This window comes from Salvia splendens, chromosome 4 (assembly GCF_004379255.2).
Source record: "Salvia splendens isolate huo1 chromosome 4, SspV2, whole genome shotgun sequence".
Lineage (NCBI taxonomy): Eukaryota > Viridiplantae > Streptophyta > Magnoliopsida > Lamiales > Lamiaceae > Salvia > Salvia splendens.
The window spans coordinates 32601702-32654072 of NC_056035.1; the positions used below are offsets into that span (position 1 = coordinate 32601702).

General features: G+C 39.9%; 4 protein-coding genes across 7 annotated transcripts; 3 read left to right on the forward strand and 1 right to left on the reverse strand.

The window, feature by feature from the left end:
- The first annotated feature begins 30775 nt into the window (after positions 1-30775).
- LOC121799500 (MADS-box protein SOC1-like) lies at positions 30776-36283 on the forward strand. 4 transcript variants are annotated; one of them, XM_042198892.1, is made up of 7 exons: positions 30788-31475; positions 35130-35211; positions 35292-35353; positions 35442-35541; positions 35607-35648; positions 35735-35776; positions 35922-36283. In XM_042198892.1, the coding sequence occupies exons 1-7, from the start codon at positions 31294-31296 to the stop codon at positions 36066-36068; spliced, it is 657 nt and encodes a 218-aa protein (XP_042054826.1). In that variant the 5' UTR covers positions 30788-31293; the 3' UTR covers positions 36069-36283. The 4 variants fall into 4 exon arrangements, with proteins under 4 accessions (XP_042054828.1, XP_042054826.1, XP_042054827.1 ...); XM_042198893.1 differs by having other exon boundaries at positions 30795-31475; positions 35931-36283; XM_042198895.1 differs by having other exon boundaries at positions 31272-31475; positions 35108-35211.
- A 2290-nt stretch (positions 36284-38573) lies between these two features.
- Positions 38574-42961, forward strand: LOC121799502 (spastin-like). The gene is made up of 13 exons (XM_042198896.1): positions 38574-39017; positions 39509-39600; positions 39705-39724; positions 40036-40279; positions 40365-40460; positions 40551-40666; positions 40778-40858; positions 41129-41252; positions 41500-41549; positions 42040-42130; positions 42209-42244; positions 42486-42583; positions 42700-42961. The coding sequence occupies exons 1-13, from the start codon at positions 38713-38715 to the stop codon at positions 42814-42816; spliced, it is 1470 nt and encodes a 489-aa protein (XP_042054830.1). The 5' UTR covers positions 38574-38712; the 3' UTR covers positions 42817-42961.
- A 4556-nt stretch (positions 42962-47517) lies between these two features.
- On the forward strand, positions 47518-49698 carry LOC121799503 (serine/threonine-protein kinase Aurora-3-like). Its single transcript, XM_042198897.1, has 6 exons — positions 47518-47703; positions 47791-48033; positions 48222-48317; positions 48945-49159; positions 49246-49318; positions 49404-49698. The coding sequence occupies exons 1-6, from the start codon at positions 47566-47568 to the stop codon at positions 49503-49505; spliced, it is 867 nt and encodes a 288-aa protein (XP_042054831.1). The 5' UTR covers positions 47518-47565; the 3' UTR covers positions 49506-49698.
- A 95-nt stretch (positions 49699-49793) lies between these two features.
- Positions 49794-51783, reverse strand: LOC121800986 (growth-regulating factor 7-like; the record flags this gene model as incomplete). Its single annotated transcript, XM_042200467.1, has 3 exons — positions 49794-50349; positions 50471-51007; positions 51510-51783. Coding segments are annotated over 3 exons (1203 nt in total), but the record flags the coding sequence as incomplete, so codon positions are not given.
- Between the last annotated feature and the right edge of the window lie 588 nt (positions 51784-52371).

Genomic DNA, 52371 nt, shown 5'->3' on the forward strand with positions numbered 1-52371 from the left:
AAAGAACAATAAATCAACCCTTACCTTTCGGGAGTCCGGCGAGGAGGCGCCAGATTCAGGAAAAGAGGGGGAAGGGGCTGAGGCGGTGGAGCAGGGGTGAGGTGATGGCGGTGGATATCAGGGGGGAGAGAGTGGAGGGCCGTGACAGCGAGCCGCCGCGCGTACAACAGCGGCGTGAGCATAGCCGAGAGAGAGAGGGGGGAGAGAAGAGAGAAAGAGAGAAGAGGAAGAGAGAAGAGAGAGAGAGAAGGAGAAAGAGAGAAGAGGGAGGAGACGTCGGCGGACGGTGGTGCTGAGGATGGCGACGGCGGGCGGCGATGGCGAGGCTAGAGAAGGGAGGCTGCTGTTGTGTACATGTGAAATGAGGGAGGAATGCGATAGTAGGGTATTTTTGAATGTGGGTTTCCTAATTGTGGACTCATATTTTAATTAATTGGGCCATGCAACTATAAAAATCAAGCCCAACTGCTCCTAATTAAATTGGAGCTACAATGCATAGGGAATATGAGACCCATTTCGAAATTTAATAATTGGGCTTAAATTTAATGACTTTTAAATGGAGGGAAGCCCAATTTCGAAATTGACTTATATTTTGGGCAAAAATAAATAGAAGAGGTCTTCATCTAATAGAAAATAATATCTTTTGAAAGCAAAATTAATATTAAATTTTAGCCTAAGTTTTAAAATAAGATTTCATAAATGTTTACTTTAATTTTTTTATGATTCTTCCATTAATGTAACTAGCGAAAACAATTGATCTTTCAATTTATTTTAGAGTTTTGGTTAAGAGTAAAATTTTCAAAGTAAGAAGATACGTAGATCCAATTTAGTCGAAGCCCGAAAATAGTGGATGAAGACGCATCAAATAATATATGAGTTAAGAAATTTCTTAAAGACAAGAGAAGTAAGAAAATGAGATTTATTATGAGGCATGCATTCTAATTTAAGTAGTTTTGTCCTTGAGTCTAATTAGTATATTATTATATTGTGATTTTTTTGAAAAGGGTGCTTTCGCAAGTAAAGTCGGAATGAAAGATTTAAGTTAAGGAATCTAAACGATCAAGGTGAGCTTTCTTATACTAAAATACAAATCGTATTCTATGATGCCTATCTGTTTGGCTAAGGTCAAGTGAATTATGAATGATGATATATGTGAATCGATTCGATTTTGAGTCCTGGTAGGGTGGTGTCCCTACTTGGAACCTCTGACCGTGAACGGCAGAGAAGGTGACCGTGGAAGGTGGCCACTTTCCCGGCACATGGAAACCTCTGACATGTTGGGCAGAGAAGGTGACCGTGCGAGAACACCATCTCGACGGCACAATGTGATCAGATATGGCTAAGTACAGGGAAAAGGGACTGCAGTCCAATGTGAATATTTTAGTAAGCTCGGGCCTTTTCAATAAAACCCCGAGTGTTACTGTGATGATGACTTGACAATATTTTCAAATGTATATTTGTATTTTTCGGCAATGTGTTCACTGAGTACTTTTGTACTCAGCCATGCATATATTTCTAAATGTGCAGGTTGAGCAGTGAAGTGGTGGAGGAAGTGCTATTGAGACAAGGCATTTAATTCAGCCAGATTTTGACTCTCGGAGGTTCATGTCTTCATACATGTAACCGCGTTCATTTGCTTTCGTTGTGCATCTGAAAAGACTCAAGTCTATTTTTTTCAAAACTCTGATATTTTAAAAATTTTACAAACAATTACTCGAGTTTTCATGATCGAGTATCCTTCTTCTATGTATCAGCACTTAATTAGTCTTGTCTCGCAATCAATGTTTGATTTTATTTTCCCTTATTTCTTTCCCCGCTTCTTATACCCCCACCCCTAGTCACGGTTCCCCGACTATGCCATCCTTAGCTAGTGCGGTCGTGACAGGCAGTTTCACCTGGGGCTCGGAGTTCTCCTTCATCCATTTTGACATCATCATCATTAACTCGACACCCTCCTTCATCTGACCGCTGTGAGCCGACGACTTCCCCACCAATTCAGTCACACGACCCCGTAGGGCCACCATCTCTTCTCTGACCATCCTGATTTCTGACCTCATCCATCCCACCTCCTTTCTCATCTCCTCAACTTCAATCTTGGCTGTAGACTCGACAACTTCTGGTTCTCGCTTGACCTGGGGTTCCACTCGGCCGACTTCGTAGAAACACACCTCCTTCCCGTGCATGTACAACAACCCCTTGTTAAAAAAGTAGTCAACGTTGAAGATTTCGGGAGGCTCACACATAACCACCTCAGGGGCCGATTTGGCGATCTTCATTATCGTGTTTCGCTGAAGATAAGCCCCTAAAAGGTGACACGTGTACATGTGTCGGGAAGGGTTGGCGGTCATTTGATGGCATGCCTGGGCTAACCAGTAGCCTAAATGCACCCGTACTCCCTTAGCCATGCACCAAGTAAAGTATAAATCCGCCGTTGTCAAGGCCGAGTTGGCAGTCCCCATGAGATTGTAGCTGATGAAGGTCTGAGCAAATCGAAGTATGCGATTCTCTATATGAAACCCCTTTGAAATACTTGTCTTAAACTGTCCCACATTCGGGTGGGTGATGAACTCCCAAGCTGATTGCGGTTTGAACCCAGGCGTAAATTTCGGCGCTCCAACCATCCGATCATTCCATAGCCCCTCATCATCCTCCGTACGCGTAAACAGTCCCATTCGGAGGGACCATTCGTGGATACTCATTTCGTGCTCTTAGGTGAACAGACGGAAGGTGATGGAATCGGCGTCCAAGTCAGTGGTTGATTTCAAACGGAATGTAGAAAAGAACTCTCGTGCCAGTGCCGTCGGGACCTCCACGGAACTGTGCTTCAACAACCAATCGAAACCGATGGCGTCAACGAACTACCGGAATTCTTCATCAGAACCTATCTATTTTAACTCCTCGGGATCATATCGTTTGCCAGACTTGGCGAGCTTACCCGGGCCACTCCGTTCTTTGTAGGTCGCCGCCTGTTTGGGGTCATCAATCTTCCGCATCGCGTCAAGCAAACCCTTCGTAATCCATACCTCTGCAGGTTCGAAATTTAGTTCTTCCTCCTACTCCTCTTCAGATTCACTAGACGAAGGAGGGCCTGTTGGTTTTGCAGCGGAAATCTATTTAGTTTGATTGAAAGATTTACATCTAAACATGCTTATATCTGATTGAATACTAGAAACATGTTTATAAACATATAATCTTAGATCATATTGAATATATTTGCAATTAAATACAACGATTTACCGTATGAATTCAAGTAATTGAATTCGAACTCCTTCAATCGTCTCTACCACAGATCTTCTGATCTGTTCCCTTTAACTCGGAATTGACCTTTGTGTGGGCAAAGCTTGTCAAACCCTTAAAAGCTGGAGAAGAGTTTGAAGAGAGAAATCTCTAAAAGAAATCGCAGAGAATGAATTTTACGCTAAAAAGAATCGATTCTTTCTTCTCTTCTTCCCCCTTTTTATTAAGTTAATTATTTTGGGCCAGACCAGGGATCTATGGAGGATTGGATTGGGCCACAGTTCAGGCTTTCACTAATTAAATTAAAATCAATTTAATTCAAGCTCAAACTTAAATATTATTATCATCCACTATAGATATAATATTGACTGCCCGTCCAAACCAAAATTACAAGTATTCTGGGACTTCCTCTTTAATTAAATCATTTCCCGTGTTAAAGATATAAATATCCATTAATTAATATCAAGTCTGCTATCTGACTATTATTAATTAATTTCTTTTTCCAAGAGTGGTCTAGTTTAGAAACATTATTTATTATTCATGGAATAAATTCCAACTGGCCAGTTTTCTGAATAATAAAACCTTTTCCTAAACACCTCTTGAGGATATTATCATACTGGCCTCTCCCAGCACACGATTCATTGCAATAACAATACTAGCACCACTTAGACATTAATGATCATTACCCAATCTATCAGGATTCTTGGGCAACGAAATTCCCTCACCATTTGATAAGTCAAAGTAGTTTTCAATTAATATCGTATGCTCAATGTTATGTCAACAATGATTAAGAAACGACAATCACCAAGACCTCGTCTTTCAGTAAATAGCCAAGAAAGACTTATCTCACTGTTTGATCCTTTCAGTGCTATACCACACCGACATCGTTCATTTCCTTAGGTAAGGAAACTTCCAGACTGACGTCGCAACCTTTCACGATAGGTAGTCAAAGCCTATCTAGGTTGTGAAACAATTTTCCTTCTGCAAGAACCGACAAGTTACCTACTGTGAACGTTGATCACAACTCGTCTACTATGCAGAAGACTTAGACTTTGCTTAAACTATGTATTTAAATGGAAAACCACATTTTAACATCTCATAAATACATAAGCAAAATACATTGTAACAAAATATTCTTTCTCATAAAATGGTAACAAATGGATAAAAGAGTTATTACATATACAAGCATTCGAAAGATGCTTTCAGTATACTAAACTCTAACAGGGCCGGTAGGTTCCTTGGTGAAGGGAACTTTAGTTGGGACTGGGAGCGAAGCTGCCTCAGACTTGCTTCCTGTGGTAGGCTTAGCCTTCTTGACCTGAGAAGCAGCGGCTTGCTTTCCCTTCCTCTTCCGCTCGGCCGCCAGACGGCATTCCTCCTCGGCACTCTTCTCTTTGCCAGGTCTAGGAGAGTTTCCCTTCTCAACTGCTATGGTTGCTGGACCCAGCACTTCCCTTGCAGTTTGCTGGTCTGAGTTATCAATTTCGTCTAACAAGCTCCAGCGAGCTTGTCTCCTGGATTCCCGTCTGTCCAACGGCGAATCCGTCCCCTCCGGGACATCTGTCAGATCCACAATGAGATTAACCTCGTCCTCAACGAGTTCGTGTACTTCTTCAATAATGGGGGCATCTGCCTCCCCAGACAACCCAGGGGTTGCCCCCTCAATATAAATAGGGGTTTCCCCCTCAGCAACCTCCTTCTCAGAAATTAGGGCATCACCGCCCGCCATCCTTTCCGGGGTTCTCCCCCCAACAAATTCTTCAGAAATACCAGGGGTCGCCCCCTCCAACTCACCAACAGGGGTTTCCCCTTCAACCTTATCAGTCGGGGTTTCCCCCTCCAAAACTTCACCAGAAATAACAGAGGTCTCCCCCTCAACCTTATCAGTCGGGGTTTCCCCCTCCAAAACTTCACCAGAAATAACAGGGGTCTCCCCATCAACTTTATCAGTCGGGGTTTCCCCCTCAGACAACCCAGCAACAGAAACAGGGGTTTCCTCCTCAAGATCACCGACAACAGAAACAACATGGGTTTCCCCCTCAACAACCGTCATCTATTCCATCTCCGCAACTAGATCTGCCCCTTGTTCCTGCTCTTCGCCCACCGTGACTTCTTTTCCCGGTTCGCCAGTAAACGGGTCGACTTCTGCATATACGGTAGATGGTCGGGAAATCGTATCCTCTGGAATTTCCGGCGGTGGTGGTGCGGTGGTCGTGGTGGATGTCGATGCGGCGGGCGTGGCCTTCCCCATCATTGTCGTGAGCAGGGCGAAAGCTTTCATTGCCTCCTCCGGACCGCCAAATTTCTGCATCAATTCTGCCATGAAAGTCGCCGCGTTGGAATCGACAGATCCGACGGTGCTTCCTACATTTGATGTGTTCTCCATTGCCTGAATTTGAAAATTCCTCAAAAACTTTGAAAGAATTTACGGGTTAGGGTTAGTGAATGCAAGGTATCGCGAGAGAGAAGAATTGGGGATTTTTTTGTTTTGTGAGAGAGAGAATTTGTTTTTAGAAGAAATTAGCGTATGGGACGAAAGAAGTAAAAATGGGTAAGGGCGCGTACGGTTTTGCAGACGGTTGCAGGTGTGATGTAAGCAACCGTTCGCCTTCTCATAAAGTAATACTTGAATTTCAAAACTGTACCACTTCCCTCCCAACCTAAGTTTCTCTGCCCCATGTAAATGCTACTCTCCGCGATACCACACTTAGGCAAAAACAAACGAAAATGAAACGCCAGACTCCTAGGTCAAGGATTCAAAACGTGACAAAACAATTTCCCTAAGGAGTCTGGTGATTCGAAAATATTTTTGGAAGATTAATTTTTTTCTCTTTGTTTGGTATTTTTTTTCTTTTATAAAAACAGCTGAATATTTACACTTTCAATTGGGACTCTCTAGATTCCCTGGTTCAGTGAAAAGATAAGAAAAGAAACATTCCAATTTACCTGACCCAGGAATTCATCGAGAGTATTCCCCCCAGACCAATTAAGCGATAATAGGGAGTGCGCGTAGTGGCACTTCCTCCACTACACACAACTCAGAATTATCCCCAAAAATCTTCACCCGATGACCATTAACAAGAAAATGAGTAGAGTTTAAGGCACTTCCCTGGATCTCCACAGCTCCGTTTGCTCGAAGACTCACGATAGTGTAAGGCCCAACCCATTTGGACATCAGTTTCCCGGGCATCAGCGATAATAGGGAGTGCGCGTAGTGGAACTTTCTGCCCCACTTGTAGTTCCTTGACCTGGAGATTTTTGTCATGCCAAAGCTTAGTCTTCTCCTTATACCACATCGCAGATTCATAAGACTCAAGCCTTAGTTCCTCCAGCTCCTGAAGCTGCAGTTTCCTCTCTTCCTCACAAGCCTGAGGGTTCATGTTAATCTCATTGACCGCCCAGTATGCTCTATGCTCCACTCCTACGGGCAGATGGCACATCTTGCCAAAAACCAATCTGTAGGGTGACATTCCGATAGGCGTTTTGAGTGATGTCCGGTAGGCCCACAATGCATCTCCTAGCCTCTTACTCCAGTCCTTCCTTGTCGGATTCACCGTCTTCTCTAATATCGCCTTTATCTCACTGTTGGAGATCTCGGCCTGTCCATTAGACTGAGGATGATACGGGGTAGAAAGCCTATGGTGGACCCCGTATTTCTTCATCAGAGCCTCTATTGTCCTGTTACGAAAGTGTGTCCCTTGGTCAGAAATAATTGCACGCGACACTCCGTATCTATTGAAGATGTTGGCTCTAAGGAACTTGGCCACTTCTTTGGCCTCACAAGACGTGGTGGCCTTTGCTTCTATCCACTTCGAAACATAATCTACAGCCACAAGTATATAAGTATTCCCATATGAAGATGGAAATGGACCCATAAAATCCATTCCCCAAACGTCGAAAATCTCGCAAACAATTACTGGGAATTGCGGCATTTCATCTCTCTTCGAAATTCCTCTCGTCTGCTGGCATCTTTCACAGTTTTGGCAGAATTCGAAGGCATCCTTGTGTAACGTAGGCCAATAAAAGACACTATCTAACACCTTCCTTGTTGTTTTCCTCGGTCCAAAGTGACCTCCACACGCTAGGGCATGGCAATGATTAAGCACATCTTTCTGCTCCCATTCTGGAATACACCTCCTAATTACTTGGTCAACTCCCATTCTCTATAAATATGGGTCGTCCCAAAAATAATACTTGGCTTCGCTTTTCAGTTTCATCTTCTGGGCCCCGGGTGATTGATTGAGAGCTTGGTACCTCTCCAGTCACCAAGTACTTTGCTAGGTCTGCGAACCAAGGTTCAGCGTTTAGATGACATTTTCCTTTCTCAGAATCTCCTGGACCTGTTGTTTCCATCACCATTTCCCAACAGTTGGGTTTAGGAAATGTTCCTATACAGTACAAATGCTCCTCCAGGAATGCATCAGGTATAGCTTCATCTGTCTCTCCTTGGAAAATCCTGCTCAAGTGATCAGCTACTTTGTTTTCTGTCCCCTTTTTGTCTCTGACTTCCCTACCAAATTCCTGCAATAGCAACACCCAACGGATTAATCTTGGCTTGGATTCTTTCTTCGCCAGCAAGTACTTGATAGCTGCGTGGTCAGTGAAGACTATCACCCTCGACCCCAGCAAGTACGGGCGAAACTTCTCAAACGAGTATACTACCGCCAGTATTTCCTTCTCTGTGGTGTCATAATTCTTCTGGGTCTGATTGAGTGTTTTTTATGCATAAAAAATCACATAGCTTTTCCCATCAATTCTTTGACCCAGCACTGCCCCCACTGCGTAATCGCTCGCGTCACACATTATTTCAAATAGTAAACTCCAGTCAGGCGCCCTGATAATAGGGGCAGAGACTAGTTTATCCTTCAGTAGCTGAAAAGCTTCCTTGCACCCCTCGTCGAAAACGAAGTCAACTTCATCATGTAACAAATGGGTGAGTGGTTGGGCAATCCTCGCAAAATCCTTAATGAATCTTCTGTAGAAACCCGCATGACCTAGGAATCCTCTATCTTCTTTCTGATTCGTCGTGTAAGGTAATTTTGAGATCACATCAACCTTCGCTTGGTCTACCTGTATACCCCTCTCTGAAACTATATGCCCTAGGACAATTCCTTCCGGGACCATAAAGTGGCATTTTTCAAAATTTAGAACCAAATGCTTTTCCTGGCACCTCCTCAACACTACATCCAAACTTGCTAGACATGAGTCAAAATAATTCCCATACACAGTGAAATCATCCATGAAAATCTCGATGCAATCCTCCAATAAATCCGAGAAGATACTCATCATGCACCGTTGAAAAGTGCCCGGTGCATTACACAGCCCAAACGACATCCTTCTATAAGCATACGTTCCGAAGGGACACGTAAATGTAGTCTTCTCTTGGTCCTCGGGATCCACATAGATTTGAAAGTATCCACTGTACCCGTCAAGGAAACAGAAATATTGCTTGCCTGCCAAACGCTCCAGCATCTGATCAATAAAAGGTAAGGGAAAATGATCTTTCCTTGTCGCTTCATTCAACTTTCTATAATCGATGCACATCCTCCACCCAGTAACTAGTCGAGTGGGCACCAGCTCGTTCTTGTCATTCTTGCCAACCTGTATTCCTGACTTTTTAGGTACCATATGGACTGGACTAACCCATTCGCTGTCGGGTATGGAGTAAATGATTCCCAGCGAAAGCAGCTTCAAAACTTCCTTCAAAACTTCCTCTCTCATGTTCGGATTTAGCTTGCGTTGTGGATCTCTACATGCCTTCGCACCTTCCTCAAGCCTAATGTGGTGCATGCAAAGATCAGGACTGATTCCCACTAGGTCGGAGAGAGTCCATCCTATAGCCTTCTTGTTTCTTCTGATCACATTCAGCAATTCCTCCTCCTAATCTTTGGTCAAGTTGTTGTTGATGATAACGGGAAAAGTCTCATTCTCTTCTAGATAAGCATACTTGAGGCCCGGTGGGAGCACTTTCAGTTCTTTCTTCAGGGTACTTGCCTCCTGGGGCAAGGGATTTTTCTCTGTTCCATCAGATATCATTTCTTTCCCTGACCTAGAAGAAGCCTCCATGCTCGCCACATGGGGTGTCTTCCTTGACTTAGCTACTCCTAGATTTTTACAGAATTCCAAGATTGCTTTAGCCAGCTCTTCATCTGATAATTCACTTGTGTTCATTGCTTCACACCATCCAACCACTTCTCTGTCGATAGAGTAACTCATCTCCGAATTTTCAATTTGTTCCTGCATCAATTCTGTCACAAGATATTCCTGGACCAGGGGGTTAATAACATCGATAGCATGCAAATTTTCTACATCAAGAGGTTTCTTCATTGCTTCATCGATGCTAAATGTATGTTTTTCCCTATTGTAGTCTAGTCATATAGTTCCATCAAAAACATCAATTATGGTCTTGGCTGTACGGAGAAAAGGCCTCCCTAGAAGTACACCACTGGACTCAGCAGACTCATTGTCACTCATCTTTATCACATGAAAATCAGCTGGGTACAAGAAATCTTGCACTCTAACTATCACATTCTCAAGCACTCCTTCAGGGCAAATACACGACCTATCCGCTAGCTGGATTACCACTTTCGTATCTACCATACTTACTCCTACCAGTTTCTTGTTAATGGAAAGCGGTAACACATTTATTGATGCCCCTAAATCACACATTGCATGCTCAATTTGTACATCACCAATGGAAATGGGTAAGGTGAACATACCTAGGTCAGTACATTTTGAAGGCATCATTCGTTTTTGAATCACTGCGGATACGTTCTCGCCTATCAGGATCTTCCCACTGGGTCTTGTCTTCCCAGCTATAAATTCCTTAATGAACTTGCTAAATAATGGTAACTTCAAGGCTTGTAAGAACGGCAAATTAATCTCCAGCTTCCCAAAGGTGTCCATGAAGTCTACCGGTTCTTCCTTCTTTTTCCTAGCTTCCCCTCGATGTGGGAACGGTTTCATTTGTTTCTCTGCACCCGTAGAACCTCCAGCTGAAAACTCATCCGTTCTTTTTCTCGCTACCTCATTCTCTACTTCCGGCTTTGGGTCTAGGAAAAACGGCTCAGCCACACTTGGTAAAGGTTTCTCCAAATCACCTTCCTAAAGGTCATCTATATTCCTAGAACCCCCTGCTTCCAAATTCTTGGACTCAGGAGTTAGATCCTTCCTTACATTGTCCTTCACGGAAGGCGTTTCTTCCTCCTTCCTCATCGCTGGACCTTCATATCTTCACCCAGATCGTAAAGTGATCTGACTGATGTTAGCTCTGTCTGGCGGCCTTACTGAGGCAGGGATCTTCCCGTCATTTCCTCGCATCTCGCTCAAGGATGTAGCGATCTGGGACATTTGCTTTGCCAACATATCCATTGCTGCCTTTTGTTCTAATTGAGCATCTTGGAGCTTATGCACCACGTCATTGTTGGACTGCAAGTTGTTCTGCATATGCTGTTGAGAACTGACTAAATCATGTACCATATCATCTAGATTCCTTGGTGGTTTAGGATTAGACTGTCCTGCACTTGGTCCTGGACCCAGATGTGGACCACTTCCTTGATTATGGTGGAAGTTTCCTTGACCTCCTGAATTGTTGTTATACTGATTTCCCGGCCCTTGATTCCCCTGGTAGGTGGGTTGGGGATTTTGATAATTCCCGGTGTAATTCCTTTGATGTGGCGGCACATAAGAGTTCCCCTGATTCTGATTCTTGTTCCCCCAATTAGATGATCTCCCTGGTTCCGGTTGTTCCAGCCGTTTTGCCCCTCCTGATTTTTCCCAGACCAATTAATCTGTCTTTCTGGTTGATGCGTCAACTGAGTGTTCTATTGTGGAGGTGACTGGTTCGGATCGTTGTCAGACCATCTAAAATTGGGATGGTTTCTCCACGGTGCATCCCTCTGTATTCCGGGGTTCCAACTCGCATCTGGGTTCCAACTTCCCATCGCATTAGCCTGGGCCTGGTAATCTCCTTCGTGAGGATCATAATACTGCTGTGTTGGAATTTCTCCTGGACCTGGAGATTTATCCTTCACTTGTGCAGCTAGCGGAGTGGTTTTCTCTATTGCATTCAACAATGCTTTCTCGAGCCTATCTATTCTTGCCTCGACTCTCTCGTCATCCTGCTCCCTCAGGGCATTTGCTGATCTTCTCCTCATAACATTCCTCGGGCTGTCGTATGCCTTTTTAGCCTCTATCAACTTTCCCAGAATCTCTCTTGCCTCGCTACCCCTCTTCTTCGTAAAATTTCCCCCGCTCGAGGAGTTCATCAAATCCTCCGACTCGGGGTTTGCTCCTTCATAGAACAAATAATAAATCTCTGCCTCGATCATTCTGTGATTCGGGCAGGCGTCCAGCAAACCCTTGAATCGTGACCAATATTGGCCCAACGACTCGTCGTAATCCTGCTTGCACTCCACTATCTCCTTCTTCAGAGCATTTGTCTTGTTGGAGGGGAAGAAATAATCTATGAACTCCAATTTAAAGTCCCTCCATGTGCGGATAGAATCTGGGGGTAACCTCAATAACCACGTGTTGGCTTCCCCCTTCAAGGTAAAAGGAACCGCGCGCAGACGGTAGTCCTCCTCCGTTGCATCATTTGGCCTCTTCTGAATGCTACATAATTTGCTGAATTCATTTAAGAACTCGTACGGGCACTCATTCCTACGCCCAGAGAATGTTGGCAGAATGCCGAGCACATTCGTATTGATCTCAATGGCCCTCTGGCGCGGATTCATCACTATAGCTTAGGCTGGCTCACCATCGAGATGGGCCGTGAGCGAACCAATCTCCGGATCTGGATCGACCACGTGTGTCATGTCTCCTATTTCTGCCTCTTCTGTATCTGTCTCTGAAGATGATTTGGGATCCTCCCTTCCTGACGAACTCCAACTCTCATCGCTTTTTGAACCAAACGGAAATGGATCTCCCGTTGATAAACCCGATCTGGTGGTGACCGTAGATGTTGTGTTCTTGACTTGCCAAATAAACTGCTCGTTCCTCCACTCAGATGAGTCACCACAGTATCCAAACCGCGAGTCTTTGCTCATAAAGTGAAAATAAAGGAAAAGAAAGAAAAATTAAGAACTATGTACACCAAAATTCTCTAAACACAATCACAAATTACACCTTCCATCCCCGGCAACGGCGCCATCTGAAACACGCTTGTCGTTAGTGTGAGTGTGTGTATAATAAACTTCTAGATCGAGCTGCCAAGTCCAATGAATCCAATAAACACTAGGTCTAGGAACTCAAGGCGACGCGGAAGACTCTGTCGATGGACACACAAACTCTCGCGTTCAAAGATCCCTCAACCCGTTATACTATAGACTAGTATAGAGAAGCAAGGGGTCGATCCCACGAAGATGGACACGTAAGAAAGCATCTAGAGATTTTTGGTTAGAAAACGGCTGCTGCCACGCAAACTTGGGTTGAGATTTAACTACTTCTAGACCTAAGCACGAAATTAAACACTAGACCTAGTAAACTCTAAACAGCATGCAGACATCGAACATCCTTAGATCTACGAAATTTTAAACTTACTTCCTAGACCAAGCAAACAATTACCAACTATAGCTAAACAGAACGCAAATAGAAGTGGGGACCAACTTCCAGAAATATCAAGTACGGAAGAAAAGCTGCAACTAACAAACTAAGAACCTAACTAACAATGACATGCATAACTTCAACTGAATCAAACACGAAGATGAAGAAAACAGAGCACATACCGGGATTCGAACAAAATGTAAAAATTCAGACGTCGGAAACTTGCAAACAACCGGAAACAAAACAGATCTACGTATACTAGGCGGAATGAAATGAAAACACGAAAGCTAGGCATAAATCTCAATCATTCTTCAGATCCAACGTCGGAAACTCAATCCACTCCGGATCCAACCAAACCGAACAACAGCAACCAAAATCAACTCCATAGTTCCCGATTCACCCAGATCTACTTCGATCAACACCAGATTCCAACGATTCCACCCAAACTCAGCAACCAACACGAAACTCAAACATCCAACTCAGTAATCACAACAAACTCGAAATAATGAACATCCATAACCAAAACTCAACAGCAGCTCAAATACGGAAAATAGAAATTGCATAAACTATGGAAATTTAACCGAAAACAGAGCCGAGCTTCCAACGACGAAGCTCGGTGAAATCCTCAGCAGTCACTAAAATAAAAATGGGAAATTGTTTCTTCACCCACTGCAAGGACGGTATTACACCACAAATGTCGAGAATTAGAAAGCAACAGTGACGGCAAACGTAACCCCTTTCGAAACTCCGAAAATCACCTAAGTATGCAGAAGTGTGTGAGCTAAGAACCAGAGGCCTAAGTGCCAAAAGTCCCCGAGCATTGCATGCTCTCTTCCTTATATAGATGCGGTAGGATCTTCTAGAAACCTTCACAGAAATCTCCTTTCTGCCCTTCAGTTTCACGATCCCTCCGTCTAGTCATTTTCCTCCGAATTTTCTCACTTATTCGCCGTATTTGCATGGTCCTTGTTATTCATCTTCTTTGTTCCTCGACCTAGCGAATTCTTCTACACACCTGGCTTAAAACATGTGTTAGACCCTATAATTGTATTAATTCAACCCCTAGACCTATGTATGAAATTAGCCTTATCATATCTTTTCCCCCATCTCCTTCGCGTGGAGGGGCATGCTGGGCAGCGTTAGTAAACCAAATACCTTGACTGGTAGGGTGGCTCCTCTTAGGGGAAGGAAGGACACTCTCTTCCCCCTTCCTCTTGCTTTCTTCCTCTGCTCTCACCCGGCAGTCCTTCACAGCCTTGCTTGCATCTACGGCTGCACCGGCTCCTTGAGTCGCTTGTCTCTTTTCATCCACATGTCGCCTCAAAACCGCAGCGTCCTCCAGCAGTTTCTCTATCGTCCGGCGGCGCGTCCTTCCCGGGACAGAGTCATCCTCCACAGTCGAAAAGAGGTTCCATTCTGCCTCCCTTCGTCGTAGTAGGAGATCACTGGGGAGAGGCAGAAAATTCTCACTCTCATCATCATCATCATCATCATCATCATCATCATCATCAATATTTACAACCCCAACCGGTTGCAGCAGCCCCTTGGGAAGGTATGTAAGGTTCCCGCCACTAGGTGGTGACGGGGTGTTTTGAATGGGTGTGCCCTCTGCTGGTGGCGACGAAGTGGGGTCCTTAGACCAAGAAATTCCTAGGCGAGCTTCAAGGGAGGTGTAAACCTCCGCAGAGTCAGTGCCTGTGAGAAAACTTCTGAGTATGGAGTCTAGACGCTTTATGCAAGCCGGGTCCACATATTGTAGTGGACCGATGAATCTGGGAGGCGATGATGGGATTCTGGTGGCCGGTGGTAAGGATCTCCGGTTACCACTGTTGATACCGGCTTCTGAAGCAGAAGAACAAGAAGAAGAATTGAGTTGAGTGCTCTGCATTTTTTTTCTCTGGTGATGATTGTGGGTGATTTCTTGAAGGGGATTTGAACTTAGAGAGAATTAGATGAGGGTAACACGAATGTTCTGAAGGCAGTTGATGAAAAGTGGGATCAGAGAGACCCCTTTTATACGGAAATCCCGACTGTTGAGATCCCTGCGGTTGTTCAGATCCTTGCCACTCTTCGCGTACATGCGCGCCTTTTTAGAGTGCCAGCTGACTTAGCTTCTCCGATACACTTCCTCTCTCTCTCTCTCCAGGGCGTCCTTTCACTATGACAGTTGGCGTTATCTGACACATCTGCAATGGCTGCACACGTCCTATCATTACCTCCCTGATCAATAAAAGTATTGTACCACCAATTAAATTCGAATTGTACCGATCAAGTGGACATTAATCCTAGATGAAAACTCAAATAGTTCCACTTGATCAGTTTCCTTCCTTTCTTCCGATTTTTAATTTTCTAAGAATTTAAAAACTAACACACGAAAAACTATTTACACTAACTACAAGGACTTGACCGAGTTCCCATGGGATGTCACTTGATCAGTTTAATAGATCAAGAATTTGTTGCTTGATCAAGCAAACTACCCATGAGTACCCGATCACTCCCTTTACCTGCTTATTGGCGAGAGATAGGCATGAGTAGTGGAATGTTGTACTCAGAATCCAAACGAGTACAGCGGACATTCGAAGTACAGAAAGATCGAAACTTTAACTACAAAGCAACTTGAAATTAAACTAAGCTAACACTTCGGAAAATACGAAAGCAAGTAAACCGAGAAGATCCTCGGCAGGAAACTTGAGACAATGACAGATATAGAGTATTCTGTAGCGCTCCCTTCGGTTGCCCTTTTCTCTAACTAAGCATTACTTTATCTAAACTATCTAGAGGACTGGACTAAACTAGAGAACTAACTAAACTAAAGATGGAAAGTAAAAAATCCCCTTCTCTTGTTGTGGCACATCCTCTATTTATAAGCTCGGCAACGACCTCCAGCTGGATAACGATCTTGGCAGGGAATATTCGCTCACGCTGAGAGTGAGCGACTCATCGATTACTACGTGCTTTCCTTCTAGAATGACGACGCTTTTCAGTAATAGATTCATGACTAAGCTTCGTCCTTACATCTCATATATCAGCACGTGTCCCCTTCTAGAACGTTGTCCTTGATAACAGAATGATGCGCACCATCCAGCTAATTGCCTCACATGTCCTTCTTCTGGAAGCCAGTGGTCCCCTCCTTGACTGCTTGATTACCCCCCTTGATCAACTCCCCCGCTTTCTAGCCTTTTTCGCCTATTGTACTTGCTTGATCAGTTTGGCCTTGTTGCCTTGGTCAAGCGGCAATCCTGCACATTTAACACTTGCTTTCCGCGATAAAATCGATCAAGTAGGGTACATTTTACCCCTAAACCGATGCATGAAATGGGCCTTATCAGGCATCTTGCATGCTAAAGCGACTAAGTACAGTGTCGATGTAAGGTTCTTGAGATAAGCACAACGTCCTCTTCTCACGATTCCGAAGAACCTTGATTCTGAGGATGTGTCCCGCGTCTCCCATATCCTTCAACTCAAACTGGTTCGACAACCAAGTTCGTACTGATGATAACATCTTTTTATTGTTTCCAATTAGAAGAATGTCATCTACATATAAAACTAAGAACACAACATTCCCCTTTTCAACCTTCTTGTAAACGCATTTTTCATTTGGGCACTATTCGAATCCAAACTTATTAACAGTCTGATCGAAACACTGGTTCCATGATCTAGATGCTTGCTTGAGGCCATAAATGGCCTTCTTAGGCTTTCAAACCATGTGTTCCTTGCCCTTCACGACATATCTTTCGGGTTATTCCATGTAGATGGTCTCCTCAAGACTCCCGTTCAAGAACGCAGTCTTAACGTCTATCTGCCACACATCCTAATCCATGTAAGCTGCTATAGACAAAAGTATTCGGATCGATTTGAGCATGGCCACCGGGGAGAAGGTATCGTCGTAATCGACACCTTCCCTTTGGGTATACCCCTTGGCCACTAGTCTTGCCTTAAAGACTTTAACTCGTCCATCGGGTCCACGTTTACGCTTGTATATCCATTTGCTCCCAATGGCAGTACAGCCTTCGGGTAGGAAGGACAAATCGTAGACGTCTTTGTCTATCATAGATTGTAGTTCTGAATCCATTGCTTTCACCCATTCACAATGATCGACATCCGCATGCGCCTCTGCAAAGTTCCAGGGATCTAATACATTGATGTCCGAGGAGTGATCCATAGATTCCCCCAAACCAATGTATCTATCGGGCTCATGAGAGACCCTCCCACTGCGGTGCGGCACTACAATGCTTGGAGTAGAAGTTGAAGTTTCTGGAATTGTTTGTACACTAGGTACGGGTTCTTGGTTAATGGAACTTGTGACAGAAGTTAGCTCATCTAGAGCCACTTCACTGCTGGGTTTATGATTCATTACATAGTCCAAAAACTCGGCACTGAGGTACTCGCCTCCGCAATCAGATCGCAAGCTTTTGATATTCTTTCCATGATACGTCTCTACATATGCCTTAAACTCTTTGAACTTGTCAAAATATTCAGACTTGTGGTGCATCAAATAGACATATCCAATTTTCGAGAAGTCATCAATAAAGGTGATGAAGTATCGAAAACCGCCTCTTGCCTATGTTGACATTGGTCCACACACATCGGTATGAATGAGCTCAAGTACTTCCTTTGCCCTATTACCCTTTGCCTTAAAAGGCCTCTTGGTCATCTTGCCTTCCAAGCAGGATTCGCACGTATGAAACGGCTCCTTCTCTAGACCTTTGATAAGGTCTTGGTCCACAAGAGAATGGATCCTTCTTTCATTGGCATGACCAAGTCTAAGGTCCCATAAGTACGCTTCGTTCATTGAACATGAAGGTTCTTTTCTTTTCCTTGAAATTTTCAATGTTGTATTGAGTTCTGATTTGCGATTATTAAACTGTGTAGATGTGATTGTATACAGATTGTTTTCCATGATACCACGACAGATATAAGAACCATCTTTCTTAACAACGCAATTGTCATTAAAAGAAATCGAATATCCATCAAAAAACAATTTAGAAACTGAAATTAAATTTCTTCTAAAAGAAGGTATCAACAAAACATTCTTCAAAATAAAAAATCTATCACTACTAAAACGCAAATAAACGTCTCCAACTGCAACGGCCGCCATTTTTGTAGTGTCGCCCAACTGGACCTCGATCTCACCATCATATAGCCGTCTTGTCACCTGCATTAAGTCAGGATCAAAACAAATATGATCAGTAGCTCCAGTGTCAATAACCCAAGTATGAGTAGATGTTGAAGCTAAACATGACTCGACCACTAGAGCTTGGTGCATACCTGTAGCCTTTCCCGTTTTAGGACAGTCTGGCTTACAATGCCCCTTCTCTCCATATTAGAAACACTTCCTCGAAGGCTTCTTGTTCTTCTTCTTTCCCTTAGCATTCTTAGTTGCAACCGGGTTCGGTGCCCTCTTCTTTTCTACGCCACGCTTAGAGCCAGAGGAATGATGCGCCAAACTCAGCATAGCTACCTTAGCTTGAACCATAAGGCCCTCCGCCGACTGAAGTTCAGTCAACAATTCTGCCAATGTGAAATTCCTTTTGTTCATCTCGAATGTTCTATATCTAGATCATTCTAATGGTTTGTGTAATGACACCAGATTGATAATTACAAGGGTTAGAGCATCCGCAGCGGTGTCTCATTGCGGGCTCAGTCTCGTCCTGGCGAGACGAGCCCGCAGCGAGACGCCGCTGCGGATGCTCCGTCTCGTCGCTTAGCTCGTGGGGAGGGGCGGGACGCGGGACAGCCCGCCACGCGCCAGCGCCACGTGGCGAGCTCTGGCGCGCGGCGTGACGCCCGCGTCAATTTTTTGCTATTTTTAATTATTATTTTTTTTAAAATCTGAATTAAAAAAAAAATCATTTTTTCTCCCATTTTTTTTACAGTTTTTTTTGAATTTTTTTTCTTTTTTCCCACATTCATCTATAAATAACCCAATTCCCCCACCATTTTTTTCATACACAAACACTACACTCTCACAAACACCATATCTCTTTCCTCTCCAATTTCTGCAAAAATGTCTGGTGGAGGAAACTCTGACGGCGAAGGCGGCGGCTACGACTTGAACGCGTTTGTCGACTGGGGGGGCATGTACAATGTTTTGGGTGCTGCTGGTTCCGGTTCTTCGCCGAGCACCCAAGGCTCGGCGACGCCGGCGTACCAATCACCATCTTTTCCAGTTGATGCATACTATCGTACTCCCTTGGGTCCGAGGAGCTCGAAAACGCAGGGATTATCCCAAATTAGGGAGGATATTCCGGATGAACACACTCCAGAGACGATGGCTCTGTTCGACGCTTAGATCAGTACGACGAACGATCCATCTTTGGGAATCAACAAACCCGTAAGGCTTTTTGGGATAAGGTCATCGTCGTATACAACGCAAATAAGCCGAGGGGGGCCTTCCGCCGCAACCTGAAGATGGTTCGCGCTCATTTTGAGCGAGCCGACAGAGATGTCAAAAGATTTTGTGGGATCTACAAGAGGGAAGCGGAGCCAGTGGAGCCGTCATTCTGAGAGTGGCTTTGCGAGTCTTTAAATCCAACACCGGCAAAGATTTCAAATTTCCCGATGTTTGGGAGGCGGTCAAACATCTTGATAGGTAGGCTGGCGGTGTCGATTCCTGCAACGCCACACAAGAGGTTGAGTTCCCGACATCCGATGCAGGGGGCTCCTCTGGTACACGACGTCGACCGCAAGGGAACAAGGCGGCGGAGGCGGCTAGAGAGAGGAGGAGGGGGAGGGGCCGAGGCGAATCAAGCCAGGCAGGCTCCCAAGGGCCGTCGTCCTCCCTAATGTCCATGTACTTCACCGCCACGATGGCTGACACTTCCCTATGACGCCTCCTCAATATCAAGCCCATCTTGCAGGCATTGAGTATCTGGCAAATCAACTTGGTGTTCCGCCTCGACCTAGCTTGAGGGCACCGCCACCGCCTTCAGGGGATGATTTGCCGGCGGAGTAGTTTTTATAATTTAAGGGTGCAATTTTTAATTTCTAGTATTTTAAATTATGTATTTTTTTATTTTTTTAAGATTTTAATTATGTATTTTTTTTTATTTTTTTAGGATTTTAATTATGTGTTTTTTTAAAAACATTTTAGGATTTTAATTATGTGTTTTTTTTTCGGATTTTAATTATGTATTTTTTTATTTTTTTAGGATTTTAAATTGTAATTTTCTTTTATTTAATGAAGTGTGTTTTTATTAATTGAATTTGTTGGAAATAAAAATAAAAAATGAAATTGAATGAATAGTTAAGAGATGAATTGATGCAGGTGCTGTCTCTTAGTTAAGAGATGGGGTAAAAAGTGCAGTGGGGCCCAAGAAAAGTGAATGGATGAGACGCTTAAGAGACGGTATTGAGACAAGGATGCGGATGGCCTTAGGTGATTATGTTTTGGAGGCTTGTGTGTTAGATGGGCATAATATTGGTCTTAAGGTGTTGATTCCGCGAATGTCTTTGATACCGTCTGATCCAAGGCTACCATTTAGATTCCAACGACGGCAATTTCCATTGGCTGTGTCATATGAAATGACCATTAACAAAAGTCAAGGCCAATCTCTCTCCCATGTTGGATTATTTTTGAAAAAACCGGTCTTCAACCATGGACAACTGTATGTTGCTATATCTAGAGTCACACGTCATGAAGGTTTGAAAATTTTAGTTTGTGGGGATGAGAATGATAGTAGAAGTGTTTATACTCTTAATGTTGTTTACAAATGAGTCTTTCAAAATATATGAATTACTGGTTTGAGGGAAATGTTTCTAACGATTTTGTTGAGAAGATGTTTGAATTCTATGTTTTGTTGATCGATTGTAAAATGAACTATTTATTTTTTCAAATAATTTTCTTTATTTCCTTTGGTATTTAGTAATTCTCGATCCTTTGTTTGTATATCCTATTTTATTTCTGTTTCTTTCCCGCATGCCCTTTGTTTCTATCCTTATAACTGATATTTTATTTGTATAATTCAATCGTATTATTATTGTGAAATGTTTCATTACAGTGGATTGATAGATTTAGAAGTAAAAGTATTTTTTTAAATCTTATGAATACAACATTAAATAGTTTCTATACTTGATTTACAATATTTTTTTACATTTTTTCTATATTTCATTTAAGTATATTTAATTAGTTGTAAATATATCTTTTTTTTAAAATCTTTTGTCCCGTACATAGCACGAGTGGTAACACTAGTATATGGAAAATGATTTAACTAAGAGAACACTTTATCTCCAAACTTCTCAACCTATTCCAAATGATACAATTCTCCTCTATTTATATGCATCCCTTATTAATTCTAGAATTCTATACTCCACTCTTTAATGTTCTATATCTATATTGCCTAGATAATATTTACATTCTATTAAAATATCTAGATATACTACTACTTAATTATAAAGAATATCAGATATTTATCATATTTAGATAATTCTACTACAAAAATCAAGTTTAATTATTTTTTATTCCAACAAGATATAGGCCATTTAGGGATGACACGAGTATACATGTGTAATTGATAATGAGAAAATAGTTCAAATAATGTAGTGATGGGTGAAATCCATAAATGATAAAATATAAAAGATGGAAAAATTTACATAAATAAATATGGATTATTTTAATGGGATAGATTCGGCATATTTCAATGTGACGGATAAGTATAATTTACATTTAGATACAATAAAATTAAAAATACGAGTATTTATAATTGTTTGAATTATACCGTTGTTCGATTTTTGGTGATGGATTTATTTTGCTTCCCATCACCCATCGGGCCTCTTGCGTGAATCGCTGAAAAGGATGACTCGGAAAATGAACATGATATTTTTGTTATTTCTCATTTTGTATTTATTTATTACGTATAATAATCAATAGTTCATGGTAATTTTGTTAGTGTTAAAATAGTTTGTGAATTTAATTATGATTACCAATAATTATATATATGCGTTAAAGTTATAATGTGGATTGTATTTTTTTTCATACACAAAAATATGATTTATTTACTATATGAAGCAAGAATTTCATTGAACTCTTGAAGCCAGCCAATTTGAAATGTTATGGAAAGGAAAACCACACTTGGAATTAAATGAGTGAGACACATTTGTCACGAATAAGGCTAGGGATATCCATGAATTTCTTGAAGCCAACTCCATTTAGATCGTAGACTGACTAATCGGATACGGAATGATCAAATTTAAAATTTATTAGATGATGAATTTCAACTCTAACTCCAAATATCCAGATTTTCAGTAGAATATATAGCGGACCAATCATGTTAAGACCTAAAAATGAAAATTAACATGTATATTTTGTCTTCTTAGAGCATCCACAGCGGAGAGCACACCGCTGTCCGTCCGTCCGTGCCAGCGGAACGGCACCGCTGTCCGTCGCTGCACTCTTGCCGCTGGCACGGCGCTACTCTTAGCTAAGAGCACGTCCGTGCCAGCGAGCAGGGTGACGTGGCGCGTTTCTATTGGCAGTTGGCATTTTCTTTTTTTTCTTTTTTTAAAAAAATCGAAAATAATACCAAAAATTAAAAAATATATATTTTTTTGGATTCCCAAAAATATACAGATTTTATTACCAATATTTTGAATTTTTTTTAAAAAAATTTAATCCCAAAATCATCTATAAATACACACATTCATCATCCATTTGGGCGAAATTCGGCCACGAGTAGTGGGTCTTTTTAATTTTATGAATTTAATTATGTAATTTTTAATTTTTAGGATTTAAATTATGTAATTTTTAATTTTTAAGACTTTAATGAAGAAAATTTTAAATTTTAGGGTTTTAATTATGTAATTTTTAATTTTTTTGTAATTTGTAATATTATATCGGTTATTTTTAATGCATTTTAATATTGTGAAAATATTTTTATTTAAATTGAATAATAGAATGGTGGGACCCTTGAGCATGTCATTGTGGAAGAGCATGGATGTGGGTGTTGTGCTCTTACCTAAGAACAGGGAGTAAAAGTGGGTCCGGGCCCAAATCCGTGCTCGTTGGCAAGAGCACGGATGTGGATGCTTATAATAATTAATTTTACACTTTTTAATGGTCATAGGTTTTAATAAATATACGTAGATCAAATTAAATTTTTTGGTGCAGTTCGAATATTTATATGAATTATTTTTGCAAATTAAATGCTAATTTTTGGACGAGAAATGGTAAAAGATTAGGAGAGTGGTCCCCTCCAACATAAAATTGCATATTGTCACACCCGCCCACCCAGGAGTGTTACAAACGAGGCGATCGTGACCAAGGGACAAACATTAAGAATAGCATTTAAGGATAACAGTTCATAAGAAAGGCTCAATTAGCTTAAAAGAAATATATATATCAGAGTGTATGATACACAGAGTGCAAACTCGACTTTAGCTCCAAACAAATGGGAAAAGCTCGAATAAAATCAGAGTGTCTTTTCAACAATCAGCAACTCGAGATAAAATTATCTCAACAACACTTGGCGGAAGCATTCGAGAGTAGAATACTATTATGTATGAAGACATAATATATTCAGAAAGTTTTATTTACAATCTTCTTCACTTTCATGCTCAACCTGCACATAGAGAAAACATATGCAGGGCTGAGTACTTGGTGTACTCAGTGGACACGTGCCAAAATATATTTTATAAAAACAGATTTTGTCAAGCCACTCTTTGAGTGAACTCGGGATTTTAGGAAAAGTCCGAGAACACTAAACATTTTTCTTTTCCTTTTTCAAAAGCGATCTTTCGATCTATTTTCCTGGAACATATGCCGTATCTGACAAACCCGATTTCACTATCTCTTGTTCATTCATCAGTCCATTCATCATTCATCGTTCCTTTCATCATTCATCATATCTTAACATTCAAGTGTCGGGGAAGTGGTTACCTCCCACGGTCTCCCATCAATCCATTTCATTCATCGTTGCAGTCAGATAGGCATAGTTCCAAAACAAAATATAGCTTGACATAATCTTTTCAACTTTATTTTCCTCAAAACGTTTTTGAAACATAAATCATTTTTTCTCCGTCAAGATCGAGCATCATCTCATATCACATCAACAAGTCGAGCAAATCACAAATCACTCGATAAATCAACACATATATCACATAACATCACTTTCACCGTAATTATTTCACTTTAAGCACATAATCACATCAACATCGAATAAAAAAATTAATAATACTCGCAATCTCAGTTAAAAGGAATTTCGTCACATAAAATGATGCTCGAATCAAAATATTAAAACTAAAGCTCTTGAAAACACTTTAGTTCGAAAGCCCGCGTGAAATACTTTTCGTAAAAACTGTAACTTTAACAGAAAGCCTACGAAAAACTTAGTTAGAAAGCCCTACCTCGTTCGTTTAAAGCCTTCACGCAGTGCTCCTCTCTTTCTCCTCTCGATCGAAGGTAAGGCTGCACTTCCCTCGATCAAAACGCAGCGCCGCCACCGCTGCGGGTCCGCCGTCGTCGCGGATCCGCCTCAGCCGCCGTGGTCAACGCCCCCAAATCGAAATTCCCGTCGACCAGCCGCCCTCCAGCGCAGCCGCTCCGGCGGCGCTCCTCCCTCCCTCTCTCCCTCACTCCACAGGTTTTTTCCCCCTCCCTCTCTACTATCTCTCCAAAAATCATCCATTCAATTCTTGTTCTTGCATCCGTTGAAGTTTATTTTCAAGAATCTCCGACGAATCGCACTGTTTCTTGTCTCTACCGATCCATTTTTGTCAAAGAAGGTATATTTTCTTCACTTTCCCTCATTCTTTTCGTTTGGACCATGTTCTTGAATCCTACATGCATGTAGTGGGTGTAGGAATCATAGATCGCAAAATTAATCGGTGGAAAAATTGAGTTTGCATGAGAACTTTGATAGTATGCGATTTGATTTGAGGTTATGTGAAATTATTTTGAATCCTTGGTGAATGATGTAAGTTTATGTGCAAACATGTTTATGAGAGTCTTATCAAGCATGATTGCGTGTTATAAGCATGAGAATTTGTATTTGGATGTTTGAGGAAGAAACCCGAATTTCGAATTTGTGAGTCTGAAATCTGTGACGTTCGAACAGTAGTTTCAGATGTGTAATTGACCTATCAAACGATCGAACTTTGGTATGAAAATTTTACTGAGTTAATATCAACGTGTTTTCTGTGTCTCGTGTAAATTTCAGCCCTTTTTGTCAAAAAATGAATTTTTGAAAAATGTTTGAAGTTGACTGCGCAATGCTGCCAGAATCTTTATGTTCCGACCAGAGTGTTGTATTAATGTTTTGACTGACCAAATCACATGATTTGAGTGTGAAATTTTAACTGAATGAACTTGAATGTGTCTTCTGTGTTGTGACCAAAGGGAGAGGAGAAAGAAAGAGAGGGAGGGAGAGGAGAAAGAGAGGGAGAGAGGAGCGCCGCCAGAGCGGCTGCGCTGGAGGGCGGCTGGTCGACGGGAATTTCGATTTGGGGGCGTTGACCACGGCGGCTGAGGCGGATCCGCGACGACGGAGGACCCGCAGCGGTGGCGGCGCTGCGTTTTGATCGAGGGAAGTGCAGCCTTACCTTCGACCGAGAGGAGAAAGAGAGGAGTACGACGTGAAGCTTTAAACGAACGAGTTAGGGCTTTCTAACTAAGTTTTTCGTAGGCTTTCTGTTAAAGTTACAGTTTTACGAAAAGTATTTCACGTGGGCTTTCGAACTAAAGTGTTTTCAAGAGCTTTAGTTTTAATATTTTGATTCTAGCATCATTTTATGTGACGAAATTCCTTTTAACTGAGATTGCGAGTATTATTAAATTTTTTATTCGATGTTGATGTGATTATGTGCTTAAAGTGAAATAATTAAGGTGAAAGTGATGTTATGTGATATATGTGTTGATTTATCGAGTGATTTGTGATTTGCTCGACTTGTTGATGTGATATGAGATGATGCTCGATCTTGACGGAGAAAAAATGATTTATGTTTCAAAAACGTTTTGAGGAAAATAAAGTTGAAAAGATTATGTCAAGCCATATTTTATTTTGGAACTATGCCTATCTGACTACAACGATGAATGGAATGGATTGATGGGAGACCGTGGGAGGTAACCACTTCCCCGGCACTTGAATGTTAAGATATGATGAATGATGAAAGGAACGATGAATGATGGATGGACTGATGAATGAACAAGAGATAGTGAAATCGGGTTTGTCAGATACGGCATATGTTCCAGGAAAATAGATCGAAAGATCGCTTTTGAAAAAGGAAAAGAAAAATGTTTAGTGTTCTCGGACTTTTCCTAAAATCCCGAGTTCACTCAAAGAGTGGCTTGACAAAATCTGTTTTTATAAAATATATTTTGGCACGTGTCCACTGAGTACACCAAGTACTCAGCCCTGCATATGTTTTCTCTATGTGCAGGTTGAGCGGTGACGAGCGCGGTGGGTGTTGAGCATGAAAGTGAAGAAGATTGTAAATAAAACTTTCTGAATATATTATGTCTTCATACATAATAGTATTCTACTCTCGAATGCTTCCGCCAAGTGTTGTTGAGATAATTTTATCTCGAGTTGCTGATTGTTGAAAAGACACTCTGATTTTATTCGAGCTTTTCCCATTTGTTTGGAGCTAAAGTCGAGTTTGTACTCTGTGTATCATACACTCTGATATATATATTTCTTTTAAGCTAATTGAGCCTTTCTTATGAACCGTTATCCTTAAATGCTATTCTTAATGTTTGTCCCTTGGTCACGATCGCCTCGTTTGTAACACTCCTGGGGTGGGCGGGCGTGACAATATGCAATTTTTTAGATAAATCATTAGTCCATGGATGTCTGGCGACATTTTTAAAATCCAGGGACTATGGACGAGATAAACCCATAGTCCAATGACCATTTTTGTAGTTCACTTTAAAATTTAAAACTATAAACATTATACATGAATGAATGGTAAAAGTTTGTCTAAAATTTTATATCTTGGCTTTGGATCGCATTAAGTTGTTATAAAGTCAACTAAATGCAGTAACTAAACTGTGTATTTACGCTTAATTAATAAACTGGAGTATTTGCCCGCAGTGGTGTAGCGCAGTTGGCAACGGAGGGGCAGATCTTGCTGCAATAAACTGGAGTATTAATTTAATGACTAGACTTGAATCCACTCATTTCTGCCGCCCGTTTGAGTCTACACAAACTATTACCAATTAAAATTCAGCATCCTGACGTAAAACATAGTTAAAGATAAAATTTATTTATCAAGTGGGTTAAGCAATTCATTTGAAAATGACAGTTAAGAGAAAAATGTAAAATTAGAGCATCCACAGTGGGACGGAGCGGGTTATCGTCCGTCTCACTGTGGTCATACGGACGATGCCCGATGCATCGTCCGCGCCCTATACATCGTCCGTGGTATCGTCCTCCCTACTGCGGGTCACCGCGGACGATGCAACGCTTTTTTCTTTTTTTATTTTTTTGAAATCTTTATCTATTTAAACCCCCATTTCTCTTCCATTTCTCACACCAATAATTCTCTCTCATCTCTCACTTTCCCCACACACCAATATTTCACTCCCAATCTTTCTCACTGAAAAAAAATGAGACCCGGCGACGACTGTAGTACCTCGGAGGGCATTACTCGAGCATTGACTCGGGCCTTATTCGATTGCGTTCATGAGGCTGCGGCGGAATGCTTGGCCGAAATGGAGCGCGAAGCGGCGGAGCAGGCCCAGGCGGTGCGGATCCCACTTTCGATTCGACGTCGGACATTTGTCCGCCGCGAGCACGACGTAGCTCACCAACGTCTGTTCGCAGACTATTTTAACTAGCAACCACTGTGGGGCCCGACGGTTTTTCACTGCCGTTTTAGAATGCGGCGAAATCTTTTTCTCAGCATTGTCCAAACGTTGGAGGCACGTGATGAATACTTCCAGTATCGGGAAAATGGCATCGGTAGACCCGGACTTACGCCGTTGCAGAAGTGCACGGTTGTGCTCCGGCAGTTGGCCTACGGCACCACGACGGGCATGTTGAACGAGTACCTTCACGTCGGGGAGACAACTGGCCGCGAGTGCCTGAAGAATTTTTGAAGGGGAGTTGTGGAGGCTTATAGCAACACCTATTTGCAAAAGCCGACTGCTGAGGATTGCCATGCCCTGATGAAGATGCACGAAACGGCGCACGGCTTTCCTGGACTGCTGAGGATTGCCAGGCCCTGTATGCACTGGGAGTGGAAGAATTGTCTGACGGCGTGGAGAGGTCAATTTACCAGTGGATACCAGGGCAACCACCTGAAGATGATCTTTGAAGCTGTCGCTGACCATCGGCTCTGGATCTGGCATGCTTACTTCGGTGTAGCGGGGTCGAACAACGACATCAACGTCCTCAACTCATCCAACCTCTTCACCGAGCAAAGCAATGGCAACGGCCCGGCAATCGACTTCACTGCCAACGGACGCCAATATCATATGGGGTACTACTTGGCCGATGGCATATACCCGAGGTGGCCTGTTTTTTTGAGACGATCAGCTGCCCAATGGGTGAGAAGAGAGTTTTATTCGCGCAAAAGCAGGAGGCTGCGCGGAAGGATGTGAAGCTGGCATTTGGTGTGCTCCAAGCGCGGTGGGCAATAGTGAAGGGTCTGACGATGTTTTAGTACAAGGACGTCATCGCCGATGTCATGTATGCGTGTATCATCTTGCATAACATGATAGTCGAACACGACGGTGGAAGAGTCACCGATTGGGGCGATGATGAAGGTGGATCTAGCTCCAGCACGACGTCCCTCCCCACGTTCGATGATTATCGATGGGCTTCAATGAGGTTCTATCTAGACAGGCCTCAATGCGCAACCAACAAGACCATGCTCAGCTCATGAACGACATGATTGAAGAAATTTGGGACCGTAACCACCGTTGAAAATTTGTAGTTTTTTTTTATTTCGTAGTGTAATGTTTGGATTTTAATGAAATGAAGTTTTTTTCCCAATATTTGTAGTGTTTTAAATATTCAAATAAATGTAGAAATCATGAAATAAAATATGTTCGGTCAATGGATCTTGACCAAATAATAAAAGTGACGAGACATCTAATTTTGTGAAATTAAATGATATAGCGTCGATCTACATTTTACGTAGATAAATGTAGTATATTCACATTCTCAAATCCGATTTCCGGTGAGTGAGAAATAGTGAATTAAAGTTGGGCATAATTAGCTTTTAATTAAAGCTTGGAGTTTGAGCTTAGAGAATAATTAACTAGTGTTAATTATCTCAAATAGGAGAAGTGACACATCTTTTAATGTGCTTAAATTAAGTGACTTTATGTTACTTAATAATTATAGTGGACCAAGATGGGTCAAAGAGCCCACACGCATGCACACGCGCGCGCCGCCGCCGCCCGCCCGCACCCACCCGAGCCCGGGCCCGGTCTCGGTTTCGGTCTCGGTCTCGTATCTCGTATCTTGGTCTTTTGGTGGTCTTTGGGCTCGGGTCTAGACCTAGTAATCTTTTTAGACCACCGCTGAGTCAGCAATCCAAGTGGCTTGACACATCGTCAAGCGTGGCACAGTCAAAGCTGCCACGTGAGAAATCCACACGCGAAAGACACACTCCTGCCACAAGCTTGTAACCGTCGACGGTTACGAATGCGCCATGATGAGCCTTCATGGCTTGGTTGACCCTGCATGATGGTTTGGCCTATAAATAGGCTAGCCATTTCACACACTGAATATCTCGGTCTCGTATCTCGTATCTCGTATCTCGTATCTTGGTCTTTGGGCTCGAGTCTGGACCTAGTAATCTTTTTAGACCACCGCTGAGTCAGCAATCCAAGTGGCTTGACACATCGTCAAACGTGGCACAGTCAAAGCTGTCACGTGAGAAATCCACATGCGAAAGGCACACTCCTGCCACAAGCTTGTAACCACCGACGGTTACGAATGCGCCATGATGAGCCTTCATGGCTTGGTTGACCCTGCATGGTGGCTTGGCCTATAAATAGGCTAGCCATTTCACACACTGAATATCCATCACAAGCATACTTCCTCTCTGCATAGTCTTTTCGAAGCTCTGCCATCTTCCTCTTTCAGTTCGCCGGAGCTCATTCCAACTGCGGTGTTACAACGAACGAGACGTAGCCATTTTATCTTTGGGGACGACGTGCCAAAACCGAGAACACTAATGGGGCGTATCTCGTCTTGCGGAAAGAGGCCTTCCTCGACTCGGCTAGGTTCATCTTTACAGTTTCGAATTTCAATTGTAATTTTCGTTTTTGGTTTTTCTTTCTTCGATCTTCTCTCGGGTTGTATTACGCCCGGTTAGTGTGTTATAGCTATATCTTCAACATAAAATGCTTATGGCGGACTATAGGGCGGCCTATAGGCCATCCCACTGCATGTGAAAAGGTAAGAAAATGAAATGCTGATGTGGCGGAGCATAAGGCGGATTATATGACGCCCGATTGTGGATGCATGGATAGCAGGCGAAAATAACTTTAATGGACAAATCAAGAAAGATTTATGAATTTAAGATGCGTGGCTTCAAATGTGGAAGAGAAGACTCACTATGCTTAGAAAATAGTGGGACCCATATGAAGTGAAGGGTGTGTCTTAATTCCAAGATGGCTTTAATTAGAAAATCTAATGTAGGTGTTGCGTTTTCGACCTGTAATTGGCTGCTGTGTTCCTTCAGACACTGCAAATGTTGACATGTTTCTAAACATGTACGGACGCATCCAATTTCCTCTTCAAATTAACTCATTTGGCATGTGTGTGTATCTCTCTTCATTATTGCTCTGTGCTTGCTTTCATTTTTTGGTGATACTAATAAAAAAATCAAATTGGAGCCTGTTTTGATTTGTTGCAGTTTTTACTTTTCTTGTTAGGGTTTCAAGAGGATAAAGGAATGGACTTGATTATACATATGCTGGGAGGCTATAGTATTTTTTACCTATTTTTTGCTTTTTTGATTGATAAAAATTGCCATTCCCATAAAAGGGCCTGTCTCTGTGAGTCAATCTGTCTACCAACCTTCCATTAAATATTTCTACATTATTTTCTTTTCTCTTATCTCTTTTCCACCTCTCTCTCTCTCTAACAAGTCACAAACATAAACACATCAGATTTGTTTCATCCCTTTTTTAGGCATATTTCTTTTTCCACCTCACACCAAAAGGATCTCGGAGTATTTTCCATATTTGTAAGCATTAACCATGATTTCATATTCTTGTTTCCACAAAAATCCACTTATTTTTGGAAAATTCTTCCGAGACTTCTTTTTTTTCCACTCCTCCAAATACTCCCTTTGTTCCCAATTAGGAGTCACTCTTTGAACGGGCACGGGTTTTAAGGAAGTGTTTGAATGTGTGGTATAATAAATGGAGTTAGGTAGTGGAATGTGGGACCTCTTTGACTTTTAGGGTATTTTTGATGTTCAAATATAGTAAGTAGGAAGAGTGACTCTTAATCGGGGACGGAGGGAGTATTTATTATCCTCACATAATTCCCCCAAAACCACCACTACTCTTTGAATTTTTCACAAATTTTGTTTCCCTTTTCCTTTGAGAGAAGAAAAATGGTGAGAGGAAAGACTCAGATGAGGCGTATAGAGAACGCGACAAGCAGGCAAGTGACGTTCTCGAAGAGGAGAAATGGGCTGCTGAAGAAGGCCTTCGAGCTCTCGGTTCTGTGCGATGCTGAGGTGGCACTCATCATCTTCTCCCCTAGAGGGAAGCTCCATGAATTCGCTAGCTCAAGGTACTTCATTATTTTTTTCTGAATTATGTAGATTTTTTAATGAATCTTGCTATATTCTTTCTTGACTTCACACGTGGGATTAAGATTCATCACAGCAACTTTAGGTTTGTAGGTAGGCTTAAGCAGATCCTTTTATTTATGGATGGATTTGCAGGAAATCAGATCTGTCCGTACACTCTTTTTTCCCCATGGAAATGCTTTCTGATTTATTGCTCTGATTTGATTGCACCTTAATTTTGAGATGACTATACTTTTTTATTTGATTTTTCGTTCTTGCATCAAATCTAGTGAATTACTACTATTTATTGTCCTAATCCATTTTTTGTGCTAGCTTCTTGAGGTTTTTAGGATTTTATCATATTATTATGTGTGTGTATGTATACTGGTAGATATGCATCATTTCATTTGATATTGTCTGTTCTTGATTGAGGGGGATATGAAATCACATGTACGGAGAAATAGATTCAATGTTTTCAGTAATAGTAGCATTCTTCTTTTTTCCTCTCCGAAAAGGTGTTTGAATTTTCGGTTGATTTCTGGAATTTTATTTTCTTCATTAAACTATAGATACTCCATCTTTTCAGCCTTGATTTACAAAGAAATGCACCTCTTCAACTCAAGATTTTCAAATTCTTTGTCTTCTTTCAAAGATTAAGTTAACCCTCACGTAAGTAAAAATATTATTGATGTTGACATGCATTTCAAAAGATTTGAAATACTTATTAAAGTTTTGTGTATAAGAGGTTGTTCATATTTATAAATCTTAAAACTGTTTAATTTAATTTGGTGTAGGAGAGGTTGTTCATGTCATTGAATGTAGATGAATAAATAACGGAGTAGCAATTGTCATAAACTTTAAAAAATCACAGCAAAAGGATCTAGAGGTAATCTTTTGAAAAATCAAAATTTTAATTCCTAAAGAGGACACTTGAGTAAAGAGGTCAAATTTGTTGGAAGATGTTGCATTCGTGTCTCTGGGATCTAAATAGATTTGATATGATCAAGTATTTTAATACTCACTTCATCCCATTCTAAGTTATATATTTTCTTTTGTGAGAATAACTATATACTATATCATGCTAACAAACATTTAAAGATCATACATTTCACCAGAAGTGAAATGCAGTATTATAAGTATAATTTTTGTAAGTTCATCTATTTTGTCAAAAAATCACTCCAAAAAAATATATGAAGCTTTTATTTGTTTAGTAAGATATTACTATAACTCACTACAATATTCATACAACACCTCTAAAATTACTTACTAGTATGTGATTCTATACCAGTCATAAGATCATAATATATATAGCGACCTTGTAATGATTTGTCATACATTCTTTAAATCCAAGAAATACGAATACAACTTCTACGACGATTTTAGCCCTTTTTATTGTTTATTTTCATTTAGTTACAATTTTGTTGTAATTTTCAAAAATTAATTATGTGATTATTACCATGTGAATTTTTGCTTGTTGATTTGTACTGTACTATATATAATGACATGAACAGTTTCTCTTACACCAAATTAAATAAAGTTGTTTGAAGTTTTATTTTTTTGAACAGTCTTTGTTGGTACTACATTAAATAAAATGCTTCAAACCCGAGTTTTTTTTGTTAATTTCCGATATTTTTTTGATTTAAAAATCCATAATAGTTCAAAAAAATTAAAAAGGGCATTGCCTTGTACACTTTTTCACTCATGAAAAGGGGTAACTTAGTCTTTTGAAACAAAATATTTTAAAAAATTCATATTTAATTTTCACAATGCCATGTGTTATCATAAGTAATTCTGAGCTTAATCTAGAATAATTAAGGCCCGTAATATGAGATGCAATTTTTAATACTTATAAAATATTCATAGAATCTAGTATATATGAAAGTAAAGCTTAAACTGATCCCCACTAAGCATTATAGGAAAATGTGATGAGTGTAAAGATGGAAATAAAATGTGATGAGTAGTATAGTACTAGTACTAGTTAAATTAGTGTTTAGTGGAGTAGGAGTGATGGAAAGTGGTTTAATTTTATTTATGAAGGACAAGTATGTAGCAAAGGTCAGTTGTCAATATTGTACTACACATATTGTTGCAAGAGTAGCTATCTTGTCTATGATGAGGAGGCAATAGTCTTGACTCTTGATACGTTCCCTTCACATCACACTCTTAGAATCTTTTTTTTGGTGCATCAAATTAAATGCTTCTAGCGAACTTCCATCAAAAATATTTACTCCCTCCACCCCCAAATAGCATGAACTTTTAGTTCGACATGAGTTTTATTGCATAATTGGAAAAATAAAAGAGAAATAGAAAGAAAAAGTTTTTAAAGTATTGTTAGTAGAGAATGTGTCCCACCTTTTTAGTGAGAAAAAAGTCTCTAAAATTAGAAAGTTCATACTTTTCAGAGACGAAGGGAGTATGTGTGTAAAGAATGTATACAATCATTCATAGAGTAATGATAAAATGCAAACTTTAAATATTGTACAAACTCCAAATTATGTGTATGTTTGTGCTATGTAGTTTAATGCCCACAAATCTCTTACACAAGTATCCTCACATGTGTATTAGTATTTGTTAATATGAATCATTTTCTGTGGCTTTTTTTTATTACTTTAAAGATTTGTAATTTGAATGCTCGAGAGGTTAGTTAATGGAATATTGGCATGATAAGATTAACAAGTTATCTAGTTTTTATTCACATGGACTAAAGGGAAAGATAAATTGGGAAAGTATATTTCTCATTTGTCTTCTCAAAAAATGTAACTATACTTCAAGAGAAGAAGGTAAATTGAAAGGTAAACAAAAATAACTTTTTATCTTTCCCGTGAAGAAAAGGTAAAAATACATTCTCAGGCCCCTTCTCTTGAAAAATGAAATTTTATGAAGAACGAGTAAATATTATAGTTATTTCTATTTACCTCTCCATCTATCCATTTTCCTTAGAGATGCTCTTAAGAATAATGAGCGGATAAGCCATGTCACGCATTTAGATGAGATATGCGATCGAGTATTCAGTTACTTCGATATGAATAATCTAGTACTACGCATTCAATGTTTTTGTTTGTAATTTTTCATTTCACTATAATTTGACGAGTCTCGAATAGTAAGTGCCAATTTTTGTTTATGTTCAAAAAATAAGAAAGAAGAGAAAAACCCTCGTTGATGATGAGTGGCATTATAGAAATTAGTAGTATAATATATAGGAAGAAATTAAGCCAAGAGAAAAATGATTCTCTATTCACCATGCATGATATAACTGCATAAGACTGCTCATTATTTTCACATTTACTTATTTCAATTAATATTACTGCTTATTTTTAATGTTTTAAATTTGATTTCCTAGGGTTTTTAAGCATGTGTGCATTTATATCGTAGTTACATTACATCCAAACTAAAGGGGAAATTAATTAGAAATGATAGGAACGATTAACCACTAATTGTAAAACATCAAAATTACCACTCCTATATAAATATATTACTGTCATGCATTGGACTTGTATTTATACCTAGAAAAAATTTGTGTTTGTATCCCTTAAATTGTTTCATAAAAGTAGATGTATCCAAACACACCTCAGATAAAGTCGTCTGTGAACTAACTAAACTAAGAATCTAAATCTGATTTAACCTAATTTATTAGATTTGATGCATAAACTTGTTAGCATGCACGAGACGATCAAGCGTTATCAGAAGCACACTAAAGATAGTCAAGCCAACAATCCCCCTTCAGAGCATAATATGCAGGTTTCATAATTGTTTCTTTATTTTGTATACATAAATAAATTCACACATTTCATTACAGCAAGTTTCTCATCAAACTGCAGCATTTGAAACACGAAGCAGCCGCCATGATGAAGAAAATCGAGCAGCTGGAAACATCAAAGCAGTATGAATTTCTTCATACTAATTTATTTTATATGTTGTGTAAAATGAAAGAAATTTTGATACTAGTTCAGTTTTCCTTCCCTCTCCAGGAAGCTACATGGTGAAGGTTTAGGGTCGTGCACCATGGAGGAGCTGCAGCAGCTCGAGCAGAAGCTGGAGCGCAGCGTAACCACCATTCGCGCAAGAAAGGTATGATTGTTTTGGGAATGCAGGCTTGTAGAAGAGTATTTTTTTATTATTTTTTATGCATTCAGATGCAAGTATACAAGCAGCAGATCGATCGTTTGAAGGAAAAGGTAAATCAAATTTTACGCTGCACATTTTCACTTGATGTGATTTAATTTGAAAATTACTAAAGAATTACTCCATATTTTATTTACAGGAGAAGGCCCTCTGTGCTGAAAACGCGATGCTGTGTGACAAGGTAAATTTATAGTTTCTTTAATATGTGACACCCATAGAATTCATGTAATTAAATAGTATACTACATTTCATAGCAAATTAAGATTTTACACTAAACTATGAGATGTTTATTGGAATTCTAAGACGACATTTGAACTCATTGTAAGCCATTGCAGTTTGGACTACAAGCATGGGGTCGAGCAGGATCGAGCGAGGAGAGGGCCGTTGTGCCATCTGCAGAGATCAGTGAGGTCTCGGATGTGGAGACAGAGTTGTTCATAGGGTTGCCTGAGACGAGGCATAAGCGCCATTAGTATGTGATTACTATTAGTTAAAGCTGCCTAACTCCTAGCTTTAGTAACGTGTGTATGTTTATATGAATATTCTTGCTTATTTATTTTCATGTCAAATTGTAATTTGCACTTGGAACTGCAAGTAATATGTGCCTACTGTATCTGTTAACCACATTGACTCTTTTTTGGCTGCGATGGAATATTGTATATTACATACACAAAACTTATTTCTGACATGTCTCTTTTTGCGTCACTACAAAACAACTTTTTTATCGACAGATTTTTCCGGTCAGTAAGTCGTAATAATCGGTAAGAGCATCCACATCCGTGCTTTTGGCAACGAGCACGGATGTGGGCTCAGGCCCACTTTTACTCCCTGCTCTTAGGTAAGAGCACAACACCCACATCCGTGCTCTTCCGCAAGGCATGCTCAAGGGTCCCACCATTCTATTATTCAATTTAAATAATAACATTTCCACAATATTAAAATACATTAAAAATACCCAAAATACTATTACTAATTACTAAAAAATTAAAAATTACATAATTAAAATCCTAAAAATTAAAAATTTCATAATTAAAGTCTTAAAAATTAAAAATTACATAATTTAAATCCTAAAAATTAAAAATTACATAATTAAATTCATAAGTGGCCGAATTTCGTCCAAATGGATGATGAATGTGTGTATTTATAGATGATTTTGGGATTAATTTTTTTTTTAAATTTCAAAAAAATTTAAAAAAAACGGTAATAAAACGTCTATATTTTTGGGAATCCGAAAATATATTTTTTTTAAATTTTTGGTATTTTTTAAAAAGAAAATGCCAACGGCCAATAGAAACGCGCCACGTCGCCCTGCTCGCTGGCACGGACGTGCTCTTAGCTAAGAGCAGCGCCGTGCCAGCGGCAAGAGTGCAGCGGCGGACAGGGGTGTCCTTGTCGCTGGCACGGACGGACGGACAAATCCCACCGCTGCGGATGCTCTAAGTAACTACATTTACGAGGGATTTCTAACGAAAAACATCCCTTACAGAAACATCGTCAGTGAAAACATCATCGGCCAAATTAACTGGAAAATGCTCAATTGATCAATAGAATAAACTAGAAGTGAAGATACACTCAAGATGGCACAAAAAATTATTGTATGTTATCAATGATATGACAATGGGTGCTAGACGTTAAGAGTCAGTCCTTCGGCGTGAGCCATGGATCTATTGGGGTTCGGGAATGAAAGAGAAGGCACACAAAGGATCCAAGAAAGCTTGACGGAATCCCAAATATTTTCAGAAAAAAGAAGGCTCGGATTTGAGGATAAATTATTTCCAAGAAGGTGGGGATGATACGACCATGGAAGCCGCTCATCAAAGTTTCAGCTGGTTCCAATCATTAATTGACAGTGACGGATCCATAACTTTTTATTTGGGGATACGGTATTTAATAAAATTGATTTGTTCCTTAAAATTCAACCGATCATTTTTCTTTTGTTAGATGTGAATTCCTTATCTTGATATAATTATATAGTCATAAAAGATACTTCAAAATAAAAAATAAGTTATTTAGAACTTTTATATAGGTAGATATACATTATTCCCACCGCAGTTAATGGGAATTGAACTCGGGCGTTAGCCTAACACTTAACCGCTTCCTGCCACTATGCCAAAGCACATTTAGGGAATTTATTTCATCGAAAGTGTATATTAACCCGAACAATTCTATATTGGCTCCGCCAGTGGTAATCAGTCTATCGGGATGGCGTCCAAATACTCTGAAAAGGCACCCAACGTCTTCGTCTTTGAAAGAACTTTGCGTGAGTATCTTGCACGCCTCATTAGGAGTCCGATGAATAGAGTTATAGTCGTTTTACGAAAACCGCGCATTGATTCAGTAACACTATTTTAATGCGTTCAGAATTTATATGAATAGATTTAATAGGTAAACAATGTCGTTTTTAGGCATCGGGACTATGTTTAATAAGCTTTCCGTCTTGCATATGAGATTCCTCAAATTCAAATTAGTGAGATGAGATAGATTAAAAAAATGTGTAAGTCATTGCATAAATGACTGATTTTGAAACTTGCAATAGAAATTGATTAAACTTCACGATTTTTTCAACGATTAACGCTGATTTATATTCATATTACATGGAGTATTTTTATACTCCTCAGTCCCCAAAAAAAAAAAAAAATTCGCCTTTGTCATTTTTTGTTGTCCAAAAAAATAAAGCATATTTAAAAAGAAAAATTTTCAAATATTTTTCTCTTGCTTTTTTCTCTTCTCTCTTATTAATATTATGGACATCATATTCCACTAACACTATTTCTCTCTTGCTTTACCAATTCCACGTTAAAACCTGTATCATTCACAATGTGTCCTATTTTTAATGGGCGGAGAGAGTATTTTTTTTAAAGTCAATTACATGTGTTATTCATAATATGTCCTATTTTTCATGGGCGGAGTTAGTATTATTTTTTTTAAAGTCAATTATCACGGAATTAATTATCACATTTAACATAATGCAAAGAGAATAAATAGAATTGCTGCTGTATCGAGTTTGCTATTCCGGAGCAGTGATTCTCAAGCCACTGACTGAAGGAAGTTTCTTCTTCGAATTTTCTTCCGAAAATCTGTGAATCGGTCAAAGTTACGGATGAATGTTTTCATAGAATGAGCTTTGTGAAAGATATCATCGACAATTTTAGTTCGATCTTCTCCGATTCGGTACAGACTGAAAAGAACCCTAGCACCACAGGCAGCGGGGCGATGGACGGGGACGGCGGTGTTTCGACGGGGAATGAGCGGACCGCGTATAAGCTTAAAGGTTACTTTGATTTGGCCAAAGAGGAAATCGCTAAGGCTGTCCGCGCCGAGGAGTGGGGGTTACCTGACGATGCCGTTTTTTGTTACCAAAATGCGCAGAGGATATTGGGTGAAGCGGTTTCCACTCCAGTGCCTTCGTACATCACCTCTAGGTACCGATGGTGCCAATAGATTAATTTATACTCCAATTATGAGTTCGTGCTTGTTTCTATGATTTGGGGGTTTTTCAATTTTATTGAACATTGAATCCGCACATGTGAGTGTTTTCGTTTCTCTCCTACGGTCGATCATTTGTATGCTAAGTATTCTAATTGTATTTCTTTTACTCGAGCACGTAGGCATATTACGTCAAAATTAAATCTTAATAGCGAGATATTGAACAATACATGACCAAAAGGTTCTTATTAAGATATCCATGCTGTAATAATTTGGATCGAATCCGTAGTAGGATATGAATGTTTTGCTTGTGGCTCTCTGTCTTATGCAGATTCTACGTCCGATGATTATTTTGAGAAGATAATTTTCTGGTTTATGAACTGGTTGTTTGTCATTTGTACTTGCTGATTCTCCAATATCTTGGTATATTTAAACTAACTCAATTCGTGGTGCATCTTTGTTTTCATTTTTGTAAAATTTCCCACAGTGAAATGGAGAAGGTGAAATCTTACCGGCAGAAAATATCAAAATGGCAGGGCCAAGTAGCAGAGAGGCTGCAAACTTTAACCCGAAGAACAGGTTATTTCTTATCTTCCATCCTTAGCACCTTGCTTCCTAAATTTTGAAACAAGCATTGTTGAAAATTTTTAACGTGCACCTCTGTGACATCTCACCTATCTCAGGTGGATCATCGGAAATCAAGGTACGGAAAGCTCTAACTTACCCGTAAGTTAGTCTCTGGATTTTGTATCCTTTATAGCAATATAAATGTGCTTCCCTTCGGACAATTATTAATGAGCTCCTGATGGTGTCACATGTTATGGTGATTTTACTAAGTACTATTTTGTTCAGTACATTAGTGCTTAACCTTGAACTGAAGACTGTAGTTCTGTACCTTGATTTGGGAGGGAGGAAGTGGTATTTCTTCACCTTTTCACTTACAATGTCTATGGGAAATTACGTGGTGTTCAATTGCCAGTTTGACCCATTTTCCCCTTCTATCCATTTTGGTAGAGCACATCACCAAAGTTGCAAGCTGGGGTAGTTTCATCTTCTGCCTCACATCCAAGAAAAGCGGCAGCACAAAAAGTTTCTGTCAGTAGCAGAACTGGTCCTGCTCTGAGGAGCCAAGGAAATAATGCTCCAACATTGCAAAAACCTGCTCAGCGATCTGGCGGTGGTCATGATGATAAACTGGTAGAGATGATAAACTCTGTGATTGTTGATCGTAGCCCTTCAGTTAAATGGGACGACATTGGTTAGTGGCAGTGATATTTTCATTAGATATGTCTTTCTTTTTCTTTAGCCCTATTCAGTGTCTTAATGTAACTTTTCTCCTGTAGCTGGTCTTGAGATGGCAAAACAAGCATTGACAGAAATGGTTATTCTACCAACAAAAAGAAGAGATCTTTTTACTGGACTTCGAAAACCAGCCAAAGGTAATATTAGGGAATGAATTACAAATCAGTTAGCTGCCTGGACCACACTTCTTACCAAGTTTGGGAATTGGGGACTAAATATTTATGCAGGTTTACTGCTCTTTGGACCACCTGGCACTGGGAAAACCCTGCTAGCTAAAGCAGTTGCTTCAGAATCCGAGGCTACCTTTTTTAATGTTTCTGCTTCTTCACTGACATCAAAGTGGGTGTGTCTTGTCTCTCTTTCTACTTCCTTACATGTTATGTTAGGTGGGTCTAAGCCCTTGTTCTTTTTCATGTAATTACTAAAGTCCTCATGTATTATGTTCGCATGGTAGGTGGGAGAGGGCGAAAAGCTTGTCCATACTCTTTTTCAGGTTGCCATTTCCAGGCAGCCATCAGTTATTTTCATTGATGAGGTACTGTACTGTCCTGATGTTTATTGCTGGGTTCTAATTACAATCTTCTATCATCACGTTAGCGGGCATAAGTGGCTCTATGAATTAAAAAAATTATCGCACCCTCTAAGCATCGAATTTCAGGTTCATTGTTGGATTTTGCTATTAGCGGTTATCTCATATCTGTGTAGCACCCCTCCAATGTCCTATACCTATGGTTCTTTTTCCACAAGTTGGGCTAGTTGTGGTTGAGTTGGTTACTGTGTAATGTGTTCTAATTTTTTGGTGCAGATTGATAGTATAATGTCAACAAGAACGGAGAATGAGAATGAAGCAAGTAGAAGGTTGAAGTCGGAGTTTCTAGTTCAGTTTGATGGGGTAGCATCAAATTCTAGTGATTTAGTTACTGTCATTGGTAAGCTTCACCATAAAATGCTTTATCCTGTTGAGTGTTGATTGATATTTTGGGTTTCAATTAGGTTACAGATATTTCTGATATCTTATTGTTGATGTAATTGTGGTTCCCTTTGTCTTTTTTGTGCATATCTTGTTTCTAACCGTCATCCCTGAGCATCTGTATGTTTCAATGGGAACATCTGTTTGGCCTATTATTTTTCATGCTATTTTCTTTTATTTTCTCACATATTAATATGCTATTGCAGGTGCAACCAATAAACCCCAAGAATTGGATGACGCAGTTCTTAGACGACTGGTTAGAAATTACTCTTTAAGTCTTTATGTAGTAACTGAATTCTGGTATATTGCCGCCGTCTTTTTATGATTTTGGAAATATTTCCTATTAAAAAATTGGGACCGGCATCTTTAATCTTTTTCATCAAAACTGGCATTTATATGTAGATGTTACAGAAGTCAATTGTCTTTGCATTCTATTGAAACAAAAACAAATTGGGTTGGCCAACTGTAATGCTTGCTGATAGAGAACAGTTTTACTTCAGATGGATCAATGTGTTTATTGACACATGAATTGCATATGCCTCAGGTTTATTAATAGACGTAGAAGTTCTTTAGTAGCTCATTTTTGCTTAAGGACATTATTTCTTGTTATTTTTGGCCACTTTAAATTTGATGCTGGAATGGGAAAATGTCTGGAAAGTGTCTGCAAAATACATTCAGAACTCATCTAGCAACGTAACTGTAACATCAATCTCTTTTTCACTTTCTGTATTTGAATGTTTGCACAGGTAAAGAGAATCTACATACCTTTGCCAGATGCAAATGCTAGGAGAGTTCTTCTGAAGCATAAGCTCAAGGGTCAAGCATTTTCTTTGCCTGGTAAAAGCCTGATTTTATATCATTAATGTTGGATACATATACTGATATTTAACATGGTTTATTATTCTTGTAAAACAGATAGAGATGTAGAGAGACTTGTGGCTGAAACTGATGGTAAGGAATAAGTAGCTATTATCTTTGTTTTCTCTTGAGCACACAGTCATTAATTAACTAAATGTAGGGAAAAATAAACAAAATTACAAAAACGAGCATAGTTTGGAACCACGATATGATTCTTTGTTACCAAAAAATACACAACAAGAATTAATATTGATGTCACAAGCCTAATTTGCTACATCATCTAGCCTTAACACATTGTGTTTGGAAGCATTAAAGTTATTATTAAATTTCGTAGGGTATTCCGGAAGCGACCTACAAGCTTTGTGTGAAGAAGCTGCAATGATGCCAATCAGAGAGCTAGGTGCAGACATTCTCACAGTCCAGGCAAATCAGGTTACTTAACAATCTACATCATCTAGCTTTAACACATCTTGCGTTTGGAGGCATTCAAGTTCTTGTCATTGTAATAAGACTGAGCATCCGTGAAACTCTGTTTTTTCTGTGTTCAGGTTAGGCGATTAAGATATGGAGATTTTCAGAAGGCAATGACTGTTATCAAGCCTAGCTTGCAGAGAAGCAAGTGGGCTGAACTCGAAAGGTGGAATCGAGAGTTCGGCTCCAACTAGTGTAATATTGCTCCACATACACACATCTACATGCATCAAGATTTTCCATATTGTAAAACAATTATTTCAGGAATATTATGGTCTGGAAGATTTAATGATTGAGACCATGTGAAAAAGTTAATAAAAGTCGATTATAATTTGTACATGTATCTACTATCTACTGCTGCTTTGTGTGTGTCTGTTTTTGCCCTAGTCTGTTTCCATAATTTATAGGAGATTGAGGAGTGATCTTTTATATATGTAGTTTTCTGAGATGGTTCATTTAAGAACTTTTTTTAAAGTTAGAATATAAAATTATATTAGTTTGCAAATATTTAAATATCAATTGATCTCATAAAATACACTTCTGATTCAATATCTGTATGTTGGTTCATGTCAATGGAGTATTTGTATGTTGGTTCATGTCAATGAATTAATACTCCATCTGTCCCATACAATGTGTATTTTTGAAATGATATGAGAAATAATACACAATTGATAAAGTAAGTAGTGTTAGTACTGTTAGTGAATAGTGGACTCACATTATTATTAGTGTTTAATGAATTGTAATAATGACTATATATTATTATAAATTATAAATAAATTGATGTGTATGAGTAATTTGACAATTTTTCATAATTGGATTACAATTTATAAGATTGTAAACCCTTTTTTAATAGAAAAATTAAATTTGATTTGATAATAAATTACCATTTAATTATTAAGATGCATATCATGGGGAATGGATCACCTGCTATGCATAAAAGCACAGCAGCAAATGCTGTGGTCAAAACGCAAGTTTTTTAACATAAGACACAGCTCATTTCTTTCTTTTCTCTTGTTTTCTATTTTCTTTTCTTTTTATATTTTCATTTCTTGCTCACATATTAAGAGCATTAGCAGTAGCGCGAAGCTCCCGGCGGAATTCCCAAAAACACCTCATGCCACGTCATACGGACTTCCCACTGCACTGCCACGTCATACGGACTTCCCACTGCACAGTGGCAGAATTCCCCGTGGAATTCCCGACGGACTTCCCACAATAAAAAAAATTCACAAATTCACAAATTAAACAATTTCCGAAATTAAACAATTAACGGAATTAAAATTTCGACACAAATAGGGAAAAAAATCCATTAAAAAAAGAAAAGTACATTTCTCCAAATTAAAAAAAATACATTTCAATAATTTAAAACTACATCAGCGACGACCCATCCGCTGCCATACTTCTTCAATACTATCGTTCTGGAGTCGTACATGGGCTTGTTTTTGGCGCATGTCGGCAAATGCACGGACTCGATCGACTTCGTCATGGGGTATCCCCATACGTATATTGCTAGTGGCCACGCCGTGGCTTGGACCCGCAGCATCAACATCATCATTGGCCCAATCAGTCAGTGCTGGACCTTCATCTTCGATAATCATGTTGTGCATGACAATACATGCGTACATGATGTCGGCGATGTTGTCAACGTACCACAACCGTGTTGGACCCTTCACTGCCGCCCATCGAGCCTGTAGCACACCAAATGCCCGCTCAACGTCCTTGCGCGCTGCCTCCTGGCGACCCGCAAAATATATCTTCTTTTCATCTGCTGGGCATCTGATCGTCTTCACAAAGACGGGCCACATAGGGTATATCCCATCCGCCAAATAATAGCCCATGTTGTGCTAGTTGCCGTTGGCGACGAAGTTGACGGCCGGACCGACACCCATGCACTGGTCGTTGAAAAGGGGCGACGACTGGAGGACGTTGATGTCGTTGTTCGACCCGGCTACTCCAAAATAGGCATGTCAAATCCACAACCGGTAGTCAGCTACCGCCTCAAGGATCATCGTGAGATTCTTGGCCTTGAAACCAGTAGTGTACATCCCTTTCCAGGCAGCGGGACAGTTCTTCCATTCCCAGTGCCTACAATCTATGCTATCTAACATCCCCGGAAACCCGTGTTGATTCCTGTGCATATCCATCAAAGCCTGACAATCTTCGGGGGTAGGCTTCCGAAGATACCTATCCCCGAATATTTCCCTAACACCCTGACAAAAATACTTCAGGCACTCTCGGGCAGTCGTCTCGCCGATGTGGAGGTACAAGTAGTGCGAATGAAATGAAATTCAACGGGATGTATTTATAGAAATTATAAAAAAACATTTAATTCAATAAACGGGAATTCTGCGCGGACGTCCGTGGGAGTCAACGCAATGGCGGATGTCCGCACGGAATTCCCTGCGGAATTTCGCAGAACTACGAATTCCTCGACGGAATTTCGTATCCGTGCATGCCACGCATAATGGCGGACGTCCGCACGGAATTCCCCGCGGAATTTCGCAGAACTGCGAATTCCTCGACGGAATTCCGTATCCATGCATGTCACGCATAATGGCGGACGTCCGCCACGGAATTCTCGCACGCCGGTGGGAATTCTACGGTGACGTCCGCCACTGCTGATGCTCTAACAGTTAGTATTTTTATTTTATAATTCACATGTTTATTTATCAAGCAAATCATGAGTTATTGAGAATGGAGTATATATGATCTAATCATAATCGCAGTTAGTATTTTTATATTTGACATTAATAACATTTATTTAGTATGAATATATAATAAAAAAGAAAAGAAAATAGAAAACAAGAGAAAAGAAAGAAATGGGCTGCGTTTTATGTTAAAAAACTTGCATTTTGAACACCGCATTTGCTGCTGTGCTTTTATACAAAGCAGGTGATCCATTCCCATTCTGTAATATCATTTCGGGGATAGATCCCCTATTGTGCCAAAAAAACACAGCACAAGATGCTGTGCATAATACGCAAGATTTTGTGAACAAAACGCAGCCATCTCTTTCTCTCTCTTCTTTCAATATTTTCATTCTTTCACTATTTTTAGTATTTTCATTCATTCTTTGTTTTTATATTAGAAAATACTAAAAATTATTGTAAAATTTAAAATACGCAAGATTTTGTGTAGAATACGCAGCCATCTTTTTCTCTCTCTTTTTGTGATATTTTCATTCTTTGTTTTTCTATATACTGAGGTGTACTTCCTCTGTCCCATAAAATATATCTCACTTTCATTTTTAGTTTGTCTCACTAAAGATGTTACATTTTCATATTTAGAAAAAGTTACCTCTTAAAATAATATAAATATTATATTTTCTCTTTTCCCCTGACGTATAAAACAAAACCTCCTAAAATTTTGTGTCGTCCCACAAGTGTGACATCTTTTGTGGGACGTGGGGAGTATATAATACTGAAAAATATTGTAAAAATCTGAGAGTATTAATTACAGTTACCATGAAATATAATAATTAGCTCAAAATATGCAGCCGTTAATTATTTTATACGTCTGATGATTTGAAGAGTTGGTGTCATTTAAAATCCTTATACAATAGTTTTTAGTATTTTATATATAAACATAGAAAGAATGAATGAAAATACTAAAAGTAGTGAAAGAAAGAGAAGGTATAAAATAAAAAATGAAAATATTGAAAGAAGAGAGAGAAAGAGATGGCTGCATTTTGTTCACAAAATCTTGCGTATTATGCACATCATCTTGTGCTGTGTTTTTTGGCACAGTAGGGGATCCATCCCCTATTATTTCCAGGTCTTACCTATGATAAGAGCATCTCCAGTGGTTCTGGACATACAATAGCCCTCCCATAGCCTTGCCACTGCCACATCATTAACACTAAAATCCTCCTGCCACATCATCTGGACATGCAACTGGACAAGCAACTGGACATGCAATAGCTCTCTCATAGCCTATCCACATCACTAATAACAATTATATAATTTAATTTACAATCGTAGCAACATACAAAATTTAATTTACGAGACAAATACAGGAAAATTGAATAATACTATTAAAATTTTAAAAAGTACTATAATTTTAAAAAAATACATTAATTTTTAAAAAAAATTACAAAATTAAAAAGTACAATAAAAAATTTACATAAAAAATCACTCCTCGCCGCCGTTCTCGCCTCCGTCGTATATATAGTGTTTCGAAAAATTAAAAAAAATTAAAAATTAAAAATCTGACGCCGGTCTGACGCCGATCCGAGGCCTACAATGGCGCCGTGAGGATCGGCGTGAGAATCGGCGTCAGCCCAAGAATCGGCGTGGGCACGCCGATTTCGCCGACGCCGCTCGCAATGGTTCGGCGTCAGCACCGGCGTCCGCAAAAAATCGGCGTGCCGATGACGACGCCGCCATTGGAGATGCTCTAATAATTGCAGAAAAGTGTCAGATTAATGATGGTTTGAAGATGAGGTGAGAGAAGAGAAAATAATACCCTGTTCATTTCACGTGATTTTAAAGTTGTTGATTAATTTATCTAATTGTAGAGAAAAAAATGAGTGTGTAAGTATTAAATAAAAAGAAAAAAATTGAATATTTTAATTGGAATGAGAAAAAATTAGCTCTTATTTTAATTAGAGAGAAAAAAGTTATTTTATTGTGTCCAGAAATAAAAATGCCATAGTTTTGAAACTAAATTTGTAGTTTTCTTAATTGCAAGAATACAAAATTGCCCATTTGATTTAAAAGAAAAACAAAAGGCCAAAAATCCTCTAATAATTTGTCATTGGAGAGAAAATGAGAAATCGTGATATTCTTTGTAGTGGATTAAAAATTTTAAATTGTAATTTTAAATTTTAAAAAGGCCAAAAGAAACAATCCGTTGTGAAGGCCCACAAATTCAAATATCTCCAGTTCCCCTCCATTCCCAATTTGTAATTTCTAAAATTCCCCAAATTCGAGGTCGCAGTTCCGATGGCTGACCAGCGCCGCAAACCCCCAATTCAACCCCAAACGACCTCTAAAAGGCAATGGTCTCTCGCTGATTTCGACGTCGGCAAACCCCTCGGCAAAGGTAAATTCGGCAGAGTGTATCTAGCTCGCGAAATCAAGGTAAATTTTTGTATTCCGTTGAACCATGACCATCACATTAATGTATGTGCGTGAGAATTTAGCTTCTCTGTTGTTTTTTTTGGGTAGAGCAAGTATATCGTTGCGTTAAAAGTGATATTCAAGGAGCAAATTGAGAAGTATGGCTTGCAGCACCAGTTGCGGAGGGAAATGGAAATCCAAACCGCCCTCCGCCACCCCAATGTGCTGAGGCTTCACGGATGGTTTCACGACGATGAACGGATTTTTTTGATTTTGGAGTATGCTCACGGCGGCGAGCTCTACCGAGAGCTTCGAAAATTGGGACACCTCTCCGAGACACAGGCTGCCACGGTAAAACTATGCTTTGTTTGCTGCTGTTTTTGTGCGCATCTTCATTTACACTGCCGGATAACTAACTCAATGCTTGGGGAATGTTTATATTTTGTTGTGTTTTGAAGCTTTTTTGGACTGCCTTTTCGCATTTGCATTTTGGACTAATCTGTTTTTTTGTTATTGGTGTTTTAATTCTGTTGAATCAGTATATACATAGTCTCACGATGGCTCTGGCATACTGTCATGATAAGCATGTGATTCACAGAGACATCAAGCCGGAAAATTTGTTGCTTGATCATGAGGTATGGCTCGCTCTCAAAGACTGTCTTGGATGCATAATTTTCATTTACCAAGCTAATTCATCAACATTATGTTAGTTTATCTATTTACTACGATATTGTTTGTTTGTCACTTTACCACTTCCCCATTCCTAACCGTGCCTTGCTCAGATATTAAACAAAGTATTATTCTTATGTTTTTTAAGCAATCGAGTGGTTATAACAAGAAACAGTTTACTGGCTTGATCAATTTTCTAGCTGCTTGGTGAAGCTTTCTCATGGATAGCAATAGCATGAATATATTTAAAAATATGCAATTTATCTACGTTGAATATTTTGGTTAGAGGGTAATGTAGCACTGTACATTGCAAGAAAATCATAATATCCTGGCTTTGTGAATATTTGTGTAAGAGGATAATGTATTATGTAGCTTTGTACATTGCAAGAAAATCATAATATCCTGGCTTTATGGCTGTGACAAACCTTACTGACTTTTCCCTCCAAGCAATTTGAATTCTTTGAACTGCTCCCTCCTCTCTGTTCCATGTGGTGATGAAAGTGTAGAGTTGTATGATGCGTCCGTGAGAGCAGTTAAACAACTTGAAGAATGAGTTGTCTTTGAAATTATACCATATTCTGTATCACTTGTAGGGTCGGCTCAAAATAGCAGACTTCGGTTGGTCTGTACAGTCCAAAAGTAAAAGACACACTATGTGTGGAACCTTGGACTATTTAGCACCAGAAATGGTGGAGAAAAAGGCGCATGATTATTCTGTTGATAACTGGACATTAGGAATTCTGTGCTATGAGTTTTTATATGGTGTCCCTCCATTTGAGGCCGAAAGCCAGATGGATACATTCAAAAGGTATGCAGTATAACGTTTTCTCGCATTTTTTAACCCTCGTCAGATTTCATTCACAAGTTAGTAATGATCTATATCTACCTCTGTAGGATAGTGAAGATTGATTTGACCTTTCCTTCCACCCCTGATGTTTCAGCAGAAGCTAAAGATCTCATTAGCAGGGTAATTTACTCTTTAACTTTCACAGAGGATCATGGTTTCCTTACTTTTCTTTGCTTCTTGATTGAAGCACCGCCTTTCCGTGCAGCTTCTTGTGAAGGATTCATCAAAAAGATTGTCCCTCCAGAAGATAATGGAACATCCTTGGATCGTGCAGAATGCCAACCCTTTGGGGATCTGCCCAAATTAGCACTATGCAATCTTTTTGCTATTTTGAATTAACTAGCTCACATAATTCTAAATTCAGTGAGAAGATATAAAATCACCACCTTGTCATTACATCCTTTAATATATTTGCCTTGTATTATCTAGTTTGAATTTGCCATTGTAAAGTCTGGATTCAGAGTTACTTTATTCTAGTAGTATACTCACATAAAGCTGCAGCCTTTGCCTTCATCTTCAATACATAAGTTGTTACTATAAGCTAAACCTCAGAGCGTTTCTACTCACTCAAATTAACTCAAAAGAACTCAGCAAGTTGGGTATAAGTTCTCCTTGGATCCAATATGCACTTAACAAAAAGAAAGGTCAGCAATTTCTTAAATACATAGTACACCAAAAACACTTCATTCATTCTAAATCAACAATTTCTCAAAAGTAAGGTCAACAACATGTCTTGTTATTGCAAACTCCATTGGTTTTCTAGCCATGGTGTAGGGAGCTGTTGCTGAGACAATAGCTAATGTTTTCGTCGGTAATGGTCGTGGCGTCGCTGGCACTGCAACTAGAATCGTTGCTCGTGGGATGCCGAGGGCTTTCTGGTAATGTGTTCAAGTTGATGGCACGGGGTGCCTCTTGAGCTGTCCCTGCAGGAGTGCGTTTCGAATGTTCTGGTTTCACAATGAGCCTCTTCACCCCTCTGTGATTCGAATGCTCTGGCTTCACCATGAGCCTCTTCACCCCTCTGTGCATGTGTGCCTCGCAGTACTTCTGGTTGTGGAGGACGGCTCGCCTGCATTGCCATTTCTTGCCATCTGTTCTCCGGCATCTCTGTGCTCCACCTTCCACAGCGCCCAACCCTAAACCAACTTTTCCTAGCAAGGAAAGGATCTCAAACTTAGCATGACAGACAACAAGAAGCCTAAGACTAGACCAATCTTATGTCAATTGCATTGTGTATAAGTATAACTATCTACTTATCAGTTTGAACAAAACCTGCAGCGTTAAGAACACTCTTGGGTGACAAACCATATCTAAGAGAATTGAAGCCAACGTAGTTGTTTCCAACTACATTCTGCGTTCTGCCACTCAAGTTTACAGGGTTGGCATCATCAAGACTAGACTTTCCATCACCATGATCACCTCCACTGACCAAGCAGTTAGCCCTCGAACTAGAACAAGTGCTCAGGGTATAGTCAGCACTATTGGTGCAACGCAGTTGGCTGGGTGCGAGATCACTCTGGACGGAAACAGAAACTCTATCATCTACATCAGATGCAACCAAAGACATTACAGGCATCCTAGTTGAATCAGGGGCTCGATGATTAATAGGTCTCGATACTCTCTGAATCGGTTCCACATGCTTTCTTGAACCTTGACGCCCCCGGTGCATGTGCCTTTCGCAGTACTTCTGGAGTGGAACCGCATTCTTGCTGCACCTCCACTTTCTACCATCAGTTCTCCTACATCTTCCTGGTTCAGAATCATCCATCACACTACTATGATCAGACTTCTCAGGGCTGAAACCGCTTACTGAAAACGAAATCACACAAGACAAAAGAATCAAAATCATTATAAATAGCCTTTATAGACAATTGAATAAGAAAGATTTTTAATGTAGCAAACCATGAAATCTTAGAGGCCAATTCAGAAGACAGCATAAAGATATACACCAGCAAGATTAAAAAAAACTGATATTTTGAAAGACAGAAGTAAATCCAGATCTCCATTTAGAAATTTTGATACAAATCTGCATAGCAAAAAATACTGATTCTTCTATCCTCAGCCTGCTAATTTGTAACTGCAAAACCTATGAGGATGCTTGTTGGAGAGCTTGAAATTCTGGAACTGGATTCTATGGTGACAACTAGCATTTGCCACAGAATTTGGGATAAAAACATTGTAAATAGTATCAGGTAATATTCGTCATATAAAATTAGAGATCAATTCATATATCAAAACGAATTCACAAAAGTCCCATTTGCATACAGAACAAAAACCCCCAAATCAGAAATAAAATAGAAGTAGCACTCACAGGTGGTGTAAATGTTGTAAATGGCAGGGCCTAAAGAGTTAAAGACACTGATCCATATGGGAAGGAGGAGCTGAAAAGCCACCGGAAAACCATAGACTATCGAATTATAGATACAAATTTGGTTGCAAAGCACAGCAAACTGATCCCTACTGAATAAACGCTCCCTTTTGACTTGCTTCAACCCTCCTTCAATTGCATTTGCATTTGCACATGCAGAGCTCCCAATTTCAAGATCGAGATTGAGCTTTTCCTCACCTCCATAAACCCAAACAGATCAACATTACAAACAATCCTAATCGCCCAATTCGTAGAGAGAGAGGGCAACCTGGAGGAGGAGGTGCAATAGGCGTAGTGAGTGGTTGAGAATACATGGACAATAATTATAATCACATTTCCGGGAATTCCAAGAAAGAGAAAAGGGAGAAAGGTTTGATGTCAATTCCAACAGTGGGAGCTCTGAAACCGCAACTGTAGTCTGTAGGGACGGAACAGGTGTAAAGCACTTCTGAACACACAACACACGCTGTTTCTCTTATGAAACACATTCGAATAGAGACGCATGGTACTAAACATGACACAGAAGAAAAAGGAGAGAGAGAGAGAGAGAGAGAGATGGGTATTGTGGTTGTATACTTGTATTGTGTCATATATCATGTGTCATTTATGTTGGAACTGAATGGAAAAAAAAGAAAAAATAGAAATGCCAAATGAAACCGACTAAAATTAGAGAAGAAAGAGAAGTATGAGGGCGCATGCGGGCACCTCCCCTTCTGCTGCACATTGCGCGTGTGTGAGACAGAGAGAGAGTGATGATGCAGTTACGGTAGTAGTAAATGTAAGGGTTTTGTCATGTCAGCTTTTT

Excerpts from the sequence above, each read along its gene's own strand:
- LOC121799500 (XM_042198892.1), top strand. The coding sequence starts at position 31,294 with ATGGTGAGAGGAAAGACTCAGATGAGGCGTATAGAGAACGCGACAAGC. Across the intron at positions 31,476-35,129 it reads CATGAATTCGCTAGCTCAAG|CATGCACGAGACGATCAAGC; the intron begins GTACTTCATTAT and ends TAAACTTGTTAG. Across the intron at positions 35,212-35,291 it reads CTTCAGAGCATAATATGCAG|CATTTGAAACACGAAGCAGC; the intron begins GTTTCATAATTG and ends ATCAAACTGCAG.
- LOC121799502 (XM_042198896.1), top strand. The coding sequence starts at position 38,713 with ATGAGCTTTGTGAAAGATATCATCGACAATTTTAGTTCGATCTTCTCC. Across the intron at positions 39,601-39,704 it reads AACTTTAACCCGAAGAACAG|GTGGATCATCGGAAATCAAG; the intron begins GTTATTTCTTAT and ends CACCTATCTCAG. Across the intron at positions 42,131-42,208 it reads TCAAGCATTTTCTTTGCCTG|ATAGAGATGTAGAGAGACTT; the intron begins GTAAAAGCCTGA and ends CTTGTAAAACAG.
- LOC121799503 (XM_042198897.1), top strand. The coding sequence starts at position 47,566 with ATGGCTGACCAGCGCCGCAAACCCCCAATTCAACCCCAAACGACCTCT. Across the intron at positions 48,034-48,221 it reads CCGAGACACAGGCTGCCACG|TATATACATAGTCTCACGAT; the intron begins GTAAAACTATGC and ends CTGTTGAATCAG. Across the intron at positions 48,318-48,944 it reads ATTTGTTGCTTGATCATGAG|GGTCGGCTCAAAATAGCAGA; the intron begins GTATGGCTCGCT and ends TATCACTTGTAG.